At 34.6% G+C, this 69,649-nt stretch overlaps 8 protein-coding genes, 1 long non-coding RNA gene and 1 other non-coding gene across 15 annotated transcripts; 5 read left to right on the top strand and 5 right to left on the bottom strand.

Moving 5' to 3' along the window:
- Nucleotides 1-7,694: 7,694 nt before the first annotated feature.
- LOC105769592 (F-box/kelch-repeat protein At3g27150) lies at nt 7,695-9,685 on the top strand. 2 transcript variants are annotated; one of them, XM_012590340.2, is made up of 3 exons: nt 7,695-7,878; nt 8,211-8,260; nt 8,344-9,685. In XM_012590340.2, exon 3 carries the CDS (start codon nt 8,386-8,388, stop codon nt 9,586-9,588), a length of 1,203 nt encoding a protein of 400 aa, XP_012445794.1. In that variant the 5' UTR covers nt 7,695-7,878; nt 8,211-8,260; nt 8,344-8,385; the 3' UTR covers nt 9,589-9,685. The 2 variants fall into 2 exon arrangements, with proteins under 2 accessions (XP_012445794.1, XP_012445787.1); XM_012590333.2 differs by lacking the exon at nt 8,211-8,260.
- Nucleotides 9,686-14,022: 4,337 nt separating this feature from the next.
- On the top strand, nt 14,023-16,758 carry LOC105769563 (SWI/SNF complex component SNF12 homolog). Its single transcript, XM_012590276.2, has 3 exons — nt 14,023-14,159; nt 14,542-16,103; nt 16,371-16,758. The coding sequence occupies exons 2-3, from the start codon at nt 14,572-14,574 to the stop codon at nt 16,441-16,443; spliced, it is 1,605 nt and encodes a 534-aa protein (XP_012445730.1). The 5' UTR covers nt 14,023-14,159; nt 14,542-14,571; the 3' UTR covers nt 16,444-16,758.
- A 144-nt stretch (nt 16,759-16,902) lies between these two features.
- LOC105769571 (sulfite oxidase) lies at nt 16,903-20,179 on the bottom strand. 3 transcript variants are annotated; one of them, XM_012590305.2, is made up of 12 exons: nt 19,858-20,179; nt 19,332-19,447; nt 19,175-19,237; nt 19,041-19,077; nt 18,868-18,949; nt 18,536-18,654; nt 18,329-18,424; nt 18,073-18,183; nt 17,886-17,987; nt 17,705-17,752; nt 17,336-17,551; nt 16,903-17,219 (listed from the first exon to the last, which is right to left on the bottom strand). In XM_012590305.2, exons 1-12 carry the CDS (start codon nt 19,930-19,932, stop codon nt 17,103-17,105), a joined length of 1,182 nt encoding a protein of 393 aa, XP_012445759.1. In that variant the 5' UTR covers nt 19,933-20,179; the 3' UTR covers nt 16,903-17,102. The 3 variants fall into 3 exon arrangements, with proteins under 3 accessions (XP_012445759.1, XP_052489364.1, XP_052489365.1); XM_052633404.1 differs by lacking the exon at nt 19,858-20,179 and adding an exon at nt 19,733-19,814; XM_052633405.1 differs by lacking the exon at nt 19,858-20,179 and having other exon boundaries at nt 18,868-18,942; nt 19,332-19,651.
- Nucleotides 20,180-24,317: 4,138 nt separating this feature from the next.
- On the top strand, nt 24,318-25,863 carry LOC105769605 (protein DUF642 L-GALACTONO-1,4-LACTONE-RESPONSIVE GENE 2). Its single transcript, XM_012590348.2, has 3 exons — nt 24,318-24,455; nt 24,544-25,062; nt 25,178-25,863. The coding sequence occupies exons 1-3, from the start codon at nt 24,359-24,361 to the stop codon at nt 25,759-25,761; spliced, it is 1,200 nt and encodes a 399-aa protein (XP_012445802.1). The 5' UTR covers nt 24,318-24,358; the 3' UTR covers nt 25,762-25,863.
- A 12,986-nt stretch (nt 25,864-38,849) lies between these two features.
- On the top strand, nt 38,850-43,027 carry LOC105769612 (protein DUF642 L-GALACTONO-1,4-LACTONE-RESPONSIVE GENE 1-like). The gene is made up of 5 exons (XM_052633453.1): nt 38,850-38,877; nt 39,232-39,304; nt 41,543-41,601; nt 41,690-42,208; nt 42,310-43,027. The coding sequence occupies exons 1-5, from the start codon at nt 38,850-38,852 to the stop codon at nt 42,393-42,395; spliced, it is 765 nt and encodes a 254-aa protein (XP_052489413.1). The 3' UTR covers nt 42,396-43,027.
- A 128-nt stretch (nt 43,028-43,155) lies between these two features.
- LOC105769614 (plastoglobule-localized metallopeptidase 48, chloroplastic) lies at nt 43,156-46,231 on the bottom strand. 3 transcript variants are annotated; one of them, XM_012590370.2, is made up of 9 exons: nt 45,902-46,229; nt 45,769-45,826; nt 45,401-45,471; nt 45,122-45,301; nt 44,775-44,871; nt 44,183-44,292; nt 43,958-44,091; nt 43,708-43,891; nt 43,156-43,460 (listed from the first exon to the last, which is right to left on the bottom strand). In XM_012590370.2, exons 1-8 carry the CDS (start codon nt 46,142-46,144, stop codon nt 43,756-43,758), a joined length of 1,029 nt encoding a protein of 342 aa, XP_012445824.1. In that variant the 5' UTR covers nt 46,145-46,229; the 3' UTR covers nt 43,156-43,460; nt 43,708-43,755. The 3 variants fall into 3 exon arrangements, 2 of the variants coding, with proteins under 2 accessions (XP_012445824.1, XP_012445832.1); XM_012590378.2 differs by having other exon boundaries at nt 45,401-45,468; nt 45,902-46,228; XR_008197487.1 differs by lacking the exon at nt 43,156-43,460 and having other exon boundaries at nt 43,743-43,891; nt 43,958-44,093; nt 45,902-46,231.
- Nucleotides 46,232-46,390: 159 nt separating this feature from the next.
- LOC105769650 (transcription and mRNA export factor ENY2) lies at nt 46,391-48,899 on the top strand. The gene is made up of 5 exons (XM_012590422.2): nt 46,391-46,515; nt 46,597-46,684; nt 46,773-46,867; nt 48,204-48,280; nt 48,360-48,899. Coding segments are annotated over exons 1-5 (336 nt in total). The 5' UTR covers nt 46,391-46,513; the 3' UTR covers nt 48,434-48,899.
- Nucleotides 48,900-49,048: 149 nt separating this feature from the next.
- LOC105769627 (B2 protein) lies at nt 49,049-51,675 on the bottom strand. Its single transcript, XM_012590392.2, has 6 exons — nt 51,514-51,675; nt 50,399-50,986; nt 50,165-50,265; nt 49,748-49,831; nt 49,535-49,645; nt 49,049-49,408 (listed from the first exon to the last, which is right to left on the bottom strand). The coding sequence occupies exons 2-6, from the start codon at nt 50,973-50,975 to the stop codon at nt 49,364-49,366; spliced, it is 918 nt and encodes a 305-aa protein (XP_012445846.1). The 5' UTR covers nt 50,976-50,986; nt 51,514-51,675; the 3' UTR covers nt 49,049-49,363.
- Nucleotides 51,676-55,811: 4,136 nt separating this feature from the next.
- On the bottom strand, nt 55,812-58,792 carry LOC128042314 (uncharacterized). The gene is made up of 2 exons (XR_008197525.1): nt 57,909-58,792; nt 55,812-56,120 (listed from the first exon to the last, which is right to left on the bottom strand). It is a non-coding gene; the product is annotated as an uncharacterized LOC128042314 (long non-coding RNA).
- Nucleotides 58,793-67,318: 8,526 nt separating this feature from the next.
- Nucleotides 67,319-67,419, bottom strand: LOC128042743 (small nucleolar RNA Z161/Z228). Its single transcript, XR_008198255.1, has one exon. It is a non-coding gene; the product is annotated as a small nucleolar RNA Z161/Z228 (small nucleolar RNA).
- Nucleotides 67,420-69,649: the final 2,230 nt, after the last annotated feature.

Below are 69,649 nucleotides of genomic sequence, written 5' to 3'. Positions count from 1 at the left end.
GCCATGTGCTCTTATTTTGAATACCAACACGACCTAAGACACAGGTGTGTCTATTGGCCGTGTGAGTCACACGGCTTGGCCACATGGCCGTGTGACCCCTACAGTTTGTAAATTTTTATCTTTTCCCTGAAATTTTTATATGTTTTCGATTTAGTCTCGATTTGTTTCTAATGTGTTTTTAAGGCCTCGATGGCTCGTATAAGGGACAATATGTATGCTATTGATTAATTTTGCTGTGATTGATGATATGAATTAAATGTTTTAAAATTTTGATAGTTCTGAAATGTAAATTCTGGTAATGCTCCGTAACCCTATTCCGACGACGAATATGGGTTAGGGGTGTTATATTCATATTATGATCTGACCACTTAATACCACTTAGTATTAGTGAAACATTAGATGATTAGTGATCTAATAATTACTTTCATTTTGCTTTGCATGCAAAACCATCGACGAAAATATAAAAAGGATATTAATGTAATTAAAAGATATTTTTATTAAATCAATTTGTTCAAAAAATACAAGTGCATTTTGGGTTTGAGTTTGTTTTTATTTTTCCATCTTGTACTCCTCTACGGTTATTTGACGTTTTAGTGAAATTTTCTTTACCCGTGATTTTTATCTTCATTAGAGGAGTTTTTTTCACGTAAATATTTGTGTCTAATTTTTCTCTATTCGTTATTGTTCGTTGTTTAATTCAGATTTATCCCTGAGATTTCATAACTCTATCAATTTTGTTAAACCCTCTAGTCGCACCCATAAGGCCCACCCTAGCTCGTCAACCTTGTCATAAGCCTTTCCATACTCCAAAAGGCTTCATGAGGTCCGCTAACCTCAAAAAGCAGCTATCCTTGCCCTTATAAAGCTCACAAGTTTCCCAACATTCCTAAGGCACCTCCGAGCGTACCCAAGGAATCTTTCGATTTCGTAAGGTGACCATATGACCCTCGCTCACTGTGGAAAGGCTATGAAGCTCATTCAAGTCACTTGCCAAAAAAGTACATATCACCGCCCTTGTTTGAGGGATGCTCACTAGCTCGCTCTAAGCGTACATAATTTGAAGTGGTCTCACCATTGTGGCTCGAAGATATTCTCACCCACAACAAAGTTAAATCTCATAATTTTTTACTATTTTATTAGGTAACTTAAGCATTTTTAATATAAATATTAAATGTTGCATTTACATAAAATATCTCAGTAATAAATAATTACTAGATCACCACTCTTTCTAAAGAGAAAGAAAACAAATTATGTAAAAAAATCTTTTAAATAGATGACAGTTCTCCGGTAATTTCATTTTAAAAGATTTTTATTTTTATAAAATAGGAATTTTTATAGAAGTTATTTTCTAATTGGGTTAAGTTATGTTATAAGAATATATTAATAAAAAGTCAAAGATATTAAAATTTTGGTGTAACCCAACCTCATTTTAGGTCTAGCCTAAAATATTTTTAAATTTTTAAATATATATTTTGTAATCATTGAATTTTATCTGGTTCGAATTTCGTGTTTTAATTTTAAATTTTACGGGTTTGGATAATTTGAGCTCGAAGTATTTTTGGATCAATGGATTAAGAGTTTGGGCCTATCTCATATGGGCCCAATGACTGTGCCTGTTGTGATTTGATAATTGGGCTTATACCAATTTAATTTTGGACTTGTTTGAGCTTTAGCCCATTAGTGTTTTTAGTTTTTTTTATGTTATATTAATTTTTAAATAATAATAAGAAAATAATAATAAGAAAAAAGGAAAATTAGAAAAAAATATAAAAAATACAATTTACATTTTGGCCCCACTATTTCTAAAATTACATTTTAGCCCCTCACTTTTTTTAAAATTACATTTTAGCCCTGGGAGTTTTGCGTCCTCTACAATCCAGTCTTTCTGGCGCGTCAGACTGTCCCCTAACAGTAGCCAGGCGTACTTCGCGCCCCCACCCTCAGCTATTTTCGGCGGCCAGCCTAGGCTCATGATGGCCCTCCACTACTACCTGAAAACAGAGAGGAAGAAGGAGAAATCAATAGCAATAAAAGGACTTTTTTCTTTTCAAAAAAAGGGCAGCCAAGAAAATAAAAAAAACAGCAAAGAAAACTTCAAAAAAGAAAAAATTCGGTTTACCTTTATCCCACCGCTGCCACTTCTCCTATCACCACCGTTACCGCCCATCGCCGACCCATTACCCTTCCTTTTCTACCATCACCGAAGCCCGAACAACCAAGACAACCAAAATAAAAATAAAAGTAAAAATACAACTCACCTTTTGAAGGGAGACGCCAACGGAAAAGGAGAATCCGGCTACGGCCACCGAGGGCTGACGGGAACCCCAGCGACAGTGATCGAAACGGGCCCCGGCACCTTTAGATCTTCGAAAATTTTGAAAAGAAATAAATAAAAAGAAAAAAAAGAGAAATGAGAAAAGAAAAAAAGAAGAGAGGAGAGAAAAAGAGAAACGAAGAATGAAGAGAGGAGAAGAGAGGAAAAAGAAGAATACTAGCAGCCGTCGCACCGTCGAGTAAAATAAATGTCGGCAGCAAGTGAGGGCTAAGGTTAGAGTTGAGAGAAAAAGAAAGGAAAGAAGAAAAAAAGTAAAAAGGAGAATAGTCGGTCCGACCCGACTTGTACCACCGAACCCGACCCGACCCATATCACCGAACCAGATTCGACTCGTTGCAGCAACAGCAGTAGCAGGCCAGCTTAGCAGCAGCCCAATCCAGTTAGCCCGTTTAGTAGCAGACCAATTCCAGCAACGGCCCAATCCAGCAAACTCCAGCAGCGGCCCAATCTAGTGGAGGCCTGTCCAACAGTAGCCCAACACCAACAGTTGCCCAACCCAGCAGTGGCCCAAAGTAAAAAAAGAAAAAAGGGACCCGAATTGTGCAACCCATTGGATCAAGCCCATAACTTTGGGCTTTTGGTAAACTCTTAATCCGTTTTTATTTATTTAGTCCATGTATTTAAATGATATCTCATTTTAATTAAATTAGCATCTTTAAATAGCCTTTTAGAAATATTATTATGTTCACTTTATTTGCAATTTTAAATTTAAAATCATTTCAATACATAAGGCAACGAATCGGTTTAACATTAAGCCATTGATTTCACTGCTATGTTGGGTGGATATCATGGATTTTTGTTAAATACGGGACGCCCTTCTAAAAATTGAGAAATTCAAAAATTCTCGTTTTTAAAAATAATAAAATCTTTATTTTTGTAATTACTCGTAAATTATCAAATTGCATTTTAAAATATATAAAATATAATAATATGTAATTTATCAAAATTCTCAATTTTCGATCGGATCACAATTAAATATTAAATGGAACTCGTATTTTTAAAATTTAAGACAACACGCGCTTAGTGAGATACCGATTTTGGGTGTCACAAGGGTGCCAATACCTTCCCTGTGCGTAACCGGCTCCCGAACTCTCATTTTCTCTGTATTTTGACGCAGACCTGAAATTGACTCTTTATAAAAGAATTTTAAAAATAATTTTTCTTTTAAAAAAAGAATTGAACAAGTCTCCGATCACACCTAGAAAAGATCGGTGGCGGCTCCTCTTTTAAATAAAATTGAGATTTTTTTTAAATTCCAATAATTGTCAAAATAAGATTTCATTTCGTAACGACCTCAACTAGAGCGCTCGTGAAAATTTTAGGTTGCTACATATTTATATTATTTTATTTTAATAGTATTATATATTTAGTATATGTTTATTTTTTAATGTGTTCTAAATAACATAATGTAAAATATTATAAACTTAAAATAGGTCGGGTTGGGCTTTGAATATTCAAGCCCAAGCCCAATCTATATTTTAAATAGGCTTAATTTTTTTGCTTAAACCCTCCCAAATTTTGGATAGGCCTTCGGGCATGAGTGAGTAGTCTGACCCATGAACAAATCTACTCAATAATAATAATTTTATATAGAATTTAAATTATATTAGAATGATTTTAATATATATATATATTAAAGGTTCATTCAAAATATGACACCTGCCCATACTTGTCCTCTATGGATTGATTAAAACAAGATATGTTAATTTTTTAATTGGTAATTAAAATTTAATTGTTAAAATAATCCTAATCTAAGTTAAATTCTTTTGTATACATATAGATTTAACACGTGTTTTGGAAGTAATAGTTAACAAAATCTATGCTAAAGTCTTTCACACCCATGAACCTCGTGGTGCTAACATACGTAGCCTAATTACAATAAAACTTAGGGAGAGTTAATTTAAAAGAAATTATTTGGTAAAAATTAAAAATATATTTATAAAAAACATATATTGATTTTTAAAAATATTTGTGAACTAATAAATTACGAAATATGGACGGTAAATTAATTGAAGTATTGGTGAAATCAAGGTTTAATTAGCATGGTGTTTGTGAATGTATGGAGTGAAAGGTGATTAGGGCTTCTTTAAATTAAATTATCCCTCACAAATGAGATTATGACAGTGAATGTTTGGATTTTATTAAATCCACTAATCAGTGGACACCTAAACATTAAAAAATAAAAAGAAGTGTTGAAAAGGGGAAGGTTATCCAATGGAGTTGGGTTTTCTAGGTTTGAGGGCGTGGCACCCCCAACCTTTTCCTCCATTACTCTTAACTAATTTATTCCTTGATTAGTACAGATGCTCATGCCCTAATCTTACTTTATGATTGGACATCCCATATTAGGGTTAATTTCACCCAACTCCCTCAAATTATAATTTAATTTTTCAATTCACCTTAAAGCTTTAAAATGTTTTTATTGAGTATTTTGAATGTTAAATGTCCACTGATCAAAAGCAGTACTATAATATTCAATGCAAATAAATATAAAACAACCATTTTAGTATAATATTAAATGCTTTTACTTAGTGATTATTTAAGCTAATTCTAAGTCTGGAATATCATTTAACATAGCATGCATTTTTGGATGGAATCCCAGAATTCTAGATTTAGTTATCTTTTATGTAGGTGTGTGATTTGAAAATATCGAAATAAAATTTGAATTTCAAGTTAATCGAATTGAGTTTTCGAGTAATTGAGTTTTGAGTTGAATTTTACAATTCAAATAACTTGAATAATTTTAATAACATATTGATGTAAATACCCTTTTGGTCTTGCCAATTTTAAAATGAACAAATTGTCTCTCTTTCAACAAAGCTTACAAAAAATTCAAAATAATTTTTATTTTTATAAAAATTCAAAAATTATATAGTTTTTAAAAATTCTAAATAATATATCTAGAAAGTTAAATTTTAAAAATTTATAAAATAATAATTTTGAAGACCTAAATAAGTTAATTAATAATTCAAGTTTATCATTATTATTATTATTTTGCTTTGAAAAAATTTTCATATATATATGATTTCAAATTTATGTGCTCTAACATGAAATTAGTCATACTATAATAAGATTTTAATTTGACATGTTTAATTTTTTTAATTTAACTCAAACAATTTCACTCGATTCGATTCGATTCGATTCGACTCGAATTTTATTTCACTCGACCTTGTTAAAAAAAATCAAATTGAATTAAGATGATAAAATAGGACTCGAGAAAACTATTAAAGCTTAGCGATCTAGTCCCAAAGATAGGTGTGATCCAAGAGGATTATAAACCAAGCAAGGCTTGGGACATTCTTAGACACAAGCAAAACAAGGTCACATAGCATGAAATTGTCTAGGGCAATTCTTCTATACCAAAAACTCTTTCATAACCTAGCCAGCCATTGTTCAGATGATGATAGTGAAGGATAAATTGATATCTTAGGAATACCAAGTTGACCCTGAGCATGTGTTGTGTAAAAAAGGATTGGAATCATGGGCTAATATTTTTGTTAGCTCGTCCTTCTCAAAGCAATTGTGGGGCGTATTTTGCAAGCAAGCTTGCACATGGTGCACTCCTCTTAGTTTCGTTCTTGAATGGATTTTCAAAAGCAAGAAGGGAAATGCTTTGTTCTCAACCAATATTCGATTAGCATGAAATGCATTTGTGTATATGATCGGGTAGGAAAAAAAAATAGAAGACTACATGGAGGCTTGACTAGTTAAGTTCGATTGTTGTTTAGTCAACTTAAAAATGTTAGTAAGGGATATACTATCAAGAATCAAAGTTAATGTGAATGTTTCTAGTCATATATGTAGGCAACGTGGGATAAATAGTGCAGATTAGTTAACCAATTACTACACTGTGAGTCTACGGGTTCAAGTCCAACTATATGCAATGCACATGGTTATCATATTCAAGCACCCAATGAGGGATCCCTACTTTATGAACCCATCTACTCTTCAAGTTGTCTCTTCAAGATCTTAACAGAATCACTATGAATTTGCTCGGGCTCTTAACAAAGTTTAACCCCCCTCCCCCAACAAAGACAATACAAGGCTTGTTGAGGGTTTGAAATCGTTAACAAGTTTAAAGACGCTTATGTCTTTGTTAATTTTAAAATTGGTCAAATTTATCCCTCTAAAAAAAGGAGTAATTTAATTTTTATTTTATTTTTTAAAAGTGAATAAATAAGGATAATCAAAGATAGTGCTAATTAATTTTGTTAATACATGATAAATGTTGAACTTTGACGAGCTTATTCTTAAAAATGAAAAGAAAAACTGAAAATTTATATAAAATAGAAAATCTCAAAAAATATAAAATCATAAAAAAAATTTAAAAATAACAAAAATAAAAAAAATTTAAAAACTAAAAAAAATATATTATAAAGGGAGAATATTTAATGCATCGTCGGTGTCGGTCAGTGGCAGATTCAGAAATACGACTTATGGGGGCAGGGGTGAAGTAAAAAGTTTGTTTAGGGGCAAAATTAAATTATATATTTTTATAATAGTAAAAATGAAATTTCAGCATTTTAATAGTTTATATCTTTATCATTTTTAGAGAATTAAAACAAATTTTTTTATCATTTTTGGGGGCTAAAGTGCAATTTTATCACTATTAATTTAAAATTTTATAAACTATAAAGGACCTAAATAAAAAAAATTCCATTTTAGGGGGCTCGGGGCTCTTGCCAACCCCCTAGATCTACCCTGTTGTCGGTGCATAAGTCTCATGCACTATAGGTAAATAATAATATGACACTTAAATAAAACAAAAAGTAGTGAAAGACCCATAAATAAACACTAAACTAATTTTTTTCAAGAGAGACTAATATATTCCATTTCAAAACTCACAAAGACCTAAATGGTAATTAAACCAACTGCTTACATTTTCTTGCCAAATTAAGTGGTGTATCATGTGATATAGCTTATAGGCTTTCAAATTTCTTTTTTCTACTTATTTATTGCTTTAGCTTTCTTTCCCTAAAGCCTATTGAAAGCAGTAGTTTTCATAAAATCCACAATTAAGTTCTAAATTCAAAGATTAAAAAGAAATCAATTGAAAAAGAAATATGTTTTCATCAATTGGTCCTAAATCTTTAACAATGTAATCCATTACAACTTTAATGAAAGATGAAATAAAAAAATGCAATTAAGGTTCAAAAGTATATAATAGTAAGTGTTCATATAAAACATTTTCTTCCACCAATTTTAAGTAGTAGGAAAAAGTTCAAGAACAAGACAAATACTAGATTAGAGATGTTAAGCAATTAAAATATATAAGCATTAAATAAGAGTAATAAATAATAAAATAATAAAACCAAATGCATCATGTTGTAATCCCAACAATATGCGCCATACCAAATTAAGAATAAAAATCTCCAGCAAATAGGGGTACTTGCAATTGTAAATTCATTTCTGTAATACCCCTTTAATTTCTTTTCTTTTCCTATATATCATCTCTTCTCTCTCTTCCTTTACTTCAAATGTTAAAGAGTTTGTGCTCATGTTTAAGATCTATAGACTGTAATTAACTCTTTCCCCCTTTTCTGGTAAGCTTTCTCCTTTTCACACTCTCTGAACTCTTGTTTCTCTATTTTTCTTTTTTGTTTTCTTCTATTTTGATTCATTTGATGTTGTATTTTGTTGTTTTAGCTTTATTTTGATGATTTTTAGATACCCTTTTGGCTGTTTTCATATCTATGTTGGTTCATGAATGGAACTTTTTCAATCTTTGATCACTTTCAAGTAATAAAAATCTAAAATTTTTATGTAGGATAGTGTTAAAAGATTGAAAGTTTGCATTTTAAAGTGTGCATGTGAGTTTTATTGTCTTTTGAATGTTTGATCAACTGCTGATGTGAAAATACTTCCTTGTTCCTAGTTTCTGATTCATGGAAACTTCCATATTTGTCTGTTTTGGATTCAATTCAGGTGATTATTTATATCAGGTTGTTCTTTCATATGCATAAACTAGATTGATGGTTTCTGAAATAATCTGGTTTGGGGTTTTGTAGGGTGTTTTTCTATGTAATCCTTTGCCTGTTTTCTCTGAAAACATGGCTGCGGATAGCTTTCTTATGCCCCCATGCCGAAAGATTCGGATTTGCAAAGCGAAAAGAGAACCGAATCTGAACCATAGTGATTCTTCCTCAGGTGTAGAACCTCAGGATGCAGATTACTCTTATGTTCCTCAGCTCTGTGATGAGTTAGAGAATTTGATATTGGCTCGATTTCCTCGATCGGAATATTGGAAACTTTACTTACTAAACAAGCATTTCTTACAGATTTTAAAGAGTGGTGAGTTATTTAAGATTAGGAGGCAAATTGGGTTTAAAGAATCATCTATATTCATGTCGGCTAGTGGGGGCAATTCTTGGTGGGCATTTGATAGGCTATTCAAGTGTTGCAGGAAGCTCCCAGAGTTGCCATCTAGAGATGTGAGTTTTATTGGTGGAGATAGGGAGTCACTTTGTGCTGGGAGTCATTTGATTGTCGCCGGCTGGGAGACCACTGATGGCTATGTTGTGTGGAGATTTGAACTTGAAACCAGTAAATGGATCAAAGGGCCTTTCATGATCGATCCTCGATGTTTGTTCGCATCAGCCACTTGTGGTACCTTTGGTTTTGTAGCTGGTGGGATTGGGATGGGGTTAAAAGGGGCCAAAGTGTTGAACTCAGCTGAGAAATATAATCCTGAGACAAAGTCATGGGAGAATCTCAAATGTATGCATAAGCCGAGGAAGTTTTGCTCAGGTTGTTTCATGGACAACAAGTTTTACGTAATCGGAGGGAAAGATGAAAATAACAATGAACTCACTTGTGGGGAAGCTTATAATCAGGATAAAAACACATGGGAACTGATACCAGACATGTTGAAAGATGATGATAATCAGGTCGCAACACAGCAATCTCCGCCCCTTCTTGCGGTAGTGAACAACGAGCTTTACTCTCTCAAAACATCTTCAAATGAGTTGAGGGTTTACATTAAGAACAGCAACACATGGAAGAAATTGGGAGCAGCGCCGGTTAGAGCTGATCTTCATCAAGGATGGGGAGTGGCTTTCAAGTCACTTGGCAATGAACTGTTGGTGATTGGATTCTCATCTTCCATTTCAAGTGGGAATGACAATGGCAAGGGGATGACAATCTACACTTGCAAACCGGAACCCGAGAGCAAGGAATTGCAATGGAGGTGCATTGAGGGATACAAAGACCGTCTTAACTTCTTTCTCCTGAACTGTTGTGTTATGGTAGCTTGAACTTTGTAGTTTGTTGTATTGGTTACCATATAGTGTTTACTTAATTTGCTGAATAAAAGATGGATTGTGTAGGGTAAGGGGAGTGAGTTGTAAGAAACTTTTATGTCTTTGTCATGTGGTGTGTGCTTTTCACTCGGTCCCTTCTGAAAAAAATTAACTGTGTGAAGATAAATAGGGTATAGCAAGGGAACGTACTGCTTTTTTAATTTCCTAAGTAGCAATTGTCAACTTAGGATAAAAAACCTAATTACAACAAACTTACTTACACCAGGCCTCAATTCCTACATATATCATCAGTATTTCTTATAGTTATTTTAGTATTAACACTTCTATCATTAACAAATCATTTGTTATGTGCAAATAATGAATGAACCAATTTAAGGTTGCCACCATAGACCCTGCCATTCCTTTCCTGCCAAACAAAGTAGATTAAAGCACCCCATGCCAACCTAAGAATGGTAGAGCTTAAGGTCTTGCCTCTTCCATTCTTAACCATCCAACCAATATGCACTGCCAAGAGTCGAGCTGCAGATGAATATCACAAGTATGAAGGACGAGAATCCATATTTACTGAGTAAAGGAGCAGCTTCCAAAAATATGATCTCTGCTTTCAATCTACATAGAACATAGTGAACATATTGGATCAATCTAATAACCCCATTTAATCATCCTAGACTTCACAGGAAGTCGACCTAACTCAACCAACCAGACAACAAAGGAGTGTCTTGAGAAAGTTAGATTACCCCATACCAGCCTATGCCATGCAAGCTTTTCCTTTTAGGGCCTTACCTTTTCCCACACTTTATTTGCCTTACAAAAAGATTGAAATCCACCACAAAGGCAGCAGACTCCTAAGTTGTAGCAATGTCTTCCAATACCAGCATTGCCCTTGTGAAGATTGAAGTTGCAGTATATCTCTACCTTTTAATCTGTAAGTCTCAATCCAGGAAACACACAAAGAGCCTGACTTGATCCACACGGTCCAAAGATTGCCAAAAATACCAGCTTTATTCCTAGAGTTGAGGTTTAAGACCAAGTCAACTTTCACTTTTTGGATGACAAACACTTGGAGCTATTCATGGGTCGAGTTAAATCGAGACTTAATGTCAAAAAATTTGTATTCTCATATTTATTTTTGGGCCGACCCACTCAAAAAACTCATTTTACTATTTAAATAACAAAATATTAAAAATATTTTTAATTAATATTTATATATTTTATAATTAAATTAAAATTTTAAAAATATTTTTATATTATTTAAATTGAATTTGAGTTCAACTGGATGTACAGAAAGTATAAAAAATTAAAAATATTAGTCCAAATGAGTTACCAGATCCTTGGACAGACACTCTCCAAGCTTATTTTTGCATCCTTTGCAGTCCCATCAGTACCCTTCCGAAGAAAAGTTGTACAAATGGAGGAAATATCTTTGATTACTTTAGCTGGAATAAGAAGAATCTTACTCCAAAAATTCATAATGCTGAAAATGATAGACTGCAATAGTTGCAATCTGCCAGCAAAAGAAAGGAATTTAGTAGTCCAAACTAAATCCTCAAGAGTAATTCTATTTAAGGGCGAGTATTTCATCGAATCGAATCGAATAAAAAACTTCGAGTTGATGAATATTATTTTCTTATCTTAATTCAATTTGAAATTTTCTCAAATCGAGTCGAGTGAGATAGAATTCGAATTGAATATATTTGTTCGAGTTAAATTAAAAGAATGACTTTAGGTTCTTATACTTACTACCACCCACCATAATTAATTTGCCCATCGTAATCAAATTTGTTATGAAAGTATTTATTAATATTTTATATTCATGTAAGCTTCTTTGCATGCTTAACTACTTTAATTATCTTTTGATTCTTATCGCTATGTATTAGATAAAATGTGAAATTGATACAAACAAAAATTTTAAGTGAATATTTTATGTTACCATTAACAATTCAATTTTAATAAAAAATGATAAAAATTCAGAATGATTAAATGACTCAATAATATAAATAGTACAAAATGTGAAACTTAATTCAATAATATAAATAGTAAACATAAATTTGAAAAATAAAAATTTTTGAGTTTAAGAGGAAGCAAAAGGAAAAAGTCAAGGAGAAGTAAAAGGGAAAAAAGTTTTGAAGGTTTGAGGAGTAAGTAGATGTTTTGGGAAGGTAAAAGGGAAAAAAAAATTGAGTTTAGGAAAGTAAAATTATTGGAGGAAAATAAAAGACTTTTGACATTTTAGAGGGGAGTTTGAACAGGAAAGAAAATAAAAATATTTAGTTTATTCAAATTTGAAAATTCAATTTGATTTGAATTTACAATTTGAAAAAAATTAATTAACTCAATTTGAATAATTTGAATTTTTTTTTATTTTTCGAATCGAATCAAATTTTAATTGTTGTTAATCCTATCAATCAACAGCCTTAAGACTCACCCCCAAATACCTGATAGGTACAGTGAAATCCGCCACTGCAAGAAGAGTAGAATCACTCATACCATAATTGAAAAGCTCACTCTTAGAATTATTATTCATCTGCAGACCAGAAATAGACTCCTTAATTGCAAAGATGAAGTCTACAAAACCTTTAACAAAAACCAAAAGATCATTAGCAAAACTGTAGTAAGATGAATCTATTCGCATTTGGGATTGTATCTCAAAAAACCCCATTAATAGCAGCTTTATTTAAAAGACTTCAGAGCACATTTCTCCCCAAAATGAAGAGAGAAGCATTCAAAGCAGCTGAGTACATGGGATGGGTTATGCAACTTTTAATCTACCTGCAAAAACATCAGGAATGTCCATAAACCTCAGCACTTGAACAATAAATTCTCAAATCATAGAGCACATTTATATGTTGTTGTTTGTTTCCACACGACTTTGACAACAACCACAAGCGGTGCTTGAACAAGTGAAACCGTGGAAACTAAAGAGTGTGCATCCAAAATTTTTTAACCATTTTTTCATAGATCTAAATATAAGTTTGTTATGTATTAATTTATAACTTCATCATTTTTGAAGGAACTAAACATAATCTTTTTTATTTTTATAGGGGCTAAAGTGTAATTTTATTATATATTAATTTATAGTTTCTTTATTTATAAGATGATTGAATTGGAATCTTTCATTTTGAGGAGGACAAAATGTAATTTCATTATATATTAATTTATAGTTTATCCATTTATAAGAAGACTAAATTAAAAAAAAATCATTTTTGAGAGGGCCAAATCCCTATTTACCCCTTTTCATATTCATCTTTAACCGCAATCATATGTGAATTACCCTTCACCATGAGACCCCTTTTTAACAAATAAAATCTTGGGACTTCCCTTCCCTCCAAGAACCATCACATTATTAGCATGTCACCTTAATGACTTGTGTGATATTTCTTGCATCAACAAAAAAAGATATATTTTTGTTATAGCATTCTGTCAATAATTTGAAGGTATTACTTTTTATTGGGGATTGAGATTTTGCCCATTGTTATAGAGGTGTATTGTGGTGGAAGGTGGTTCACATGATAACATCGAAAGTCATAGTGATTCTCATGATAATTCAAGTGGTATCATATTTACGTTCATTCTCTTTAAATGTTAGAGGCATAGATTCAAATTTTGATGTGTTAAAGGCACCACCCATAGGAGTCACCCTCCATAGTCTTAATTGTTTAGAAAATTTAAAGGTAAATTATATTATTAGTCACTAAATTATGAGTAATTTTTTATTTTGGTCACTTAATTAAAAAAAGTTACAAGTTGGTCATTGAACCATTCAAAAGTTTTCATTTAAATCACGGGGCTATTAAAATCAATGCCATATAGCTTTCTCTGTTCGCACTATCCGCACCAATCAAAAGTTCTCTCTACCCTTTTCTTCTACAATTCATTTTTTTATGAAACAATTTCAGACGTTACGAATCTGCGAATCAACATTTAAGCAGTTTTTTTCTCCGTCTCCAACACTGACCATCAGATCGACTTGGATCTAAAGTATGTTTTCCTATTCGTCGATGGGTACTGATCCATTGTACCAGTTATTGAATCATCACTTGGAGCTCACTAATGGAACTTAAAAAAAAAACTTGACAACCTAGTGACTTAAATGAAAACTTTTGAATAAATTAGTAACTTAAATGAAAAATTTTGAATAGCTCAATGACCAAATTGTAACTTTTTTTTAATTAAGTGACCAAAATAAAAATTTACCCATAATTTAGTGGCTAATGGTTTAGTTTACCCGAAAATTAATGATATGATATTCACCAAATAAATTTGGAAGAATATATTAAATACTCGTTAATAAAATCACACAACAAAATCATGAACTGAATCGGGTTTTGTATTCGGTAACTAACTTGACCCGTAAGATTGTAGCAGGTTGAGCCCAGTCTTTTTGGATCGGATCCGAGTCCGGGTATTGATGTTAGGTAAATGAGAAAAAAGGCCTGAACAAGAGAGAGAAAAAGAAGGAATTGGGGGAGAGAGAGAGAGAGAGAGAGAGAGAAGAGACGAACTCTCTCTGTAGCTGCTGCTCTTTCTTTGCTGTAAGGGAAGGCCTAATATCTCTTCACACTTCCGTAAGATTATTTCATTTTTTTTAAATTTTACCCCCTTTTTGCCCCTCTCTTAATTCTCTCTATTTTAGTTCCAGAGAACTCTCCTTGATCTCATAATGTAATTCAATTTCTTCATTTCGTGCACTTTCCATCTTTATTTTCCCTTAATTTCCCCCATTTTGCATATTTAGAAGCTTTTTTTGGATAAGATTTAGTTCAAATTCAGCGGCTTTGGGTTTTTTTTATTCAAAATTAGGGCTTTTTCTTCCGGGGTTTTGGTAACCTTTTACGGTTCAATTTCTAAAGGCTTGATTTTGAAGGGAATCATTGCTTCTTTGGGTGTTTTTGGTTAGTGGGTATTTGCTGAGATAGCTTGGAATTTGCTTTGTTGTGAATGTTTTAGATTTTGGTGGATATTTGATATTTTTCGGTGATGTCTATGAATGGCAATAATCCCCCGAAGAACCTATCTTCGTCGCCCTTTGGTAATGCGGGGATGGTGCCTCCTCCTATGCCTGGAAACCCTGCATTCTCACAAGCTCAACTCAGCGCTGGTTTTCAAGCTCAGTATCAGCTATCCCAAGCTCAGGCCCTTGCTCAGGCTCAGTCGAAAGCTCAAGCTCAAGCTCAAGCTCATGCCCAACTCCAAGCACACTTACAAGCCCAAGGTTTGTCCCTTAACCAGGCTCAGAATGCGGGCTTTGGGACATTAGGTTCGTCTTCACCCTCCATGTCTACTCCTGGCAGTGCAAGTGCAAAGAGGATCCTTCAAAGGCCCCCCATGCGCCCTCCTGGTGTTCCTATGATGAACACAATGTCACCTTTGAGAACAATGGAACTTACAGACGCTGCACGTAGAAAGAAGCAGAAGCTTCCTGAGAAACAACTACAGGATAGAGTGGCAGCAATTCTTCCTGAATCTGCTTTGTATACCCAGCTTCTTGAGTTTGAGGCACGTGTTGATGCTGCATTAGCTAGGAAAAAAGTTGACATCCAGGAAGCACTTAAGAACCCACCTTGTGTTCAGAAAACTCTTCGAATATATGTTTTCAACACTTTTGCTAATCAGATTAAGACAATTCCGCAGAAGCCTAATGCAGAGCCTCCTACGTGGACCCTTAAGATTATTGGGAGAATCCTGGAAGATGGAGTAGATCCAGATCAACCTGGATTTGTTCAAAGAACAAATCCCTTATACCCGAAGTTTTCATCTTTCTTCAAGAGAGTGACAATTTCATTGGACCAAAGACTATATCCAGATAATCATATCATTATATGGGAGCATGCTCGATCACCGACACCTAATGAAGGTTTTGAGGTGAAGAGAAAAGGGGATAAGGAGTTCACTGTGAACATACGGTTGGAAATGAATTATGTACCTGAGAAATTTAAGCTTTCTTCTGCTTTAATGGAAGTCCTTGGTATTGAAGTTGATACGCGCCCCAGAATTATTGCTGCAATTTGGCATTATGTGAAGGCTAGAAAACTTCAGAGCCCAAATGATCCGACTTCCTTTAATTGTGACGCACAACTTCATAAAGTTTTTGGGGAAGAAAAAGTAAAATTTACCATGGTTCCACTGAAGATATCACAGCATTTGTCTCCACCACCACCTATACATTTGGAGCATAAGGTCAAGCTTTCGGGGAATAGTCCTGTTGGGAACGTATGCTATGATGTGTTAGTTGATTTGCCCTTTCCCATACAGAGGGAATTGTCTGCTCTTTTGTCAAATGCAGAGAAGAGCAAAGAGATCGAGACCTGTGATGAAGCAATATGTGCTGCCATAAGGAAAATTCATGAGCACCGTAGAAGGCGTGCCTTCTTTCTAGGTTTCAGTCAATCACCAGTGGAGTTTATTAATGCTTTAATTGAGTCTCAGAGCCTGGATGTGAAACTGGTAGCCGGGGAAGCTAGTCGAAGTTCTGAAAAAGAGCGACGATCAGATTTTTTTAACCAACCATGGTAAGCTCATTTTTCTGTTTATTCTTGTTTAAGATTTAATTTACTTGTAAAATATTTGACTGAATTTTTAGTATTTGAGACAAATTTGTTTGCTGCAGTCTGAGTAGCTCAATCTTTTGTATATATTGTACATGCTTGGATTGGGTTACACTCACATGGTTTCTCTGAATTAATTTTGTTTAGAAAACCTTTTGATAACAATGATGGTGGTAATACTTTTGTGAAGGATGAAGATTAATCAAGCTTCTGTTTCGGTGATTCTAACAGGGTTGAAGATGCTGTTATCCGTTATTTGAATCGCAAGCCAGCTGCTGGAAGTGATGCACCAGGAAGCATATGAATCATAATTTTGAAACTTAAGTTGGTGCCTGGTACATTCTTTCATTGATCCGTTCCATTTAATCGAAATAGATGTGCACTGTTGTTGGATGACTATTGAGAGGGATATAGGAAAGGAAGTAGATTGTTTAGTCATAATTATCATCAAACTTCATTAAAAAAAAGGGGGTAGATTTTAGCAAGATAGTAGTTTTTATTTTGTTCAAAATTGTAATTTATATATGGTAGATTCATGGTTGCTTTCTTGGTTTGACTTTAATGTTTCTTCTTGGTTTATGAATGTAGATTGACCATCGGAAATGCTCAAATTTTGTTATATCTGATTGGTTACTCAAGAACAATGTTTCTTTTAATCAAATTTACACTTTGATGCAAATATTTTACTTAGGCATAAGTCAACAATATTGGTTCTGACCACAGCATGAAATTAGCAACACCAGAGGACAATCATAGTCGCATATTACGCGTAATATGAAATAATGCAATATATAAAAGGAACTGTGTTGCAAAGCTTTCAACAACTCTATCTTGTTCCCTCAAAGAACTCACTAAATTAAAGCCAGAGGATACTGTTTTGAACAAAACAAAATGGTAAAAGAGAGTTTGGTTCACATTTCAGGTTGCTAGCCAAGTTATTTAACTGTTCCATTCAGGTTCGTTTTACATATTTGAGTGGCCAATGCGGACATGAACTCTGTGCCATGAAGTGTTAAGAATCCCTCTTAGGTTCCAAATATCTTGCACCTTTTCAGGTTGCACGTTTGCAGCTGAATCTACCTGTAAACATCAGTGAAAAACTGGTATCAATACAACGAGAGGGCAACAGGATGCGACAGTTGCAACCATTGGCTAAAAGAGTGAAAATGATTCAGAAAGAGGGATAGGCGGTGTACCGCTTTGGCAATAATCTCAGTGCTCTGTGGGATATCAACTGTGAGCTCAAAAAGCACCCATGCCCATTTGTCATTGCTTATGCCATCTGCTATGTAAGGGATACCAGTTTTCTGAAACCTAGTGGCTTCCCTCCATGTTTTTCCGCCATCAATAGATACATCTACGCGTTCAATTCCACGGCAACCTCCTGATACTGCATATCCACTAATTCTTACCTGCATAACAAGGAAGTTGCTTTTATCAAATTTATCCGAATCAAAATACTCAAGTCTCGCATACAAGTCAACTAAACTTCATGATAAGTGCAATTATAACTGTATTTACATACAGACGACCTTTATAAAGCTATGAATGCAAAGAGAACGAACCTTTCCTGGTTTTATCGACTGCGCATCTTCCAAAGAACAAATCACGGACTGTCAACCAGCAAAGAAACCAATATTAGAACCAGGGAACTAAATGCAGGTTTGTCGTTGGAAAACTTAAAGCAAATAAACATACAATTTAACATGTAAGAGTAAACTAATCTAAGCAAAATCTAGTAAACACCTGAACTGGGAAATCCATTTGTGGCTTCCTGGTATTCCAACTGATGTTACCCCAATCCACCGATGGTGGAAACATCTTGTAGTCCTTTTGCATGAAAAATCCCTACAAGGTTGTAAATGGAAACTGATCAGAGGGCAATGCGGAAACGATAAATCAAGTTTAACACGAAGCAGAAACATCCTTCAACCTGGCATTCTTCTGCTATTATATTGATAGAATCCAGCCACTTGACGGAACGAGCACCTATAACACCTGGTACAATTACTCTCAACGGGTAACCATGATCCCTGTTGAGAGGCTTTGGCAAAGATAGCAAGATAATAGTTCATTTTTTATATTTTTATAAAAGATGCAACCATTTTAGCATACTTGTTGAGTTCAGTTTGAGTTCTGGTTTTCCCGAGTGTGGGAAAGAATATGATCATAAGAGAGAAGTTGCTTACTTCTCCATTCATCTCATAAGCAAGTAAAACATCTGCTTCAGGGTTTGTGGCCTGACTAAGTGGAATCGATGCCTTGTATGGACCTCCGTTTTCCTCCTACATTTTTTTAAAGAGAAAAATACAAAGTGATGTTCTCGTATCGACAGAAACTGCCATTGAATTGCAGAAAAAAGTTGACAATGAATTCCAAGAGGCCAAAGTTACCACCTCACACTTATCAATGCTCACAAATTCAATGTGTTTTCCTCCACTCTGAGTGCTACTTGTCAACTTCGGAACCCCAATAAGTTCAAGAATATCAGCCAATTTGGCACCACCCCAGACAGCTGAAAGGTCATAAGGACGATAAAAGACCGACTATAATCGAGCATCTATGAAATAACATGAAGTGTGATTATGACTACCAAAATCACAGAACATACAAGAAAACATTCATAGATTTTGGGATAATCTGTATATGCATTTCTCTAGCACAAGCACATACAAATGAAATATAAGATCGACTAACTCATTGCGAGTTCGAGATAGATAAAACACACCGTTTCCAATAGCCGAAACATTCCAGCCAACTCCTTTCACTTTTCTGGTAATGCTCATGGCAGTCCTCCTATTACCTGCACACTGAATAAAAATATTAAAGCCAAATCAGTGAAATAAATGCAACCATCACAGTGCTACATAGACCAACAACAATCTGGGGAGCAAATGGTACCTGTAAAGTGGCAGTGACGTTGTATTTTGGTAGCATCCTGTTAGTGATCAAAATATTTTCATTTTATTGTTTGAAAATCTGACCTAGTGAATACACAGCATTGATGCAATCAGCAAGCTATCGGTATCACTCACCTGATATCTCTGAAATAAAGCTTTTTCGGACTTTCAATTAAACCGTTTATATCGACACAATATCTGCTTTTCGAAAACGAATGCTTAAACTTAGTAATAATCCCCAACACAAGTAACCAAACAAGCGGTAGCATGGAGCAAGGGAAAAGTACATAACCTCTCTATGTCATCAACTAGAGGGATTGGTCCATGATTTCTCTTGAAAAACAACTCCACCGGAGTCACATAAGAGGAAACTAAAGCCGAACGCGGTGGCTCAGCATTAAAAGGCTCCTGCACCAAAGATGCCAATGGTTTACTGGATGAAACTCCAATCAATGAATAACATAACCTACAAAATCATGTTTTCATGTAGCAATGGGAATATAAACAAACATCATAAACATATGATTGGACATATTCACAAACAATTAAAACTCTGTTCATGAATAATAAACAAGAGAATCATAAATAAACATATTTATTAGATATAAAATAATACAGCATTTATAATATAAATAAATGAATTGAACATGTCTTATATGTATTCGAGTTTATAGCCTCAAAATCTTCACACACCTTGATAGAAGAAAAAAACAAGATTGATTATATGATTGGATCCTAACATCCCAAGTAAAAATGGAAAATGAAATTGAATGATGTAATGGAAGGAGTGAATTGAACAGCACAAAAGAAAAACTAGCCTTGGCGTTGATATGAAGACAAGGATGGCGGGACGGTTCTTGTGAATAATCAGAAGGACCACTTAATCCAGGCATTTTCACTACCTATGAAGAAGACTTTCTCTCAAAGTGCTTGCTGGCTTTTTATAGTGTAGTTTCCAAAAATGCTTTGGTGATGACGACCAATCATCCACCGGCAATCATCATCAAGTTGGACCCACTTCAACAATGAAGATATAATCTTTGAGCTTTGATTAATAAAAAAAAAAAAGGATCAAACCTATACGAATTGTGGTCTTGCTCATGGAATCCATAGAAAGGAAGGAACGCCCCCTGTTTTTGTGAATGCAAATCTTTTGGTTCTTATTATCAACAAGTTGGTTAAAAGACAAGAGATTGTTTTCCATGTTTAAATATGTTGATCATAAATGTGACGATTACAATTGGCAATTATAAGGGAAAAAAGAGGCGTGGGGAATCTTGATACTTCATTCTGGGTAGAAACCACTCTCATTTCATCCATTTTGCATAGATTCAAGATGTGATACGTTGCATATATTTTAATTAATTTATGATATTTTTACTTTTGTTTTGATTTTTCAAATGCTTTAAATTGTTGGATGGGATTTATTTTTTAATTTCTATCTTATACATACTAGTGATTGATCGAAGTAGGCCTGTTCATAGGTTAAGTTATTCGTCCAGACTCGAAGGTCCGTCCGGTATTTGGGAGGGTTTGTATAAAAATATTAGGCTCGAAAAATAGAGTTGGGCAAAAAAATTAAGCCCATTTAAAATAAGGGTCGGGCTTGAACTTGAACATCTAAAGCTTGAGCTCGGCCTGGCCGTTTTAAGTTTATAATACTTTATATTATTATGTTATTTTTATATATTATGTAATTTAGGACACATTAATAAAAACCTATATTAAATATATAATACTACTTTAATGTAAATTAAAAATGTTGACTAAATAAAAATTTCCAATAAATAAAAATATATAAAATTGTTAAATATTAAAATAATATAATATAAATATTTTTTTATAATAAAAAATAATAAAGATGGGCCTAAAATAAGCTTGGATTAGTGCTTTACAAATATGAGCGGTTTTGGACAAAATTTTGAGAGCTAAATTTTGAGTCGGACTAAACTTGAACAAGTATAAAATATGTTAATATCATACTTAGACTCGACCCGGCTCATTTAAGAAAAAAGAATAAGTGAAAATTATAAATCTGCATAGCATGCTTATGTGTGTTAAATTTATCTTAGTTAACTAAAAAAGGTGTGAAGTCACCATTTTGTTAAGAGTTAACACATGACTAGAGGTGCTCATGGGCTGGGCCGGGCCCAGGAAAAAAATTTGGCCCGGCCCGAAATATGGGCCTAGAATTTTGCCCAGGCTTGGCCCGGGAAAAAATTCATAAGCCCGGGCCCGGCCCGTTTTTAAGTAAATACCAAAAATTTATTTTAAAAATTAAAATAAAAATTAAAAAATTATTTTAAAAATATTTTAAAATTAAAAAAAATTAAAAAAGTATTTTAAAAAAATTTTAAAATTTAAAAAATTTAATAAAAGTATTTTAAAAGTATTTTAAAATTAAAAAAAAAATAAAAATATTTATTATATTCGGGCCGGGCCGGGCAGGGCCCGGGCCAAAAAAGTTGTGCCCGAGGCCCGGCCCGTTTTTTAATCGGGCCTCGTTTTTTTGCCCAAGCCCATATTTCGGGCCTATATTTTTACCCAAATCCTCCCATAATTCGGACGGGCCGTCGGGTCGGGCCGGGCCGCCCGGCCCATGAGCACCTCTACACATGACTGACTAAAAAAAAGTAATCTAAAAAAATTAGTGACCAAAATGTCTAACTACATAGACCCTTATTTCAATACAACTGTTTTCCATTTGCATTCCCTTTTTCTTTAGCCAAGTCGACCTTCTTTACTTCGACTGGCGCATGATCTTATATAGCTGGTCGAGTCTGGTTGGTTGTGCATTTGCCATTTGCCAACACATACCTCAAAAGCTTGTGTCTTACGTCTTACGCCTGAGATTTATTCTTGGACTGTTCATTCATCATTCAGCTCCTTAACTTCCAATGTTGTCGTATGGGAAACGTCTAATATACTCTCGCAGCGTCTCTTCCTGATAATGGGTAATTGACATTAGGCTTGCCGAGGTTCTTGAGGTGACTTTGCAGCTAAATGCGCCATGCAATTTTTGCTCAACTAGTCAAAATTCACGATTGATCCTGGTGCCAGCAAATACCAACATTGTCTAGCAGGACCTTTGAGTGTAGTTGGGAAGATACAACAGTGGATGGGATCAAGAACATTCTTGAGATTGTGAAAAGCTTTGAAATGGTTCAAATGGTCAGCATGATCAATAAAGCCATCATAAACTTCTGATGGTAGTTTGACATTAGTCGGCACCGGGATTTGTCGAATAACAAGGGATAGCGAGTTATGAGTATTGTCCAACCACTCAAAGTCATTTCTAGTTGGCTATTTCAAATTCTTCAACTCCTACTTCAATGCCACAACCTAGTCTGCAAGATCAATTGCATTATGTTGGTAACATTTTCTTCTACACTCTGACAAAGGATGAAACGCGCTTTGGGTTGATTACTTGTATGGAGGCTCTATGGTTGAAGCCAAGCTTTCATCAGGACGTGTAATGGTTCTTTATTGGTCCTTGTGGATCTGAAGAAGTTGTTCTAGTTGCCTTTGTGTTCTGTCTAGAGCCTTTTATTGTGCTTTGAATGCATTAGACAAGAACTGAAACTGTGACGTGCACCGGGAATGAGGATCGGGCTGCTGTGAACCAAAGGGTGTAGCACTAGTCGTTGAAGACTGCAAAAATATCCGCCGTAGGCTGTTGATGTCCAGCGATCTGGATGTGACTAACAGAGTGCACAATCTGGGGATCACATGATTAGTTGTAGCTTAAGAAGGTCGTTCAACATTAGTCTGCGCATTAGTCATGATTGGCGAATGGATTTGGTGATGAGGATTGGCGGTTATGGTGCTATATTCGTTGCTAGGTCATATCTAACTAGTGAAGAAGATCGTCGGAATTCTTGAGCAGACGTATGTGGCGAGGGATGTGTGGCTGAGGTCATTCTGGCATTTCCAATAATTGTTAGCTTGGGAGGAGGATTGGTAGTCAAGATAGTCACGAGTGATTGAAAAACAACTGAAAAAAAAATTGTCTGAAGTGATGACCTCAACTCAAGTTTTTTTGTGTATTGGTGTTGGTTTGGCTAAGTTGTTTAGCAAGAGAATCGATGGCTTCTGTTCAGGTTCCTACAATACCAATTGTTTGTCAATTTTTGAGGACTAGGTTGAGATGATGGTAAGCTATGGCAATAAGCAAAAAGGAGAACAAGTTAAATGGGTATGGGAGTTTTATATCTACAGCACCTTCCAATACTTAAGTCATCATGGTTATAAGTAATAGAGAGTGTGCTTTATTGAAAATTTGCAATTCGGGCAAGTAATGTTGAGCTGGAAATGGATAGCCTAGCCGCGCGAGTCTGATTATGCTTATAGCGCCTTAGCAAGGGCCATTAGGAGGCTGCTGCAACTGGAATGGGAAGTAACAGTGGCTGGTCCAGAAATACAATTTATGAGGCAGGGGTGAATTTAAAAAAAAATGGAGTTAAAATTAAATTATATATTTTTATGATAATAAAAATATAATTTTTTTATTTTAATAGTCTATATTTTTATAATTTTTAGAGGGTTAAATAAAATTTTTATTATTTTAGGGAGTCAAAGTCTAATTTTACTATTACTAATTTAAAATTTTATAAATTATAAAAGAGCTAAATGAAAAAAAATTCATTTTAGGGAGTCCTGACTTCACCCCTGGAAGTAAGAGTTCGGCATCTTTATAGGGAAGGTAAGGCGAGTATTGCTTTCTCAAGACTGATGGGAATTCACGTTTTCTCGAGGCCACAGGATGAGGTTCTCCCTATGCTCCATGCAGATCTTAACGGTGTTAGTACTTTAAGAATAGTTATGTATTAACTGTTTGTAGTCTCATCTTTTACTATAAAAAATTCGATATACTAATCGATAAAGACGTCATACACTAAAAATCGCTGTACAGTCCACAACATTAATTCTCAGACCAAGAGAGAAGAGCAAGGTATTGCAATTTGATTTACTTGGAAAAATACCCCAATTTTTCATTTACAAAGGGTCACTACAATGTAGTTTTCCTCATAAATTTAGAAAATAAATAAATATCAATTATAAATACCAATTGCCATGGGATCCATTGACTTTGAACTTGCTCATAGAATTTGACCATCTTTGTCTTTAAAATATCAGCAATGTTAGAAAATATAACATGCCACAATTCCTTTTTATGTTTGACTTTCTTAAATGTGAACAGGCCAGCTCGACGTCGACAAATGACTACATGGATCCACCATTGCAGCAACTCGTAGGACTTTTAATTTGATAATCAATTAAACTCCAAGTCAAGTCCTTCACATATATATACTCAGCTTAATGACTTCCTCTTCTTCTATCTCAATCCAAAACATGCAGCACCCTCTATTGTTTTCCATTTTCTTCCTCTTTTTCTTCCTTGGATTTGCATCTGCAGGTAAACAAAGCTCCATTTTCTTTATTTTTCCCCTTCTTTGGCTTTGCATATAATTGTTACACGTGTAAGACATTCACTTTATTCACAGATTATCTTCAGAATTCCGACTTTGAGTCGCCACCAAAGAACTTGACCGGAAACAGCAGTGTCCCGTTTGTGTTGCTGAATGAAAACAACACGATCCCAGGATGGACATTCCAAGGGACAGTTCAGTATGTAACAGCTGGTCGAATCATGGCGTTGCCAGATAATGGACATGCCATACAATTGGGTCAAGATGCCAAAATCAACCAGACTTTCCAAGCCAACGGCGATTACATGGAATATATACTTACATTTACTTTAGCTCCAGGTGGTCAGAATTGTTCAGCCAATGCTAATATAACAGTGTCAGGACCAGACAACCAGGGGATCTTCTCTTTCAAGCAGAATTACGGGAAGCAAGCATGGCAGAGCTATGGCCTGTACCTAGGCCTTAGCGGTCAGGACGAAACTGTTAACCTCCTCTTTGAAAGCCAATCAGTTGAATCTGATGATAACTCCACATGTTGGCCGGTCATCGACTCATTACTTGTCAAAGCAGTAGAAAATCTGGTTCAAGGCAAAGGTACTAACAATTGCTCGTAATATTCAGATGGAATCCGGAATATGATAGCCAGGGTATGTCGAAGATTTTTTCCAATATCTTCCCTAACAGCTTTGTATATTTTTATTGGACACAGATAACCTGCTGCTGAATGGAGGATTCGAATTTGGCCCAGATTTCTTAAGCAACTCCACCGAAGGGATTCTACTTGATTCCGCATCAAGTCCAGTTCAATCGCCATTAAGTCAATGGGCTGTGGTTGGGACAATCAAATATATAGACTCCGAGCACTTTTTTGTGCCCCATGGCAATGCTGCAGTGGAGATTGTATCAGGTGTTTCAGCTGGCATACATACTGAAGTAACACTTGCAAAAGGTTCTGCATATAATCTGGAGTTCATACTAGGAGATGCTAACAATGCCTGTGAAGGAGATTTTATCGTAGAAGTTCGAGCCGGATCAGTAGCTCAGAATTTTACAATAAGAAGTAATGGGACAGGATCAGCAGAGAAATCTTCAATCAAGTTCGAGGTAGATTCTAATGCTACAACTCCAATAAGTTTTTCAAGCTTCACAACAAGTCAGACAAAAGACGGTATTTTTTGCGGTCCAGTGGTTGACGATGTAGTCTTGCTCCCGCTCTCTTCCAATAGCCTGAGAATCGTAATCAACCCCAACATTTTGATTTCTCTGTTATTGCTCATAGTGATTCTATGGTAATGCGCTCTAGTATATGCAATTCTTCAGCTACGTAGTTGAGCAAGGCTTTTTTGTTGACATCAAAATTCTGTTTATTCAAGTGGATTAGAAACCCTTTGATTTTTTGGAAGTGATTTATATTTGGATTTTTATCTTATAGATTAGAACATTAAAGTAAATGGGGTTGGGATGGATTGAAGAGTAATTATTGGTGCAAACGCACCATTTGAAGATTAAGTGAATACTATAAATCCGCATGCATATTTTGGTAAGCTAAAAAGGTGTCACTTTACTATTTCATTAACAATTAACTGACGAGTGACTAAAAAAATAATTTTAAAAACCGTTCAAAACGAAAACTTATCCGTACCCAACAATATAGTTTACCCTTACTTCATTAGAAATCTTTTCCATTTATATTCCCTTTTCCTTTAGCCAATTCGACCTCCTCTGCTTCGACTAGCGCATACCCTTCTCGTATACTTGGTAGAGTCTACTTGGTTGTGCATCTGTCAGCGCATACCTCAAGGGCCTCTATCTTACGCATGAGATAAACACTTGGATCGCCCATTCATTGTTCAGCTCCTTAACTTCCAACGTTGTTGTATGAAAACATCAGATATACTCCTGTAGCATCTCTTCCTGATTTTGGGTAATCAACATCAAGCTTTGCTAAGGTTCTTAAGGTGTCTTTGTAGCTGTCGAAATGCACCACGAAATTTTTGCTCAACTGGTCAAAATTCATGATCAATCCTAGTGCCAGCGAATAGCACCATTGTCTAGTAGGTCCTTTGAGTGTAGTTGGGAAGATACGACACTGGATGGATCATGAACATTCCTGAGATAATGAAAAGCCTTGAAATGGTTCAAATGGTCCAGAGGATTGATGGAGCCATCATAAACTTCTGGCGATAGTTTGACTTTAGTAGGCACTGAGAGTTGTCGAATAACAAGGGATAATAGGTTATGAGCACGCCAACCACTAAAAGTCATTCTGAGTTGGCTATTTTATATTCTTTAACTCCTACTTCAAGGCTACGGCCGGCTCTACAAGATCTACTGCCTTGGGTTGGTAACTTTTTGTTTTACGCTTTGATGGAGGTTGAAGCGCGCTTTGGCTTGATTACTTGTATGGGGGCTCTATGGCTAAAGTCGAGCTTTCATCAGGCACAACAGGTTTTGAAGGACATGTAGTGGTTCTTTGTTGGTCTTTGTGGATTTTAAGGAACTGTTCTAGTTGTCTTTGTGTTCTGTCTAGAGCCTTTTGTTGTGCTTCGAATGCATTAGACAAGAATCAAAATTGTGACGTGCACTGGGAATGAGGATTGGGCTGCTGTGAACCCAAGGGTATAGCATTAGCCATTGACGACTATGAAAATATTTGCTATAGGTTGTTGACGTCCGGCGGTCTGGATGTGACTAATAGAGTGTTTAATCTAGGGTGTTGACACCTTTTTTTTGATAAAACGGGGTCGACTTGGATTTTAAAAATGAAAACGAATATAGTAGTCGCCACCAATCTTTTTTTGATAAGGTGTGATTGGGCCACCTTGAAAAGTAGTTGTTTTTAATTAACAATTTAATTTTATTAAAACAATAATTTTGGTCCACAAAATTTAGAAAAATAGGTTCGGGAGTCAGTTACGTACGAGGAAGGATTAGCACTCTCGTAACGCCCAAAATTGGTACCTACTTGATTAATTAATGTCTTAATGTAGAAGATTGAAAACTTTAAAGAGATTTAAACTACGATCCTTAAAAAAACTCGAATGACATGGATTGAGATTTAAGAGGATATTTGGCTATTTAGTCAAATGAGAAATTGAAACACAGCACGTTAGGGTACGTTTTCTCGAATTTCCAAACGCAAAATATTGCCTTACTTTGAATTTTTAATAGGATATTTGGCTATTTGGTTGAACGAAAAAATCGAAACCCAGCACATTAGGGCACATTTTCTCGAATTTCCAAAAGCAAAATATTGTCCTACTTTGAAATTTTAGAAGGATATTTGGCTATTTGGTCGAACGAAAAAATTGAAACCCAGCACATTAGGACACGTTTTCTCGAATTTCCAAACGCAAAATATTGCCTTCCTTTGAAATTTTAAAAGGACATTTGGCTATTTGGTCGAACGAGAAATCGAAACCCAGCACATTAGGGCACATTTTCTCGAATTTCCAAACGCAAAATATTGTCTTATTTAGAAAAAAAAATTCTTTTTTAAGTATGATGTTAATATGCATAATGGAACAATAAATATGATAATGTAAACAAAAATAATATGAGAAAAAACAAAAATAATAAAGAACAAATCAATCATGTATATACAATAACAAGTAAAAAAAACTAAAACATTTAAAAAATTATGGACATATAAATAAATAAATGAACATCAAGTAAAACAATAATAAAAATAAAGAAAATAGATAAAAAATTATAAAATATATAAAATATATGTGTACATATAAGAAAAATATATATGTATGTGAATTATAAAATAAAAATAAAAATAAAAATATATATAAAATATACATATTTTAAAATGTAATATATATATATATATATATATATAAGTGTGTCTATAAATTTATGAAACATAGAAAATATATAAAAGTATGTGTATATATATATTTATAAAAATTAAAAAATATGTTCGTACATGTATATATAATTAGATCTGAAATTAAAAAGTATAAATGGGCAACCAATAATAATACTAATAACAATAATAACAATCATAATAAAACCTAATTTGCTTACAAAATAACTAAAATAATAAAACAAACAGGCTAAATCGAATTAAGGAACAAAATTCGGGGTTGAAACGCAAATAAACAAAAAAAGGGATCCCCAAGGACCAAAACATAACATGCCCAAAGAACGGAGGGCTGATTGAGCGAATATTCCTATCGCTATGCGTAGCGTTTTGGCGCGGGCTAAAATGAAAAGCGTAGAAAATTATGTGGCCAAATTAAAAACAAAAAAAAACAAAAAGGACCCCATTGCACGACAGCACGAAAGCAAAGGGATCTTACGCGCAAATGTCCCAAAAGTCCAAAATGCGCGGATCCTCACGGTCGGGTCGGGTCGCAAGGCTTGGTGTTTTATCGACGTCGTTTGAGGCCACCGAGCAGCCTCAAACGACGTCGTTTCGCGTCTGTTATAAAAGCAAACATTTTTTTAAAGATCATTCTTCCATTCTGTTTTAACAAAAACAAAAAGGAAAACTCTCATTCTCTCAACTCTCTCTTTCCCCGGTCAAGCTCCGGCCAAGTGCTCTAGCGCACCTCCGCCATAGCTCTACCGCAAGCGGCGGCTGGAGGTGCAAAATCGATCCTTTTTAGTCCCTTTTTGAGTCCGGTGGCCTCTAGAGCATGAATCCAGCATCGAATCTCGTGAAAGGTGAGCCCAAACCCGAAAAAACGAGGAGAAACCGTTCGACTTCTCCTCTTCCGGCACGGTGCAAGTAAGTCTTTCTTTTCCCTTTTCTTTTGTTTTTCTTTTACTTATAAATGTTTTAAAATATACTTGTAAAAAATAAAAAATAAAAAAATAAATGAAAGAAAAAGAGAATGAAGAGGAAACAACACGGCTCCACCTTTTGAAGTTTCTGCTTTTCTTTTTTTATTTTCCATGCTTGTCAAAAAAAAAGAACCCTTTTTATAGAGACGATACTCGGCTTTTATAACCAATTTTACAGGTCATTTTAGTTTTCTTTTTCTTTTTCTCTGTTTGCTACTATTCTTTGCGTGTTTTTCTTTTTTGTAGGGAGTCAGAGGCATGTGCGGATGGGACGTAAGATGGTGGCAGCAAGAGGGTCAGAAGGTGCGGCAGTGGCAGAGCAAGTAGCGCGGACCTAGGTGCGGCGCCTAGGGTTTTTTGTTTCCTGCTAGGTTTTTTTTTTAGGTTTTGGGCTGAGGTATTGGGTTTTTTGGGTTTGGGCCACACCAGGCCTAGCATGTAATTGGGGTTTGGGTTTGGTTCATTTTGTGCGGGGCCTGGGTTTGGGTTTAGATTAGGTTTGTGGTGTATTGGGTTTTTGGGCCCCAGGTAAATTTGGGCTTGTACAACTATCTCTCTTTACTCGTTGTCGTGTAACGAGAACAGAGCAAAGACCAAGAAAGACCAAATTTGCTCGGTCTCACGAAGTCTTGACTTCTTTGAGTGATTCTCTTCTTCAAGTAGCTTCATTCTAGTCTACCGTGTCTTGTTTCTTCTATCCACTCCACTGTACTTCAGAAAGATCTGACTTGTAGCTTCAATCCTCTTTGCAGCAACTTTAGGGGGACGAGATTAGTGGTTTTAGTCTGCTCCACTGCAACATCAGGGAGATAAGGCTTATCATGGTGGACATAATCCAACTTACTACAACTTCAGAGGTATAGGATTTATCGTTTTAATCCGCTCCACTGCAACTTCAGGGAGACAAGATTAATAGCTTCAATCAGCTCCACTGCAACTTCAGGGAGATAAGATTGGTATCTTCAACCTGCTCCACTACAACTTTAGGGAGATAAGGCTTATCTTCAGTCTGCTCCACTTCAACTCTAAGGAGATAAGACTTATTATGGTGCGATCTGCTCTACTGCAACTTCAAAGAGATAAGATTCATCGTTTTAATCCGCTCCATTGCAACTTCAGTGAGATAGGATTAATAACTTCAATTTGCTCCACTATAACTTCAGGGAGATAAGACTGGATGCGATCTGCTCTACTGCAACTTCAGAGAGATAATATCTGTAGTTTTAACCCACTCTACTGTAACTTTTGTGGAGATAGGATTGGCTTCTTCTGTCTGCTCCACTGCAACTTCAGGGAGATAAGATTGGATGCGATCTGCTCTACTGCAACTTCAGAGAGATAAGATCTGTGGTTTTAATCCGTTCTACTGCAATCTCAGGGAGATAGGATTTGTGGCTTAAATATGTTTCCCTACTACCTTGGAAAGATAAGATTCGTCGTCTTCGATCTGTTCCACTACTGCTTAGGGAGATAGGATCTGCAATCTTCAACCTACTCCACTGCTGCTCAGGGGGATAGGACTAATGGCTTAAATTAGCTTCCCTACTACCTTGAGAAGATAAGATTCACCGTCTTCGATCTGCTCCACTACTGCTTAGGGAGACAGGATCTACAATCTTCGACCTACTCCACTACTGCTCAGAGAGATAAGGCTGGTGGCTTAAATCTGTTTCCCTACTACATTGGGAAGATAAGATCCACCGTCTTCGATTTGCTCCACTACTGCTTAGGGAGACAGGATCTACAATCTTCGACCTACTCCACTGCTGCTCAAGAAGATAAGGCTGATGGCTTAAATCTGCTTCCCTACTACCTTGGGAAGATAAGATTCACCGTCTTCAATTTGCTCCACTACTGCTTAGGGAGACAGGATCTACAATCTTCAACCTACTCCACTGCTGCTCTGGGAGATAGGACTGATGGCTTAAATCTGCTTCCCTACTACCTTGGGAAGATAAGATTCTCTGTCTTCGATCTGCTCCACTACTGCTTAAGGAGACAAGATCTACAATCTTCGACCTACTCCATTGCTACTCAAGGAGATAAGGCTGGTGCTTTCGATCTGCTTCACTGCTAGTACAGGAAGACATAATCTGTAATCTTCAGCAATCCATTCCACTACAACTTTAGTGGTATAGGGTTTGTGGTTTCACCGATCTGTTCTGGGGAACATAACCTGTAAAATCCATTTCATGGGCCTATTTATGCCTAATGATTAGAATATTATGGTCAGAATGAATCAAAATCTCCTAACTAAATGTGCATGCATGAATGCAAAATGTCATGAAAATGATCCCTCAATGTTTTAGTTGTTATTACTCATTGTTCAATAAGACTTTATTGCCGTCAAAATGCTATCTTGTCCGGTTGATAATGCTCGTATCTTACTTAACCGGATTGCCCCCACTGTAATCTTCAAAGTCAAATCCACTGTAATCTTCAAGATTCAATCCACTATAATTTTGGGACATAAAATTTGAACTATCCTCCTCCCACTGTAATTTAGGAGTATAAGATCTGACTCTCTCAATCCTTTCCTACTCAATTCCAGGATACAGGATCTAAATCTCTTTGGCCTTACACCATTCCCAAGGTGTCGTACCAAATGTTTATGTACAATTGTAAAATTTTCTTCTCCGAGAAAACCTCTTCTTATCACTCGGTGATCATTGCTTGTTTGTTCATTGCAGCTTTGTCACCAACACGACATCTTGTCATTTTGTTCAATCCAAGTTTGGACAGCAAAATCTGAAAGGATAGTCTTAATTTAGACTTTTCCTTCTTAGACATTTCAACCTTTTAACTTGGTGTGTTTTAAACAATAGTCATGTTTCAGGTTCCTATATTATTTAGAAACTTCTAAAGTAATATGCAAAACTCCTTTTGCTTGAATATTCGGTCCATTAATAGTTATTTCAATGAAAAATATTATCACAATGGACAAGATAAAATTTTATTGAGAATAAAGCTCGAAATGAATAAATTAACCAAAATAGCAAATTTTGCTAAGACGAACTGAATAAAATGAAAAAGATTATCACAATGGACAACATGGAATTTTATTAAGAGCAAAGCTCGAAATGAATAAATTAAACAAAATAGCAAATTTTGCTATGATGAACTGAATAAGATGAAAAAGATTATCACAATGGACAAGATGGAATTTTATTGAGAGCAAAGCTTGAAATGAATAAATTAATCAAAATAGAAAATTTTGCTAAGATCCGAAATGAATAAGATGAAAACAAGTACCCCAGATATCGTAGCATGAGCTTCTCCGCACAAACTTCTTGAGGACCCTTTTGAACTTGATATGTGTTTCGAGGATTCAGAATGCTTTGTTGATCCCCAAGATGTAACATCCTTCCTTCTTGCTAATTCAGGTATAGTAAGACTACCGCATGCCCCACCTTCGATCAAAATTTTGAATTACCCTTTTTCTTGGGTTTTTAATTCAAAACCCCATTTTGTCTCAATGCGCCCTTTACAAGTTTTCACATTGGCCTCTCATTTTCCTTTTTCTTTTCTCTTTTTTGTTTTTCTTTTCTTTTTTTCGTCTTTTTTAAAGTATTTCTTATTTGAATCAAAATTCACAAGATTAGGCAGGTTCTTACTATCCATCTTGGTCAATATCGATGTTTTTCCTAATAAGGCCTCCCACATATGGTCCTTCCCAATTTGACGTCTACTTTCTTCTGAAGTCCTTTTTGTACGGAAATGATCTTCTTTAATACCATGTCCCTCTTATGGAATTCTCTAGGGCGAACTCTTTTTGTGAGCTCGCACCCTTTGCTTTTCGCACATTTGACCATGACGGATAACTTTGAATATTTCTCTTCAATTGAGATTAGATCCACAAAAACTCAAAGAGAAAAATTTCGACTTCAATGGGTAAAAACTGCAATAAGCCAAAGAGAAAGATGTTGCCCTAATAGAGGTTTTTTTTTTGCCTCCACTACACTGTTTACTTTGGGGTGACATAATGTTAATATAGAACAGACTGCAAATTTTTGATAATGTCCTGTTGTTCAAACTTAGTGCATTGTCAGATATAATTCTTTTTGGCATTCCATACCGACGTATGATTTTTTTCAAAAATTTGCTAACTGTCGACTTTATGACATTGGCATATGAAGTGGCTTCTACCCACGAAGATAAATCGATGACCGTCAAAATTTTTTAGCGAGATCGACCTAATGCCCTTCATGCCCCACATAGAGAGAAGTCATGCATTCCATTGATTCTTTATAAGGTAGGATATGTTTCTCATCTTGTTCTACCGTCTTTAACAAATCAGGAGATAAGCTACAGTCTTGGTCAGCTTCAAAGTCCTGAGGTTCCTCTAGAAACATATCTTGCTCAAAAGGAGGTTCTGAGTCAATAGCAGTGTCGCTCATACCATTGATATCTGGATACCTATTATAAGGACGAAGGCAGATCCAAAGAATAAAAGAATTTAAGAATATTTATCTGTACAGTATGATTATGAATGAAATGGAAACAATGAAAGAATGTTTGCTTGAAGTGAGAAACAAAGATGCATTTTTATTGAAATAAGGATTCTGGACATAAGCTAATTTCACAAAAGGATTCTTATTGCTCCTAGGCTTAGAGCAATAAGCGTGTTTTAGACATTACTCTAAATTAGGTCTAAAAAATTCAAGGATCTCTTCCACAGTCCCATTGTTTAAACACTCCTAGGTGTGTAAGGGTAAATGCCTGATAAATTTTTTTCTCTGATTCCCTCATTGGATATGGCATTAGCGTCCAAATTTCCAAACATTCCTTCCGAGCCTTTGACTTCTTCAAAGAATTGAAACTCTTTATTATCCATTAAGCTCTGCACCAAAGCTTTGAATTCAGCGTACTCTTAAATTTCATGACCTTCTTCAGCATGGAACTCACAGTAGCTCATCGTCCCTTTTGGCCTCTTCTTCGAATTCTGAGTGATTAATCCCACGTCTATCATTTGTTACAAAACCCATTTCAGTGAGTTTTTTACTTCTGCAACATTGGTTTTGATTTTCTTTCTTTCACTCTCAATTATCGCGTTTACCTCCGGGTCTGGATGTCTGAGTAACGGATTTCCTGCCACATTAGGTCCTGAGGGATCGTCAAACTTTACGATGCCCATCTTAATGTACCTTTCAACTAACTTTTTAAATGTGGTGCAGTTTTTAATTAAGTGTCCTGTTATTCCCGTGTGGTATTCGCATTGTGCATTCGCATCATACCATTTCGGGAATAGAGATTGCATGGGTTCCACATAGAACGGGGATACTACATGTGCATCAAACAAATTCTGATACAGCTCTCTATATGTCATCTGGATGGGTGTGAACTGGAGCTTTTTTATGTTTGGCCTCGAGTTGAATTCTTGCCTTGAGGCACTTTAATAGCCAGTGGTTACGACCCTCGGCTGGTCTATAGTGATCGATTTGAAATACCCTTTACTATGCATGCTCAGGTTATTCACTTCATTTTCCCTGTTATTTAGTGTTGATCTTTTGACGCTTAATCCCATATCTATCTTCCCACTCCTTATTGCGTTTTTAATCATCTCGCCAGATATTACTATATCTAAAAAGCTCATGGTAGCGCTTCCCAGCATATGGTTAATGAATGGGGCTTTCAGAGTATTGATGAAAAGCATCGTGATTTCCTTCTCCAAAAGAGGTGGCTAGACTTGTGTCGCTACTTCCCTCTATCTTTAGGCGTATTGGCTGAAGCTCTCACTTTGTTTCTTTTCTATATTTTGCAATGTAATTCTGTCAGGTGTTATGTCTGTTACATGGTTGTATTGCTTCATGAAAGCCTGTGCCAAGTCCTTCTATGAGTGTATTTCGGCACGGCTCAAATGGTTGTACCATTTGGCAGCCGACCCCATAAGACTATCTTGGAAGCAATGAATTAACAATTTATCGTTATTAGCGTAGCCTATCATTCTTCGGCAAAACATCGTGATGTGAGCTTCAGGACAACTAGTCCCATTATACTTTTCAAATTCTAGAGTCTTGAATTTTGGCGGGAGCATTAAATCTGGGACCAAACTCAGATCCCTAGCGTCAACCCCGTGAAGATAATCAACATTTTCCATTACTCAGAGTTTTTCCTCCAACCAGTTGTACCAATCTTCGAGCTGTTTTGGCAGCTCTACTGTTTCTTTTTCCATTTTTTCCATTTCATCTAGATCAGGAACTACAGGATTGGTTGGATTGTCCCCCGGATTGGAACCTGAGCCTATTTGGTAATTCACCAGAGCCGAGGCGCCTGGCTGATATTGTTGGGGTCTAATAGTAACGGGTGCCCCTTGTGGATATGCCTCCAGTTGTGTTTGGGTATTAGCCGGGGTGAAACCCGGTGGATATGTAGGGTCTTCATGATCATCCCCAGATTGATTACAGGGCTCCTCCCTTTATCATGCCTTCTTGCCATTAGTTGCGTCAATTGACTTATCGTACTTCTTTGAGATTCTTCTATTTATTCCCTTATATCTTGTTGAATTTTAGTTAATCGTTCTTCCATCTGGTCTTGCATATCTTTTTGAAGCTGTTCCAGCCTTTTCAATCTTTGGTCTATTACTTTGGTTTTGGCGCGGGTACCGTAGCGATATTTAGTGGCTAAATTCTCACTAGTTTCCAGGGTAACTGTGACAATTTTGATTAATCAGGATCCTTTTGTGAAATTTAATGCATGCAATGAAATGTAATGCAAATGCATGGAATAATGCAAAAGAAAATAGAGGCATTGATTCTGAATTCAATTCCATTAAAACAACTTTTCTAGAAGACAAATTTCTTTACATAAAACGGATTACATATGTGGCTTTGCCCTCAAATTCTAGGCAAAAACATTGATCTTTTTCTTCATTTCTGGATGCTAGGATCAAACCTTGTGAATTTCCCAAAATCTGTCTCTACTATCTCTTTTTTGTTAGATCCAAGCCACGACCCATTACTCACCCCGCGATGCTCTTTAGTTTCCTTTGAGACATGACAACTCTCGAATAATCTTTGTCGGTTTGAATCCTCAGACAGCGAAGCATAGTTGTATATTCCTCCACGAATTTCCAGCCTTCTCTCGTTGTGTTTAATCAGTCCATATTCAGGCAGTCACATTATATTCCACTTTATCAAGAAATTCATTTTCCATGACAAGCTTTTCTATTTAGCAATCAAATTTAAATCAACACCTCTTTTCTATGATGAAAATGCAAAGCAATCATAATCAAAACAAAGGAAAATAGGTTAGTACAAAATAAAAGCAAGCAAGAAATAAATAAATAGAGCACCTATTCGGGTGACCACTAGGGGTTTGGCGTAGTTCTACCTAGGGTAGGTTCCTAAGGTTCACTATATGTGGTTTGGCTTCTAGGGCAAGGTACCCGAACCAGTAGATTCCTCGATCCTCACCTATTATAGGCTCATACGGACCAAGTTTGGTTCAGGGGAATACATTTCCCTATGGCTGCATGAAGATGAAAATCTCACGAAGACATAAGTACAGATGTATCCCGGAAGCGATCCACTATCCTGCACAGAGGTGAAAACCTTTCGAAGGAGTAGCTTCTCACTCCCACTTAAAAGGGTGTGACCCACGGTCATGCAATGCAATGTGCATAAAGATACCAAAATTTAAACTAACACAGCAATTATAAACCACAACGATAAAAATTGTAATAAACACGAATGAAATACAATGAAAGGATCGTATATTTAAATCAAGTTTTCAATTTTCAACAAAAAGACAAAAAGTAATCAACTCGTGGCTCGACTCACTTATTTTGGGTCCCCAATGGAGTCGCCAAGCTGTTGACATCTTTTTTTTGATAAAACGGGGTCGACTTGGATTTTAAAAATGAAAACGAATATGTGAGTCACCACCAATCTTTTTTTGATAAGGTGTGATATGACCACCTTGAAAAGTGGTTTTTTTTAATAAACAATTTAATTTTATTAAAACAACGATTTTGGTACACAAAATTCAGAAAAATGGGTTTGGGAGTCAGCTACGTACGAGGAAGGATTAGCACCCTCGTAACGCCCAAAATTGGTACCTACTTGATTAATTAATGTCTTAATGTAGAAGATTGAAAACTTTAAAGAGATTTAAAGTACGATCCTTAAAAAAACTCGAATGACATGGATTGAGATTTAAGAGGATATTTGGTTATTTGGTCAAACGAGAAATCGAAACCCAACACGTTAGGGCACGTTTTCTCGAATTTCTAAACGCAAAATATTACCTTACTTTGAAATTTTAATAGGATATTTGGCTATTTGGTTGAACGAAAAAATCGAAACCCAACACATTAGGGCACGTTTTCTCGAATTTCTAAACGCAAAATATTGCTTTATTTTGAAATTTTAGAAGGATATTTGGCTATTTGGTCGAATGAGAAATTGAAACCCAGCACATTAGGACACGTTTTCTCGAATTTTCAAACTCAAAATATTGTCTTACTTTGAAATTTTAGAATGATATTTGGCTATTTGGTCGAACGAGAAATCGAAACCCAGTAAAAAAATAATATGAGCAAAAAACGAAAAATAATAAAGAACAAATCAATCATGTATATACAATAACAAGTAAAAAAAAAACTAAAACATAAAAAAATTATGGACATATAAATAAATAAATAAATAAATGAACATAAAGTAAAACAATAATAAAAATAAGGAAAATAGATAAAAATTATAATATATATAATATATATATATATATATATATATATATGTACATATAAGAACAATATATATGTATGTGAATTACAAAATAAAAATAATAATATATATATATAAAATTATGAAACATAAAAATATATAAAAGTATGTGTATATATATTTATAAAATTAAAAATATGTTCGTACATGTATATATAATTAGATCTGAAATTAAAAAGTATAAATGGGCAACCAATAATAATAATAACAACAATAATAATAACCATAATAAAACCTAATTTGCTTACAAAATAACTAAAATAATAAAACAAACAGGCTAAATCGAATTAAGGAACAGAATTCGGGGTTGAAACGCAAATAAACAAAAAAAGGGATCCCCAGGGACCAAAACATAACATGCCCAAAGAACGGAGGGCTGATTGAGCAAATATTCCCATCGTTATGTGCAGCGTTTTGGCGCGGGCTAAAATGAAATGCGCAGAAAATTACGTGGCCAATTTTTTTTTTAAAAAAAGGACCCCATTGCACGACGGCGCGAAAGCTAAGGGACCTTACGCGTAAATGTTCCAAAAGCCCAAAATGCGTGGATCCTCACGGTCGGGTAGGGTCGGGTCGCGCTTAGGTGCCCTATACGGCGTCGTTTTGAGGCCACTGGAGCAGGCCTCAAACGACTCGTTTCGCGTCTGTTATAAAAGCAAACATTTTTTTTAAAGATCATTCTTCCATTCTGTTTTAACAAAAACAAAAAGAAAAACTCTCATTCTCTCAACTCTCTCTTTCCTCGGTCAAGCTCCGGCCAAGTGCTCCGACGCACCTCCGCCGTAGTTCCGCTGCAAGCGGCGCCGGAGGTGCAAAATCGAGCCTTTCTGGTCCCTTTTTGAGTCCGGTGGCCTCTAGAGCATGGATCCAACGTCGAATCTCGTGAAAGGTGAGCCCAAACCCGGAAAAACGAGGAGAAACCGTTTGGCTTCTCCTCCTCCGGCAAGGCGCAAGTGATTCTTTCTTTTCCCTTTTCTTTTACTTATAAATGTTTTAAAATATACTTGTAAAAAATAAAAAATAAAAAAAATAAATGAAAGAAAAAAGAGAACGAGGAGGAAACAACACGGCTCCACATTTTGAAGTTTCTGCTTTTCTTTTTTTATTTTCCACTCTTATCAAAAAAAGAACCCTTTTTACAGAGACGATACTCGGCTTTTATATCAATTTTACAGGTTATTTTAGTTTTCTTTTTCTTTTTCTCTGTTTGCTACTATTCTTTGCGTGTTTTTCTTTTTTGTAGGGAGTCAGAGGCAGGTGCGGATAGGACGTGAGGCGGTGGTAGCAAGAGGGTCAGAAGGTGCGACGGTGGCAGAGCAAGTGGCGCGGACCTAGGTGCGGCGCCTAGGGTTTTTTGTTTCCTGCTAGGTTTTTTTGTTTTGGGTTTTGGGCTGAGGTATTGGGTTTTTTTGGTTTGGGTCACACCAGGCTTAGCATGTAATTGGGGTTTGGGTTTGGTTCATTTGGTGCGGGCCTGGGTTTGAGTTTAGATTAGGTTTGTGGTGTATTGGGTTTTTGGGCCCCGGGCAAATTTGGGCTTGTACATAGGGATCACATGATTATTTGCAAATGAAGATGGTTGTCCAACATTGATCTACACATTAGTCACGATTGATGAATTGGTTTGGTGATGAGGACGGTTATGGTACTATATCCATGGCTAGGTCGTATTTAACAAGTGAAATGCAAGGGATGTGTGCCTGAGGTCATTCTAGCATTTCCAATGATTGTTAGCTTGGGAGGAGGATTGGTAGTCACGATAATCATGAGTGATTGAAAAAAAATTGCCTGAAGTGATGACCTTTGACTCATTGACTAATTAACTCGTCTTGGGGTAAAGACTTCTTTCGCTTACATTTTCTTCCACTTAACTATTGTACATAGGAAATGAGATTCTATTTTTTTGTTTAATTTACTGCGAATTTATAAACTGCTTTCTTTCACTCATATATAACTATCTAATTTAGTTTATCAACTCAACTTATTTTCTAGAACGAAAGGAATAGGTAAAATAAAAGTTTCTATTTTAACGAATCGCACGTAGATAGAGTTAATGGTATTTCACAACTAATCGATTGAGCAGCAGACCACCTAAAAAGGAATATTTATTATTTGATCCGTATCCTGACATAAGAAGTCTAACGGGAGCAATACTTGAAATGGCTATCCATAAAAAAAATACCGATATTGAGATCGGCAAGGCTTTGTGTACTGGTGTTGGTTTGGATAAGTTGTTTAGTAAGAGAATCCATGGCTGTTGTTCAGGTTCCCACAGATGGTGCCAATTGTTTATGTCAATTTTTGAGGGTTAGGCTGAGATGATGGTTAGTAAGCTACGACAATCTGCAAAAAGGGAAACAGGTCAAAAGGGTATAAAAAATTTATCGTTGAAGCACTCTCCAATACTCAAGTCAGTATGATTATAAGCAATAGAGAGTGTGAAATAAGGTTTGGGATAAAAGGGTGTTGTGTACCTTATTGGTGGTGTGCATGAGCCTTTATAAGCTTTGTGCTCCCTGTTCAAGATTGCCTGGGTAGATGCCCTAAATTTAACAGTTCTGCGTGTAAGCTTTCTTTGCAAATTCAGGATTACTAGATCCCTTATTCATTTCGTGCCTACAACTTGAGCTAAAGAAAATCTTCAAGAAAATAAAAAGGAGAGTGCTTCGTGAAAGAGCACTTGTGCTTTGTTAGGGAAAGTCCTTTAAAGCTTTTGAGGCTTGTCTCATTATGTGTGTGGGATTTTGTTATTTAGACTAGTTTGCTCATTAATTTGAGTTGTCTGTATTTGTTTGGATCTAAACCCGAGCTTACATTTTTAGGTTTGAACTTGTAAAATATTAGGTAATAACAGGACATATTCCAAATTTAGATATCTAATACTATCAAAATCTTCGCTTTCGAAACGAAGAATATCTTATCATGACTGCAATTCAGTTTCCTTGCATAAACACTGGTACCATTCATGCGAACCTGCTCTAGATATGACCATTCTTCATAAAAGCACAATCTACAAGCATTGACTGGCAACATATAAAAATATCATCTTCCCCTCATTAGATGCCTTTTTCGGAAAAAGTAAAATAAAATAAAATCGTGAGAATGATCTTTTCCTTCAAAATAAACAATACCTCATCACTAACAGAGTCCAACAATCCTTACCCAAACATCTTTTAGGCAACAACTCCAAAATGTACAATACCTCATCGAGAATGAATACCAATCGCCGTGGGATCCATTGACTTTGAACTTGCTCTCATGGAGGAACCCATCCATGAAAGAAGGGTTCTATCGTGCATAGAATTTGACTATCTTTGTCTTTAAAATATCAGCAATGTTAGAATATATAACATGCCACAATTCCTTTTTATGTTTGACTTTCTTAAATGTGAACAGGCCAGCTCGACGTCGACTAATGACTACATGGATCCACCATTGCAGCAACTCGTAGGACTTTTAATTTGATAATCAATTAAACTCCAAGTCAACTCCTTCACATATATATACTCAGCTTAATGACTTCCTCTTCTTCTATCTCAATCCAAAACATGCAGCACCCTCTATTGTTTTCCATTTTCTTCCTCTTTTTTCTTCCTTGGATTTGCATCTGCAGGTAAACAAAGCTCCATTTTCTTTATTTTTCCCCTTCTTTGGCTTTGCATATAATTGTTTCAAGTGTAAGACATTCACTTTATTCACAGATTATCTTCAGAATTCCGACTTCGAGTCACCACCAAAGAACTTGACCGGAAACAGCAGTGTCCCATTTGTGTTACTGAATGAAAACAACATGATCCCAGGATGGACATTCCAAGGGACAGTTCAGTATGTAACAGCTGGTCCAACCATGGCATTGCCAGATAATGGACACGCCATACAATTGGGTCAAGATGCCAAAATCAACCAGACTTTCCAAGCCAACGGCGATTACATGGAATATATACTTACATTTACTTTAGCTCCAGATGGTCAGAACTGTTCAGCCAATGCTAATATAATAGTTTCAGGACCAGACAATCAGGGGATCTTCTCTTTCAAGCAGCATTATGGGAAGCAAGCATGGCAGAGCTATGGCCAGTACCTAGGTCTTGCTGGTCAGGATGAAACAGTTAACCTCGTCTTTGAAAGCCAAGCAGTTGAATCTGATGATAACTCCACATGTTGGCCAGTCATCGACTCATTACTTGTCAAAGCAGTAGAAAAACTGGTTCAAAGCAAAGGTACTAACAATTGCTCCTAACATTCAGATGGAATCTGGAATATGTTGAAGATTTTTTCCATTATCCTCTCTAACAGCTTTGCATATTTTTGTTGGACACAGATAACCTGTTGCTGAATGGAGGATTCGAATTTGGCCCGGAATTCTTAAGCACTCCACTCAGGGGATTCTACTTGATTCTGCATTAAGTCCAGTTCAATCACCGTTAAGACAATGGGCTGTGGTTGGGACAATCAAATATATAAGCTCCAAGCACTTCTTTGTGCCCCATGGCAATGCTGCAGTGGAGATTGTATCAGGTATTTCAGCTGGCATACATACCGAAGTAACACTTGCAGAAGGTTCTGCATATAATCTGGAGTTCACACTAGGAGATGCTAACAATGCCTGTGAAGGAGATTTTATCGTAGAAGTTCAAGCCGGATCAGTAGCTCAGAATTTTACGATAAGAAGTAATGGGACAGGATCAGCAGAGAAATCTTTGATCAAGTTCAAGGCAGGTTCAAGAGCTACTCCAATCATTTTTTCAAGCTTCACAAGAAGTCAGACAAAGATGGTATCTTTTGCGGTCCTGTGGTTGACAATGTAGTCTTGCTCTCCTCCAATGGCCTGATAATCATAATCAATCCGAACATTTTGATTTCTCTGTTATTGCTCATAGTGATTCTATGGTAATGAGCTCTAGCATATGCAATTCTTTAGCTACTTAGTTGAGCAAGCCTTTTCTGTTGACATCAAAATTCTGTTTCACGAAGTGAATTAGAAACCCTTTGGTGAACTTGCACCAATCTGTAGTGGAAGCAAAGAACCTCAATCCCTGAATGGAGTAACAGTTGTTTCTGCGGAAAATTATATGCCAATGCCATATCTATTAAGTTGGGAACAGTGGAAAATTCAGGGCACACTGTAGAAAATATTAATCAAGCAAGCATTGTATTTACTACAGGATTTAAAAGAAAAAAAAATGCTATATTTGCTTTATCCTTTTGGACAACGATATACAGTATTCTGTTCTTTTGAGTATGAAGCATATGTTAAAACGATCTCTATCATAGTTACAAAGATGAACTATATATAATTCTCTTACCGTAAATTTAGACTCTAACTAATTGTGGTTCTTTACAGACAAATGTTTTACCACAGCTAGAGATGCTCTGGGCAAAAGCTTCCTCCATTTTCTGTGTTCTTTCTGTCTGGCAAAGCATCTTCTATAAACATAAAGGGAACCAAATCTTGCTAGGCAAAGTCAAAATCTGGAAAAACATCCAAAAGAAAATTCTGATTTAATATAAGAAAAAGCATAAGTTGCAATTTGAATGTGTTTATTACTATAGGTCATGTATTAAAATGAAACAAATGCAAGGTAATAGCAATAAAAAAACTGTGAATGGTGAGTTGCAGGCTCTTTGTTATTCAGGAAAAAATAGACTGTACTGTAAAACATAGGAAAGAAAAAGATATGCGGGTAAAATATTCTGAAAATAACCATGCAACACATACCTATTAAAGCTATTTTCAACTTTGACTTTCTCAAGGTCCAGACCAGAGCTAAACTTTTTCTACAACGTTCATCTGAGTTGCACGTTTAAGAAGGCTTCTGTATTCATTACTTCTTGACCACTCATCAATCTCACGTGCACGTAGAACAGGCAGAGGATGTGAAAGTTGCCGCGTTTGAGCATTTCTGGACATCATTAGTTAATTAGACACAACGAAAAGGAAAATTCTAGGCCAATTTTTAATGCTTTACCTTATATAGTACCCAACTGGGCTCGAAGAAGCTTTATCATAAGAGCGAGCTTGCTCTAAAAATGCATCCACATTTAGCTGATCAGCCATTGATGGGCAGCCACCAGCTAATTTCATCAAAACAGAGATGACAACCTCTTGTAGGTGCACCACAAAGAAAATCAGATAATGAAATCTCAACTATATAATTGCAGATTGTGTTGGCTCAGAGAATGATATTTCATACCTTGGGATCTTGTGCAACGAGAAGGGCTGCACGATCACAAGTAAGCTCTGCTGCCCTAAGCCAACGGAATAACTGTTCCTCTAAAGTCTGAGCTAGAAAGGCACCAAGTCCTGTGAAAAACAAAGGCATTCAAAGCCATGTTGTATATTATCTGCAGTACAACACTATTACAGATATATGCCACAGACTCATAGCCAAAAGCTTGAGTTGTTTAGGGAAAAAATAAATCTTTTGGAGGATAATGTGCCACCAAAGTTTTATACACTACAATAGGAGATCAAAAACGTTAATCCTAGTTCCGTAAGGACAATCATCCTCAAGATTCTCTTGTTCTTCTCCTCAGTGAACAACACAGGATACATACCAGCCAAGTTGTTTTCTCAATCGTATAATGTACTCCACAACAATATATGAAGCCCTCCTCGAAAGGTCAAGTGCAACAGACTAAACCAAAGAATCACTTATCCTAAAAGTCCATAAGCTCCTTTGCCTTGTCTGAGATGTTTTCTCGAGTATAATTTGCTCTAGCTAAACTAAAATTGTATCACATTAGCTAAGTTGCCACAACTGATGGAAAGAACTAAAATCATACCAGGAACACTATAAGCTCCAAGAGTGAGAAGATTTGCAAAGGTAAGCCACACACCATGATCACATTTGAGATGACCCAACTCATGAGCCAAAACAGCCTATTTCAAAGTTGAAAAGAACTAAATTAATGGTACTTTATCTTTTAAAACACAGCACTACTACGGAAAATAAAGCACATCTAATCTGATTTAGACATTTATAATCACATATATGAATATGGAAACATTTTGTAATGGAAAACTAGTGTCTTAGAGGATTCAAGCAGCAGTCAATACACTAAAAGGGAAAACCAAAATGGACAGCGAGTTTAAGTCATTTAGTAAAAGAGAATGAGAAAGGAGTGAAGACCTGCAATTCGTTTCGCGTCAGAAGCTCCACAAGACTAGTATGAATGACAACAAATGGTTTTTTGCCACTTATAGCTAGTGTATAAGCATTTGGAACAGGGCTTTGCCGAACATAGAGATCAGGAGATTCAATATTCAATATTCCCGCAGCTTCAATCATCATTTTATGAAGTTCAGGAAGCTGATACAAGAAATTAAAAGACAATAATTTGAAACAATTTGCGTTGGATACAACCGATCAAAACAACTTTAAACAACAATCTTCTAAACATCAAATAACCTGATCTTTCGAAACAAGGACTGAAGTCCCTATATTCTCAAGAAGCATGATTTGCTCTGTGACAGTTCCTGCTACAAAGCATTAAGGGAAAAAAAGCTACTTTAACATTCAACATTTACCATAAATTATAATAAGGATTTGTTTTGCTCTTTAATTAAAAAAATTCCTTTCACTTGTTTTTCTGCTTCCAAAATCCAAATTAGAAAGACACAGTTTCGAAGAACAAAATAAATGGCTTACATGAATTTTCTTTTACATCTTACAATTTCCTCCTTGTCAATGAAATTTAGTGCTGTATTTACTGTCTAATCTTGAATTTTCTAAAAACTATTCAAAACTATCAAATCCTAATTAGTAAAAGCAATTACCTAGTAAAGCTCTTCCTAGTTCGTTAAGCCCTGGAATCGCTTTCAGGATCAGCGTATTCTGCAACCAAAAGTAAATAAATAAATAATTGATTAAAATAAATTCTCAAATTAAATTTGCAACATAAATCCCCACCTGTTTATCGAGCGGATGCCGGAAATCATCAGCGTCGAGGTCCCGAAACACAAGAGGAGAAGCTCTGGAGTAAACCGAAACCCTAATTCTTCCATTTCTCCTCTTCACCGGTCGGAATCCGACAGTTAACGGAGCGGCGGATCTGGATCCCGTCAGAGCTCCCAAGCTGAAACGGAGCGAAGACGTAAAAGAACAAGGCTTTTGAGAAGTGAAACAGAGAGAAGAGAGAACCAAAGAAGCCATTGATTAGACGGAAAACACGCCAACACCAAGTGTTTAGTGTTTACGGAAGAGATTAAAATTCTTCGGATATTTTTCGTTTTATTAATGAATTTTCAAAGATATTTTTTGTAGTTTTATGGTAACCGCTTGGCGCCACTTCTTTGTCTTCCGCCCGTTGGCGTATTAGGTTTTTTCGTAGTTTCGAACTAACCCCAGGGACACATATGGTAAAACACTTCCATCATCTCTGTCCTCCAAAACGTTGTCGTTTCACATGGCGGTCCACCAAGGGGAGAAAATAAAAATCCCGTCTTTTTCCCCTCATATTCTCGTTCTTGAGCTGTTTCCAAGATTAACTTTTTTTCTTCAATTTCATTTGTCGTCAAAATCATGTAGAACTCTTAATTTTATTTAAATCTAAGTAAAAACTATATAATCAAAATTGGATCTTTAAATTTTTTTTTTCATAACAGGAAACATTCAGTAAATCGACCACCAACCCCAGATGCTGCAGAAGATCAAGGGAAAGAACCCACCCTTCAAGAAATTATTAACATCAAGGTGTTTTTTTTCTTCTTCTTTTTAATTATTGAAAAAATTTGGGTATTCTTTTTTAGTTTATTTACTGTGATTTGATTGAATTTTGCAGTTGATTGAGAGTGGGGAAAAAGAGAGATTAATGGAGTTGTTAAGAGAAAGGCTTATAGACTGTGGTTGGAAGGATGAGATGAAAGCTCTTTGCAGGTTTTCTACTTTTTACTGTTCCTTTTGTTTCAAGTTATTGTTTGAAGTGTTTGAAAGGGTTAGCAACTTTGCATTGTTAGTATCTGAAAGTGGAGACAATGTTGAAGATTACTCATAGATGAGGGAATCAGGATTAGAATTAGAGTACTTAGAATTCAGTAGTTTAATGTTAAGCATTGGTAGTATTAAGGCAATTTGATTGCTTTGAATACTTAAAATTAAGTAGTTTAATGTTGAGCATTGGTAGTTAAGTCAAATAGAGTACTTTGAACTAATTAGTTCATCTCATGTAACATTACTTAACAAACACTTCCCTCTTTTGCCAACCATCGGTTCTGAGCAAGTTATTAATCTATGTTACTGGATTCTTCATTTTTCTTGAAGTATCCGTATCAGACACTTATGCTTGACACACGGATATGGGGACCTACAAGGAACCAAGTCTGAGTAACAGATATTAATCCATGAGAATAACTTTGTTGTGGGTTCTAAGGTTCTTTTTCTGTTGATTCCTACTCTGTATAGACACAATTTGCAGGACCATGTCCAAAATGTGAGAGATATGCTGCATTTCTGGATATTGACTGAATGAAAGATAATAGTGTTTTCTATTGACCTTTATTAGTAAATTGGTCCGTAAACTATACCTCAATTCCCAAATTGGAATTTATAAGTTCTTTTTTGTCAAAAGCGGTAGCAAAATTATCATTTCTTCTCATTTTACCTTAAAAAGTGTACAGCGACCAATAAGAACATCTATATGTCACGTTCTTATTGGCTGGTATTGTTTTTTAGGGTAAACTAGACAACATTGATAGTGTATGTCAAAAGAAAAAAAAAACAACAAAAACTTGGAGTACCAATCTGAGATTTGGGGTATGATTTAAGGGCCAAATTGTTAATGAAGCCTTTCTATTACGATAATGAATGAAAGGTGCTTAAGGCATATAAATGATGCATGGGATTGTATCTAGCTCTAGCTATATGGTATGGTGTGGTGCTTTTGGAGATTGACAAAGCATCTTTGTATTGAACTATTCTTGATAGTTATGAGAAGCTTTGTAACTCTTTTGTCAACATTTACTTCTTCAACATCTATTATTATTTTTTCTTCTCAACGATAGACAAAAAGAGAAATGAAGTGCTATTTCACAAAATAGATAATTGTACCACTAGAGGCTTTTTCCCCTAAAAGATGAGTTATTTATCCAACGAACTATTTGTTCCTTTACGTATTTAAGTTGATTCTGATGTATTTAATTTCTTGTGTACCTCAGTCTTTGTGTACAATCTTGATTATTCTTCATGAAACCTATTTCACGTTGATGAACGGCAGGGCACATGTTAAGAAGAAAGGAAGAAATAATGTCACTGTAGATGACCTCGTGCATTTGATCACCCCAAAAGGCAGAGGTAAGAATCTAATTTCTTTTTTCCTTTATTTTATCGTGATATGTATATGCATGGTATGGTTAAATCCTAGCTTATGCAGCTTCCGTTCCTGACTCCGTAAAGGCTGAGCTATTGCAAAGAATTCGCACGTTTCTCATGTCTGCCGCTCTTTGATCATCAGCATACTTTGGTCATAGCAAAGTGGTGGGAAATCAATAGAGCTGTTCATACTTGCTAAATGGATTTCAATGGAAGCCTTGTTTTGTTTAAGGTGATGTTATTTACTTGAAATAGAAGAATACCATTAGGTCAAACGAATTATCAGTGTTTGCAGGCACAGCAAGTTGGATGGAATTTCATTTATCCAATCTTGCTACGAGGGAATCAGCAAGTTATAGACGTTTCCAGTTGTCTACTATTGTATTTATTCCCTGTTTGCTGTCAGCTCCTGGGTTTAGATGAAGCATTGGAGCAAAAAAACTCTGCTTTTAGTCCTCTGATTGAAGCCAAGTTTGTTCATCTTCCCTGTTTCAATGAATTCTTGGTAAAATATGTTGTTTCTTAAGGTGTTTGGTTTGAGTCTCCTAATCTGTTGTTAACAAGAGCATTTACAGTGGAAACGTACATGAGGGTTTCTTGATATCATGGTTATTTTTGCCCAGCTAGAACTCATCTTTCTTTAAGTACAAAGGTTGATTAGCACGCTTTTGGGTGATATATCAATAATATGAAAATGGAAAATCTTTCGTGAATTTTCAGATAACATAGCAACACAAGGAACAGAGGAGATAGTTATAAAGCACAAATGACCTTCATTTCTTGAGGACTTCTAATATTACAGTCATCATTCTCTTTCACATCTTGCAAGTCTAATTTTATAGGGTTTTAACTCATAAGATATAATAATGTAAAAAGGTTTTACAAAGCTAACAAGATACTAATGCATTTATTCAGCTGGCAAATGTCATTTCCTACTACTTTTTTCAAAGATGATTTCACCAACTGGACTTACAGCCATAGCTTGTGCTCCATTAAAAATCTTTGAGAAGCAGGCAGCTGAATTGCATAACCCTTGCTACATTTGCACTCAGCTAACATTTTTGCTTATGGAGAGCCAGCTTGTTCACAGAGGTCTAGTAGGTCCAAAGTCTGCAAAAGTCCAATTTGAAACTCATGAGCTTCGACTAAAAGAATTTGATTATTAGGAAAGTTTACATGAAATATATGTGGGAATGGAAGCAAATGTTGCGGAAAACTTGTAATTGTTTGTCATACCTCAGGAATCGAGAGCTCAAGACGAAACTTGGGACCATCATAGTGGTGCAAGACTGGCCGAAAAGCATCCTCTTCCAATGCTTTGCAGAGTTTCCTAATACGGATTCTCACCTGTTTATTAGGGGATAAGGGAAAAAAAAGGGTAGAGTTAGTGCAATCTTCCATGAAAATTAACAATAGAGATCCTAAAAACCATAAAAACCCAAGCTTTACCTGAGCAGGAAATCTTGACTCGCCTTTACACTTTTTGTCTTCCCAAGCAGTCGGATCAATGTTAGAACCCCCAAAACTTGCCGCCTGTGCATATAAAAGAAACCATAAACAGCATACGAGAGGGGAAGAAAAGATTTAAAATGATCATCACATCTATTACTTCAAGCAATCTCATCTCACCATTAAAAAGTATCACTGCTAAATCTTACCATCACATTAAATCACAAGAAAGACATAACATAATCATAACTTGCTACGCAATGAATTTTAATCTAGTAAAACCAAGGCAAATGCAGACATTCAGAGAGAACTCTAATGGGTAAAATGAATTACTAACGCCGCCTAATCAACCAAGAGCTCCAAGCATTATAGAGTAAATGAAAGGAATGCTAGAAAAGAATGAAGTGGGGAACAAACCTCAAAAATACCATGCAATTGATGAGTAGTGTAGTTATAGAGAAATAGAGGCAAGCCAGGTGTAATTGCCCGAACAGAGTCCCTGTATCTTGGTGGTAAACCTATTAAATGAAATAACAGCATGTAAGAATTCTACCTGCTAATGTTGATAATAGAAGTTAGAATTCTACCTGCTAATGTTGATAATAGAAGTTAATGAACTGAAAATAACATCAATGAGAATACAAGTCTTACCAAATAGCTGGCGCTTTAAATCTTCCTGCATCGTATCATTGTTACAAACAAAGATGTACCCTCCAAGCACCTCATTTCTCGGGAGTGTCTCAGTTGCAGGCAAAGTCTTGAATCTTTTGTCAACGGCGTTGTTTGCATTACTGTTCTCATTGCCATTGTTGTTATTCTTGGTGCTGCTGTTATTGTTGACATCGTTGTTGCTCTGATTGTTGCTCATATATTTGTTTCCAGTCGGGTTTCCAAGGCTAATACTGTTATTTTTCTGGTAAACAGCATTCATATTGTACATACCATTTTGGAAGGAACTTTTGCTTACATTATCCCCAACCTTAGAGTCCAAGTTCAACACATTAAAGTTAAGGTTCTCAAGCTTGTTGTCTTCCTGGAACCCGAATTTATCCCTTGTCCTCATTTCAGCTTGACCCTTGGAAAGATCTAGATTGTTCATGCGTTCACCCTTTGTCCTCGTCTGTTCAGCCAGTTTCGATGCAGCCATCAACCATTTGTGATCCTCTGCGACTTTTGATAGTCCCCGAAGATCATCTCCCAACTGCCAAAAGTTATTCGTTCTCTCCATCTTGCAAATCCCTTATAAGAGAACACAACACAGATTGTAAAGAACTGTTAAATTACAGAAGAAAAGACAGAAATAGATCAAAAACTAAGCAAACACAAAAGAAGCAAAGATACAGCATTTTAATTTTTCTTTTTCATTTTCAACTTTTACCTAAGCTAACAAACACTTTCAAAAGAACTAAATCAAGCAAGGTGCTTCAATTTCTACCCAATAACATATAAAACCTCAAGAACTGAACCATCACTTGAACTAAAGAGAGAAATATCAACACAACAACAACAACAAAAAACCTAGAAAGTTAACATTTTCTCAAAACTTAAAAAGTCAACTGCACTTGACTCAAAAAGCAACCGACATTTTTCCAAATCCAAACTCAATACAAAAAAATTAAACCAAAATCAGAAAACCCACATATATAATCAACTTAAAAACAAGACTCACACAATCAAAATCAAAATCAAAATCATAAAAAAATAAGAATAATAAAAAATAATGTTCAGATTTAACAAAGAAGTAAACAAAGAGAAGCGGACTTTACCAACTGAGAAGAGTAAAGCTTCTTTAGGCTTAGCAAAGGTTGATTCAAAGGATATAGAAGCCAAATTAAAGGATTGTTGGAATAGACAGACAAAGCAAGAGCACTTTATCTTTTTCTCAATGCTTGGATTGCTGCTCTCGACTGTGGTGGATTTTTTTTTATTATATTTATAGGTTGATGTGACGATAATGCCCTTTGCAAATCTAGTATTTTACGGCTTTTTTGCCCAGTTTGGTTTTTTTTTTTTTTTTTCAAACCAAAGAAACAAAACTTTGTGTGGTGTCAGTGTTCCGAAATCTAGGAAGTGCGGTGCGGGTTGAGTTCTCTTTCTTCTACGCGCCTCACTGGTCGCGTCTAAAACATTTTTTTAATTAGTTGAATTTTTTGATACCGGGTCAGCTCCGTTCGATTCAAATAATAAAAATATATTTTTTAATTTTAAATTTAATTATAAAATATAAATATAAATTTTTATTTTTATTTTTATTAATATTTCCAATAATAAAACGGGTTTGGGTTGGTTCGGAGTAACTTGAAAGTTAGTTTAGTTTTGAAAATATTTTTGAAATTGGATAATTGTTGGACCCGATCCATGAATATCTATTTAAAGCAGGGGCTAGCAGGGGCCCGGCCCCTAAAATGAAATTCTTTTTATTTGGTTTCTTTTAACATTTTTAAATTTTTAAATTAGTAAAGGTAAAATTGTACTTTGGCCTCCTTAAAAATATAAAAATTTGATTTAATCCTTCAAAATTATATAGATATAATCTATTAAACTGGTGAAATTGCATTTTTCTATTGTAAAAATTACAATTTAATTTCGGCCCCCAAATAATTTTCTGGTTTCGACTTTCACCCCGAATATAAAGTCATCAAAACTTATTTAGAGTAGTAATCATAACTCTTGTCAAGCACTTATATATCACAAATTCAAAGTGTTGATAAAAAATTCTAATATAAAGTTTTTAGCTAAGGGTTTGTTTGATAAACTGAAAATTTAAGTCTTGAAAAACTAAGTACTAAATTTTATAAGTGTTGATTTATATTAAAAATTATTTGGTAAATTATTAAATATGAGTACTGAAATATAATTTTATTGTTTGATAAAAGTAAATAATTATTTTTAAAAGGTTTTTTTAATTTTAAGCGTGTTTGATAAACTGAAAATTTAAGTATTAAACTTTTCTTTGTTAAATTTTATAAGTGTTGAATTTATATTAGAAAATTATAATTTAGATTATTTTAGATAGTTTGAATGAAAGATAAATATGATAATTTGAATATCTCTTTTTTTTAAAAGAATAATTTATTTTAGTTTTTAATAAAATAAAATCAATATAATATTTTGTATAATAAATGATAAGTAGCTACCTACCTACTTATTTTATTCAACACTTTTTATTGAAAATATTATATTAAATTAAAATTAAAATGATTATCAAACAATTTAAAATAATAATTAATGTTGAAATTTTTATTTTCACTAAAATAAAAATTTTAATAGTTTATCAAGCACACCCTAAATTGAAGTTACAAATTATTTAGACCGTCTTTTATAAAAACATTGTTATAAGAAAATTATGTTTTAAAATAATTTATACAAAATCTTAAAAAGACTATTAAAATAAATTACTAAGATTTTTAACGTAAAACCTCAAAATTCTAATTTTAAATATATCTTCACTATCATTTTATTTTCCTTTTATCTTTTTTTTAAATTTAGCATATTAAATTAAGAGGACTACCTTTGGATTTCTTGAACCACTTGTATATTTAAATTCACAGTTATAATAAATTTTCTTAGTGATAGTCTTAAATATATTGTTTAAGAAAATTGATATTCTATTTGAAATATTTATTTCAAATTTATTAAATAAAATATTATGTAATATAGTTTCTTAATATATATATATATATATATATATATATGTCAAAGCTTTCGTGAGAAATTTTTTTAGTTTATTCTATCGAAAAATAATTTTCCTCATGCTTCTACTCACCATATTTGCCTAAATTTTAATTTGCTTAAAATATCAGAAAATCATATGCGACACTTTTAATTAGAAAATGTGACATTGTTGTTATAGAAAAGGGAAAAATATATATTTATTAGTAACTATTTTTATCATTGCTCGTCGATATGTTTATATTTAATAATTTTTATTTTATATAATTAATTTAAGTAACCATTATTAAAATAATATATAAAATGTTCTGATAAAAATTCAAATCGTATTTAAAATAATTTAAAAAATTAACAAGGAATGTTGCATGATGTTTAAAGTATGAACATGTCTTTTTTTAAAGGATTTAATTTTTATTATTTTAATCTTTACAAAACCGATATATATAAATTAGTGTTAGTTGAATGAATGAAAAGGTGAAGAGGGTGAATTAGTGAATTTTTTTTTTTAAATGAAAAGATATAGAAAATTTGACATTGAAATTCATAGAGATTTAGCCTGATTTGTCTATATCCTCTTCCTTGGCTTCATTTGTTAACGAGTTCTCAATTCACTAACTTGAATTGCCACTTTTCGATAATAGGGTATAACCCTTATAGCTCTTTATCTTTTACAAGGTTAAGATAGAACTTTTAATCCCTTTTATGATTTTTCTACCTAAACAACTTGAATAATCTCTTTAATTAAAGGAGAATTACTGCAAATTGAATATCGAATCTCTAACAAGTGATTATTTGTAAAATTGAAGTTCTTAATGATACCAAAAGAAATTTGCACAAATATTTCAACTTAACCCTCTAGAGAACTCTTGGTGGCCCAGAAAACTTAGCCTTGTTTCTTTTAGTATGTTTTCCCTTCCCTTTAGAGGAAGAAGTTATTGCTAAGTTTGCTTTTGCTTTTCAGACCGAACCATCATTCAACATCAATTCATAGGATTATAATTCCTTCACGAGTTGTGTAAGCGTTAGATTCTAGCTTTCAATGTTATATGCGGCCCAAAATCCTACAAAGTCCTTGGACAAGCTTTTGAACACTATCTTTATTTGCGTATTCTGGTCCAGATTGGTCTCATTATCCGTAGCCTCGAAAAAGTATCTCATAAGAGTGATCATATGACCTTTAACCAGAGTGTCGGGTTTTTGCTGGGCATTCATCAAACTAGTTATAGTTGACTATCGAGCCAAGGCAGCTTGGCCTCTAAACATGTCCTCTAGTTTGTCTAGAATCACTTTGGCAGTCTTACAACTCTCTAGTTGCTTATAAAGGGTGTTGGTCACGCTTGCCAAATATATAACAACGAGCTATCTCATCAAACTCCTTTCAGCATTCTCTAACCTCAGATTGTGTAGCCGAAGGGCATTTAGCATAAAGGACTGATTTTAGTTTCTCATAACTCAGGACAATCATGAGTTTCATTTTCCATTCCTTATAGTTATTTTCATTCAATTTGTTCTCAGCGAGTATATTTAATAAGGGAGTAGGTGTCATTTTCGAACTGAAAATAAAATATTCATTCATTAATATCTTTGTATTAACTAAACATTTTGAAAACATTTTGCAACTTATGGTACGCATTAAGATTATGCATGCGTCTTACATTAAACGTTGAAAATATTTGCAAGTCATTGTATCAATAATTTCTACACCTATTGAATTAAGTTCTCGTGGGGTAATTTTAATCAACTAGTAAGAATATGGATTTCCATCCAATTAATACATTAACCTATTTCCTTAGGCATTCAGACGTACTAAGAATCGTTTAACGTTTGACCATCATTCTAACTTAAGTAGAGCACCGTGGGAAGTTACTTAATTAGAAGATCTTGAGTGTATAACCATCAACTCAACACCTATCACATCTTGTACCAAAAATGAGTCACCGTGGGACAATTTCACGTAGTGACATGTTGTGACTAGTTGTCTTCTTTGAAAAAAAAACTTCTTATTATATCGCATGGTAATACCTACAACAGGGTTGGCCAACTATCATACGATTACAAGATGATTCTTCTTACTTTCAGGAAATCTCCTTAGTGAGATCCACATGGCAATCCTATCATGGCATAGTTAAATTGTTATGACATCACAAGAGACCATTGATGGAGGCTATAGGTATTGTTTAGAGACCTTCTCCCACTCAATCTGTTACAAACATGTAAGGTTTTTAATATCCGGTTTCAATCATGAATGATCAACAAATGCATGACAAGTACATGTGACATTCTTTCCCTAAACTATATGACATGCTTATCATACATATGCATGAACATACATTTGTAGTCAAATAAATATTATCATGTTACCATAAATAAAAGCATAAAATTTAAATGACCCTTAGCAACCAAAGTTTTTTTGATTTCATCCTAGAAAAATAACAAAAATTACAAAAGTCACCTCAAAGCATACTTTGGGTCTCCTATTTTGCCACCACAGACTTTCATTGCCGTACCAGTTCATGTTGTCATCGTTTTTTCACAGTCGTTGGGCCGCCATCGGACCACCACTGTCAGCCAATATTGTCAACCATCACCGTTGGACCACCAACAGCCTCCGCTGTCGGACCACCATTGGTCTTTCTCCAGTTTTGTTAGGTCGAATTTGCATCGTCTCGATCAGCTTAGATGTGTCTCGATTCTCCAGGTTCTATCGAAAATATTAGTTACATAAATCTTATGTCCATTTTTTGCTAACATAAATTATTCTAAAATAATAAAATAAATAAATAATGCGTAAAGATGATAATCTACGATCTAATTACATATACCCAAAAATTAATAATAATTACAATCAATTTTCTAAGAATCACAACTTTGACAAAATTACTTTATCATATATAATAATAAAATAATAGCATGCATTCATTCACATACATTTCCCTAAACATGATTATAATTACAAGCATGCCACATCTTATCAAAATTAATCACACATGAATAAGAGAGAAAATTTCAGTATCGGCTTATACTATAAACATAGAACAACTTGACTTTTTGATACCAATTGTTGGAAAAGATCTGGTTCAAAGATAATTTTTTTGCACAACAAAAAATTAAAAATTTTGAAAATCGAGTCGGTTTGTGATATTTATAGAAATAAACTTTACTCGAAATCACACCTATGCTTTCAGCTAGACGGATCCTTACCGTTCCCAACTTTCAATCGAACGGTCATCTTTGTTATTCTTATACCAAGAACTGCTTCGAGTGTGGGCTCGAACAAATTCAAATCAAACACAAAATTAAAAATTATTTACTTTACTTTCAAGGGGAAAGTAAATCTCTCTTCAATAGGAACTAGTAAAATTGTTATTCTAGAAAATATAGTTTATACTTAGAAAATAAGTTCTCACTATTTTTGGGCAAAATAGCAATATCTCAGAGTTATGTATTTAACACAACCGGTGTAATCTATTTATAAGAAGAAGAAGTGAAACCCTTATTGAATTAATAGAAAAATAAAATCCTAATCCAACTAGGAGAGAGAGGGTTGACAACCCTAGTTAGGTATACTAGGGTTTGCCGCCCATGTATTAACATGAGGGACTTTTGGGCCTCTCCCATATTGAGTCTAATTATAAGTGCTTCTTGAACTTTTGACCCAACACTTTATAATTCAATTCAACCGAATACATGTTTTTCTATTTTCCAAAATAAATATCATAAATAAATTTTAATTAATTAATTAATTTAAAATTAAATAATTTTCTCAACTCGATTCTAATTCGTTAAAATCATGACAACTTTACCCATAAAAAATCTATAATAAAATATATCCAATATTTCTACATTCAACGGATTCACAAAAACCAATTAATTTAATTCTATTTTGAACTTCAATTAATTAATTAATTAATTAATAATTCGAAAAACCATAAATTAATTTTACAGGTCATTTTCAATTTCATTTATTAGGGTGACATCTTTTTAAAGATCCCAGTGGGATCCTTTTAAATCAACGATTTGAAATAAAAAGAGAGAAAGAAACACCAATTCACTATTGATCATACCATGTAGGATTTACATTGAGAAACGTGAGTTTATTTTTTAATCAATTCAACTGATTTCAACACTAAGAAGGAGAGAAACTAATTTTCAGGTCACTAGTACAATTTTCTAGTTTCTAACGTAACTTGATCAAACAACTATAGTCCTCTCATTTTTATCTTTTTACCACAACCGTTGATTTAAAAAACATCTTATGAGATCCCATTATAATCAGATCTCATATTAGACATTACCATTTATTAGACCTGAAATGTATGTGGTTTGTTTATAATAATTAAAACATTCTTATATAAATATTTATATATTTTCATAAATTAAATATAAATAATTTGTTATTACTTAATAATAAAAGTATAAACGGAAACAAATAATTTGAAACTAAAACATGGTATTTTAAACACAGATTAAGCTTAATAGGATAATTTACCATGAAGGAAAACGATCTACGATGATATCCATCTCTTATACAACACCCAAACAATATCTCTTCTACTCATCTCCACTGTTGAAAAGCCATCTGACAATACTCCTACCTTCTCAAAATGGTTAAGTAATGTTTCCTACATCAATAAACACGTGAGTATACGCGAGTATATATATATATATAAATATATATATGTAATTGCTGGATGATATATGATAAAAGAAAGCAGACTGAGAACCTGTAATAATTTGCCCAGGCCACTATGGACATTTTGCTATCAGTGCCTATATCAAAGGATCTAACCACCAATTCTTGCTGGAAAACAAGACCTTCCTCCTGGACCATTCTTCCACATAATATGTCATGTACCGTGTTAGGGTTAGCCTTCCTATTTCCTGTTGTGTAACTAACACTACTGCACTTTGGATCTTTCACACCCATATAAAGGCTTTTGTTGTTTCTTCCAAAACGCAGTTTAGGTATATTACAGGCCAATGAAGATGTGAGCATGGAGATTGTAGGTTAAACTTTACAGGCCATATGCCTGTGTATCCAGTAAGATAATGCCTGCAACTCTGCCTAAATTTACCATTAATTGAACTAACCTCAAAGCAAGCAACTAATTGAAGTATCAAAATTGGCAGGAAGAATTGAAGCAATTCGAGCGGCAGCACCGGAAGGAATAAGCGGTGAAACAAGCAGCTGCAACAGCAAATGGCAATAAAAGTAAGGTAGCAGAGGACTTATGAATTTTTGTTTGCTCTTCTTATTCTTGTTCTTGGTGTAAACTAAACTCCAACCGTTTACAGCTAAAATTTCTAGAATTCAGAACTAAGTTAAAACTAGAGTTTCAATATATACATACAAGACCATCAAGAACTGCTAAGATTCTCCTTAACCAAATTAAAAGAACAGTGTGGGATAGATTAATTGGTCGTAAATGCCTCTGCCCAAACTGGGACCTATGAAAACTCTGGTTATAGGGTACTCATTGCTCTTTAGCACTATTTTCAAAATCTGATCAGATAAGTTGGATTGAAACCCGATCGGTTTAAAATAAGGGATTAGATTAGTATTCTGTGATTTGGTACGAATTGGATGAATGGACAATAATATCGATTGGACTGATAGTTGACCTAACTTTCTCTATTTTTAAAATAACTTTTAATTTCTATGATATTTAAATTAATTTATTTAATTGAATTAAATAAATTAGTCAAGTTCTAAAACCTTCCTGTTTAGTTGAACTATGTAGCAAAATTTTATGTTTTTTGAGAAAAAAAAAATGCATACTTAATAAAAGGGAGCCTACAAATCCTGAGTAATATCCTTGGAAACTCATATGAATATGTCATGAACCTCTATGTTTTTCGACCATTTAGTGATCTTCTCAAAAACCCCATGCAAAGTTGCATTTTTAGAATAGTTAAATCCATCAAACATACTTGTGGTCTGCTCCATTTCTCAATAGAGAAGGAACATTTTCCTTAATAATCTTTATATAATGACACCACGAATTTTTTATTTCTCAAAGGTGTTAATTGTATTGTAATCCAAGGACCACCCTACTAAACACTTTTCCAACCATCGTAAGTTCTCAGTATCTATCAGTCCCTCCACCATATATTCTTGGTTTCTTACAACCTCCTTCGGTTAAACCATAACTATCTTTGTAGCATTAGAGTTACAAACAACTCAGGGCCAAAACATCTCACCAAATCATTAGTATTATTCAAAAGGTTCGTTGTTTTCCTTCGATACCTTTGCTTCGATCTATTATCAATGAAACGAATCCCGTTCAAAATTTCCATCACATTACTCGCTTGTACAAAATTTGCAAATCGGACAAATGCAAATTGGGAGCCATTCTTCGATGTCTTTTCATATGAATATTTGAATTTTTGGATTAATTGAAGTAGGTGTTTTCTTAATCAATTTTTAATCTAATCAAATACAAAAAGAAATAGAATAGTATGAAATTTTTAACGAGAAAAATATTTCTTTAAAAAAGAAAAAGGATATATTAATCCTATACCAAATAGTAAGAGACAAAAAGCATGTGCAAGTGTCATAGGGCTAGAACTTTCGTCTCGCAATCCGTGTAGTCTTAGGTAATTTTTTGGTTTTAAATTCGCCTAAGTCAGCCTATGTAACACCCCTTACCCTACTTGATAAGTCAACCTATGTAACACCCCTTACTCTACTTGATTGTTGGGTCTAAGCTACGAAACGCTACATACATTGTCGAAGCAACCACAGTCAATCGGACAACGTAAGATCATTTATTCATGTAAGCAAGAGTTAATCACATTCAAAATTATGTTAAACGATCGATTCTGAATCTTAATCGAGCTGACAAAAGCTCTTTTTCCAATCCGAGCACAAAACATGACCAAATTGCAAAAGTTTAAAAGTTCAGGGTCAACATCGTGACATTGCCAAAATAGTATGTCATGTCATGACTTCAAGCCACTCGACGTTGCGATTTCACTTACTATTGGCCAACATTGTGACAAGGTAGGTTGGTCGTTGGGCATAGACCTTATTTTTTATAAAAATGAACCATTTGATACCTATTTCAATATTTCCAACAACAATCATTCAATATGTTCACAAATCATCACATTTACTTAATTCAAAGCTTACCGAATTATGCTAAACAAGCTCAAATGTTCAAGTTCAACATCGTAACAACACAATCAACACTTATTCATCAATTAAACTTAAACATTTCAATGTCATTACAACCTAACAATCAAGTCATATAATTATCAAACCTTACATATGCCAATCCTTTTTGAAACATGCTATATCACCTTAACTTCATACATTTATGGTCATTTTATACATTAATGGCTTGTACGCCTTAAACATGAAACATATCAACCATTACATATCTCAAGCACATCAATCAAAATATACCATTTCAACTAAACATTAATTTAACTAATTCACTTGCCATGGTCAACATTCAAAGTCATCATCAAATGTTATATTCATCACCAATCTTCAACTCATCAAGACGTTTATACATTAAGATACATAACAAGACACTTATATACATCAAAATTTCTACTTAAATTTATATATGGATCTTAACAATTTGCAAAGTTTATATTCGTTTTCTTTAGTTGTATATTTGGTGAATTACACCATATAGATTTTTTTTCTAGATAGTTGTTCAACATTGTTTTGACATCCATTTGTCAAATCTAGTAATCAAGAACCACCGTAATAGATTAAAAAAATGTGGACTAACTTATGCATCACTACTACAGAGAAAATTTCCTCGTAATTGGTACCTTCTTTTATATGTGTAACTCTTTGTGACAACTCTAGTCTTATAGGTCTCAACCTTTCCTTTCACATATTTGTAATACCCTTCACTCATCTTGATGTACAGTACAAATGAAGGTGCCATCAAAGCACATACTTATCAGAATATCAAAGTTATCGAAAGTACTTGGGACTCAAAACGAACCTCAAAGAGTCAAAACGACCCAAAACAGTGTAAAGGGCAAACTAAAGCAAGGGTACAAGTACCTTTGGAGAAGTACAGAGAAGTATTAATACAACTCCTTGGCATTGTAGCTTTTTACTACAGGACCTTATATCACTTTAAAGAACCCTAAAGCTAAAAATAAATTCAAAAATGCTATCATCTCCAAACACTACCAAAAGATATCTTAAAATTTCAAATTATTATAACTTAAATTCTAAACTCATTTAAACTCAAAATACAATTCATAAACACATTCAATGTAAGCAACGAAACAAAAGCTTACAAATGAATCCCAAAAGAGTTTGAAATAAACTTCACAAGTTCAATTCTAATGTCTTTGTGTATAGATTCAAAACCAATTACAATCAACCTTGAGCTCATATGTAAACAGTTCAACTTACATGTTAATAGTTGAAATTTAATTAACTAATTATGAAGTTCAACATACAAAAAAAATTCAAATCTAATTACCAAACTATGAAATTCAACATTAATTACCGTATGAAATTATCGTATTCAACTCAAATGTTAATGATATGTTAATTGCTATAATAACATTCACATTACAAAGTCTAAACCTATAATTTTTAAGGTGAATTTGAATGGATTGTGTGTTCACTGCAATTAAGTGTAAAAACAATAATAACAGTGAAATTAAATATTATAGCAATACTAAAATAAACTAAACACACCACACCTAACTACCCATCCAAACCCACCCTTAGACTATTAAAAATCAAACATATGTTCACTTTAAAACCAAATTCACTAACACAATTTTACATAAAAATTTTGATTTATCTTATTCTTCAAATTGAAAAAAAAACTCAAGCAATAAACTTATTGGGTCAAGTGAATTCATCTATGTTGAATATCAAGAATTTACTTTATGATCGTGAAGCGTGTATGGTAGATATTTCACGTCAATTTACTAAAAATGAAAATTTAGTAAAAGTTTGTATAATTTCCTCATAAATTTAAAATTATTTGGATTAGACATGAGCGATAAATAAATATTATAAAGCGAAAAACTAGTCAAGCTCGATAACTATCTCCAATTGTAATTTTAATGTATTTATTTGTAATAAGCAATTTCTTCTAACTATAGCAACTAGGCAACCATGATTACTTTACCCTTTCTTTCTCGTTTCAACAACATTCAAGAACGTTAAATCAAATTAGAATGAGAAAAGACAAAAATAGATTAGTTTGTATTGGAAAAAAAATAGAACAAATAAGGATCTGTAATTAGTGCTTAATAAGAGCACTGAGAATGAAAATGACTTTAAAATTTTGAATTTCAAAGACTAACATAATCTCAAATAGCATGTTAATGAGTTCCTTGTGATGCCCTTTGGACTCACGAATGCCCCAGCTACATTTTGCACCCTAATGAATAAGGTACTTCAACCTTTTCTTGGTCGTTTTGTGGTTGTTTACCTTGATGATATTGTGGTGTATAGCAAGTCTCTCGAGGAGCACGTGGGACACTTGAGGGAGGTGTTCCAAACTTTGAGGGAAAATGAGTTGTTCGTTAAGGAGGAGAAGTGCTCATTTGCCCAACAAGATGTGTCATTCCTAGGCCACATTGTGGGAGGGGGTAAGATCCGAATGGATAGGAGCAAGGTTCGAGCCATTTCCGAGTGGGAGCCTCCAACCAAGGTGACGGAGTTGAGATCCTTCCTTGGGTTGGCAAATTACTATCGACGCTTTATCAAAGGCTACTCTAGAATTACCACACCCTTGATGGACATGTTGAAAAAAGGGAAGGTATGGGATTGGAATCCGGAATGTGAGAGGGCCTTTGATCAATTGAAACAAGAAATGACGAGGAAACCCATGCTTGCCTTGCCTGATTTTTCGAAGCCTTATGAGGTACGCACAGATGCATCAGATTATGCTATCGGGGGAGTACTGATGCAAGATGGACATCCAATTACTTTCGAGAGTCGAAAGCTTAATGAGACGGAGCGAAGATGTACGGTCCAAGAGAAGGAGATGACTGCGGTGGTGCACTGCTTGCGCACATGGAGACATTATTTATTGGGTTCCAAGTTCGTGATCTTTACCGATAATGTTGCCAACAGTTATTTTCTAACCTAGAAAAAGTTGTCTCCCAAACAGGCTCGTTGGCAAGTTTTTATAGCTGTGTTTGACTTCACAATGGAGTATAAGCCAGAGAGTGCCAACATTGTGGCTGACGCACTTAGCTGAAAGATGGAGTTTGCAGCAATTAGCCAATCTGATGGTTCCTTATTGGAGCGCATTCGAGAAGGATTGTCCCATGATCCCACAGCCAAAAATTTGACTGAGCTGGCCAAGGAGGGAAAAACGAGAAGATTTTGGCTTAATGGAGAGCTGCTATACACCCATGGGCATCGCCTCTATGTGCATTATTATGGGAAGCTACGTAAGGAAGTCATGAAAGAGTGTCATGACTCGAGATGGGTGGGCCACCCAGGGATGCACCGTACTTTGGACCTTTTGGAGGAACGTTACTATTGGCCTCACATAGGTGATGATGTGGAAACTTATGTGAAAACTTGTCTAGTTTGCCAACATGACAAGGTCGAGTTAAAGACCCCAGTCGGTCTGCTTCAACCCTTGCCCATTCCGGAAAGACCATGGGAGAGCTTATCCATGGATTTTATTGTTGGTTTGCCTAAGTCTGATGGGTTTGCGAGTATTCTTGTTGTGGTGGACAGGTTTTTGAAGTACGCGACGTTCATTCCAGCCACCAAGGAATGCCCTGCTGAGGAGGCAGCTCGTTTATTCCTTAGAGATGTGGTGAAATATTAGGGAGTGCCACAGTCTATTGTCAGTGATCGAGATGGGTGATTTACAAGTCGGTTCTGGATGGAGTTGTTCAAGTCAATGGGTGCAGATTTGAACATTTCCACGAGTATGCATCCGCAAACTGATGGGCAAACTGAACGAGTAAATGAATTGTTGGAGACATATCTACGACACTATGTGAGTGCCACACAAAGGGATTGGCCAAAGTTATTGGATGTGGCTCAGTTCTAATATAACTTACAGCGAAGTGGAGCAACGAACCAAAGTCCGTTTGAGATAGTGATGGGCCAACAGCCACTCACACCCAACGTTGTTGTGACCCGTTATACAGGACCAAATCCGGCAGCTTATCGATTTACGAAGGATTGGCAAGAAAAGAATGACTTGGCTAGGGCTTGTTTACACAAGGCAAGTAAGCGCAATAAGAAGTGGGCCGATCAGAATTGAAGAGATGTGCAATTTCAAGTGGGTGACTTAGTCCTTGCCAAACTACACTTGATTTTACGATATACGGGATTGCACAAAGGGCTCGTGCGAAAGTATGAGAGGCCGTTTAAAGTTGTGAAAAGAGTGGGCAAGGTGGCCTACAAGCTTGAGTTGCCTCCAAAACTTAAAGTCCACCCAGTGTTCCATGTAAGTATGCTTAAACCATTTCATGGGGACCAAAAAGATCCGAATTGGGGCAAGTCTGAACGAGCGCTAATGGGGGTAAAGGTCTCTTATGACCGTGACGTTGAAACCATTGAGGCAGATCGTGTGATTAGACGAAAGTACCATCGACCGCGTCATGAATACTTAGTTCGATAGAAGAGACTTCCTTATAGCAAAGCAAGTTGGGAACCTGCTGAGGCATTGTGGTAGTTTCAAGGAAAGATTGACCAGTTCCATGAGAAGGACGCGACGAGGGCGTCGCTAGAACAAGTGGGGGAGAATTTCATGGGTTGCGCATGGGATCTCGCAACCATGACGAACTTGTACGATCCATCACATTGAAGGGAGGTCATTTGGCCCAATTGGACTGGTCCATTGCCTGGAGAAATTAAAAGCCCATCTCCAGAGCTTGGTAAATAAGGAAAGTAATCTTCTAAAGATATGCTTGGAGAAATTAAAAATATGGAAGGTGATCTTTGGAGATACGTGATCCTAGATATTAAATGTAATTTTTAGAAGATACGAATATATAATCTTAGAGATTTGATATTTTGATAGCTTTTAATTGTAGCCATTGATGTATTTTGATTTAGACCGTTGATTTTGGAGAGCCTCATCTATGAATGGAGGACTCTCTGCTCATTGTACAGTATTGAGCTGTTAATAGAATTTTGAGAGTATTCACTCAAACTTTTTTCTCAAGTGTTCTTACTTTTCTGTTGTTTTTGTTCACCTTTCAAGTTCATTCTTACTTCGTTCTTCTACTGTTCTTCGTGGGTGCCTTAAAAGAATTCTTTTGAATCCATATTTGTTGCGAGTTAGGCTGACTTAGGCATTTTTTTTAGCAAAGAAACTGCCTAAGACCACACAGATTGTGTGGGAAAACTCTAAGTCCGTGACAAAAGCACATACTTATCAAAATATCAAAGTTATTTCAAATTTCAAAACTTGAAACATTTTTATAAAATCAAAATGTCAAGTTTTGAGTTGGTTTGGAAACTTTAGAATCAATTCAAAATAATTTAAAAGTTTCAAAGTGATCAAAGGTGCTTGGGACTCAAAACAAACCTCAAAGAGTCTAAACGACTCAAAACAATGTAAAGGGCAAACTAGAGCAAGGGTACAAGTACCTTTGGAGAAGTACAATAATTCTAAGGAGAAGTATCAATACAACTCCTTGGCATTGTAGCTTTTTACTACAAGACCTTATATCTCTAAATCATTATAACTTAAATTTTAAACTCATTTAAACTCAAAATTCAATTCATAAACACATTCAATGCAAGCAACGAAACAAAAGCTTACAAATGAATCCCAAAAGAGTTTGAAATAAATTTCACAAATTCAATTTTAATATGTCTTTGGAATAGTTCAACTTACATATTACTAGTTGAAATTTAATTAACGGATTATGAAGTTCAACATACAAAAGAAATTTCAAATCTAATTACCAAATTATGAAATTCAACATCAATTACCAAATTATAAATTCAAACTTAATCCCAATCTAAATACCAAATTATAGTATTTAACTTAAATGTTAATGATATGTTATTGCTATAATAACATTCACATTATAAAGGTCAAACATATGATTCTTAAGATGAGTTTGGATAGACAGTTGGTTCAACGCAAAGTGTAAAAATAATAATAACAGTGAAATTAGATATTATAGCAATATTATGACATGAAACAAAAAATAAACTAAACACACCATACTTAATTACCCATCCAAACCCACCCTTAGACTATTAAAAATCAAAACGTATGTTCACTTTAAAACCAAATTCACTAACACAATTTTACATAAAAATTTTGATTTATCTTGTTCTTCAAATTGAGAAAAAAAACAAAACAAAAAAAACTCAAGCAGTAAACTTATTGGGTCGAAGTGAATTCATCTATGTTGAATATCAAGAATTTACTTATGGTCGTGAAGCGTGAATGGTAGATATTTCACGTCAATTTACTAAAAAAATGAAAATTTAATAAAAGTTTGTATAATTTCCTCATAAATTTAAAATTATTTGGATTAGACATTGAGCGATAAATATATATTATAAAGCGGCAAAACCAGTCAAGCTCGATAATTATCTCCAATTGCAATTTTAATGTATTTATTTGTAATAAGCAATTTCATCCAACTGTAGCAACTAGGCAACCATGATTACTTTACCCTTTCTTTCTCGTTTCAACATCATTCAAGAACGTTAAATCAAATTAGAATGAGAAAAGACAAAAACAGATTAGTTTGTATTGGAAAAAAATAGAACAAATAAGGATTTGTAATTAGTGCTTAATAAGAGCACTGAGAATGAAAATGACTTTAAAATTTTGAATTTCAAAGATTAACATAATCTCAAATAGCATGTAAAAAATATCCTCATCGTGCCAATTAAATGAAAACAAAAAAGAGGAAAAATCCAGTCCCATAAAAACGAAGATGGAAGGAAAGGAAACCTTAAATCATCAGAAACATTGGATCGATGCATCAAGCAAACACTTTGAAGGTGTCTCTCAGACGACCGTCGTGAGAAATTTTAATCCAATCTCATCATCTGATTTCATGTTTTTTTAAAAAAAAAAAAAACTAAATCAATAACACCAAACAAGAATCACTTCAACAGAAGTGAAGAACTAACCTAAAAGTAATGTTAAGAAGAAGAAAAAGAAAGAATGAATGAGAATATAGGAAATCAATAAATCGTAAGCAGGGGTGTGGTGGGTGACTGCCTCTTGTATCTAACAAATATATAGATCGCTGATTCTAGGGTTTTAACTGTTAAGTGGATTGAAGATTGGGGTTTGGGCTTAAGAAAAAAGAGAAAAAAAAGGTAACGGATTTTCTATATAAAACAAGCCCATAAATGGAGAATGGATTCGTTACATTTATATTTTTAAATTATCTATAAATCAGTATTTAAATTTTAAAATATATTGAAATTAATTTTTAAAACCAGTATTTTAAAATAATTTAATTATTTTTATTTTATATTTCAATTGCAAATATTAACGGATTTCAATTCCTATTTTTAATTAATTTATTTATTTTAAATATTCAAAATTTATAAATGTTTCTAGAATTTTAACCAAAAGAATTAATCTAGAAAACCTTTTAATAATAACATCAATTTTATTTTTAACGCAAAATTCTTTTATAAAAATATAAAGGATTAATGCTCACTTTAGCCCCTAAACTATACATATTTTTTCATTTTGATGTATAAACTTTTTTCTTATTTCATTTTAATACTTAAACTATCATCGTTATTCAAATTGGCCCACAACTTCAAAAAGATAAAGACCGACACATGGCACTATTAAAATGTTGTCATGTTAGCCTTCTTTTATTTTAGATAAACTAAATCCATTATCACTTAATCATTCTAATTAAAATAGTTATAAGAATTAATAAATGTCAGTTAAAAATGTCGTGCTCAACTGAAAACCATAGCCTCCCCTTTGTGTCATTGCTGCCACCGCTGCCTAAGCTCTAGCACCGTCAAAGGAGCTTCTTTTCAAGTTCCCAGACAACTCTTCATTTGATTTCAACTACACCCAAAGCACGCTTTGGTCCCTCGCGCTTAAAGCCCTACAAATATGGACTTTGATCCCATCATCACACCTCGGAACCTCACCTTCGATAATGAGTTCGAGTTCGGGTTCGAATTGGAAATGGTGAAAAACACTAGCAGTGCCAATAAGCTCAGATCCAACAACATCAAGAAGAAGATAGCCATCGTTGCGTTCAACATTAGTCTCAATATTTTAAGAAACAAAAATAAGAAAACGAAGAACATGGCTTCTAAGTTTTCCCTAGTTGTCGCTTCCTAACTCACCATCACTACTCACTACTTCATGAACCATCACCCCACTCATTGAAATCCCTGTACACAGCATCATACCCGAACAACAACAACAATGAGCCAATAACCAAAAAGTCACAATAAAAAATAAAATAAATATGCCCATGTTTTGAAGAGTCCCAAAAACTCAAAGAAAGGGACTTGTAGCGGCAGTGAGTTGGAAAATGGCACAGAAGGGAGGCCATGGTTTTTAGTTGAGAGATTGTTATTCTATAATCAGTTAGTGATTAATAGAATTTTTAACGATAATGGTTAGTTTTTATAATAATTTTAATTAGAAGGATTAAATTAAAAAATATAAAGTGGTTATAAGCGTAATTTACCTTTTATTGTTTAATATTATCTATATTATATTGTTTAATAATTTTTATAATCATATGTCTAAGACCTAAAGCTTAACTGGACGACTTATTTAACTAACGCGTGGGTTATTACTATTATTTAAATAATTTTAAACAGATAAAAATTTTAAATCTTAATTAAAATTTGAAAGGGTGAGAAAATTTTTGAAAATTTTACCTTTTTTTCTAAGAAATTAAAAAATATAAAATTATCATTAAAATAATTAATATTATCATTAAAATAAATGTTTTAATTATCATTAAGCTAATTATTATTTATCTTAATATTTAAACTTGTTCATCAATGTGGTATATATGAGATTTTTTCTCCAATTTAGTACATGTAAAATTACGCGGTTAATCATTTAACTCCAAAACGTGACAGAAGTCCGACGTGGCATTATAATGTGTGTTTTTTAAAATTAAAAATGCCTGGTTTTTTAATATTTCCCATGTCATTTTTATAATAATGTAAATGTAAAACATTTCAAACCAAATAAAAGTAAAAAAAAAAAATTGATCGCGTGAGGGGGGGTTTTGGGGTTTTGTAGTTTGCATTGAATAATTTTGAGTTAGCAAAATCTCGTT

This window comes from Gossypium raimondii, chromosome 7, assembly GCF_025698545.1.
Source record: "Gossypium raimondii isolate GPD5lz chromosome 7, ASM2569854v1, whole genome shotgun sequence".
Classification (NCBI taxonomy): Eukaryota; Viridiplantae; Streptophyta; class Magnoliopsida; order Malvales; family Malvaceae; genus Gossypium; species Gossypium raimondii.
Note: the sequence above shows the minus strand (reverse complement) of the source record. Positions and strands in the feature narration are given on the sequence as shown.

Bases quoted from the DNA above. Each gene is read 5' to 3' on its own strand.
- LOC105769592 (XM_012590333.2), top strand. From the start codon at position 8,386: ATGGCTGCGGATAGCTTTCTTATGCCCCCATGCCGAAAGATTCGGATT.
- LOC105769563 (XM_012590276.2), top strand. From the start codon at position 14,572: ATGTCTATGAATGGCAATAATCCCCCGAAGAACCTATCTTCGTCGCCC. The intron at 16,104-16,370 runs GTAAGCTCATTT...TGATTCTAACAG, and splicing joins GATTTTTTTAACCAACCATG to GGTTGAAGATGCTGTTATCC.
- LOC105769571 (XM_012590305.2), bottom strand. From the start codon at position 19,932: ATGCCTGGATTAAGTGGTCCTTCTGATTATTCACAAGAACCGTCCCGC. The intron at 19,448-19,857 runs GCTAGTTTTTCT...TCTTTGGTGCAG, and splicing joins GTCTTCATATCAACGCCAAG to GAGCCTTTTAATGCTGAGCC. The intron at 18,655-18,867 runs GTGTGTTTTATC...ATGACCTTTCAG, and splicing joins TGTTTCGGCTATTGGAAACG to CTGTCTGGGGTGGTGCCAAA.
- LOC105769605 (XM_012590348.2), top strand. From the start codon at position 24,359: ATGACTTCCTCTTCTTCTATCTCAATCCAAAACATGCAGCACCCTCTA. The intron at 24,456-24,543 runs GTAAACAAAGCT...CTTTATTCACAG, and splicing joins CCTTGGATTTGCATCTGCAG to ATTATCTTCAGAATTCCGAC. The intron at 25,063-25,177 runs GTACTAACAATT...TATTGGACACAG, and splicing joins AAATCTGGTTCAAGGCAAAG to ATAACCTGCTGCTGAATGGA.
- LOC105769612 (XM_052633453.1), top strand. From the start codon at position 38,850: ATGGATCCAACGTCGAATCTCGTGAAAG. The intron at 38,878-39,231 runs GTGAGCCCAAAC...TCTTTTTTGTAG, and splicing joins AACGTCGAATCTCGTGAAAG to GGAGTCAGAGGCAGGTGCGG. The intron at 42,209-42,309 runs GTACTAACAATT...TGTTGGACACAG, and splicing joins AAAACTGGTTCAAAGCAAAG to ATAACCTGTTGCTGAATGGA.
- LOC105769614 (XM_012590370.2), bottom strand. From the start codon at position 46,144: ATGGCTTCTTTGGTTCTCTCTTCTCTCTGTTTCACTTCTCAAAAGCCT. The intron at 45,827-45,901 runs GTGGGGATTTAT...TTTTGGTTGCAG, and splicing joins GGCATCCGCTCGATAAACAG to AATACGCTGATCCTGAAAGC. The intron at 43,892-43,957 runs GTAAAGCATTAA...AATGATGTCCAG, and splicing joins CCAGTTGGGTACTATATAAG to AAATGCTCAAACGCGGCAAC.
- LOC105769650 (XM_012590422.2), top strand. The intron at 46,868-48,203 runs GTTTTCTACTTT...GATGAACGGCAG, and splicing joins GAGATGAAAGCTCTTTGCAG to GGCACATGTTAAGAAGAAAG. The intron at 48,281-48,359 runs GTAAGAATCTAA...TAGCTTATGCAG, and splicing joins GATCACCCCAAAAGGCAGAG to CTTCCGTTCCTGACTCCGTA.
- LOC105769627 (XM_012590392.2), bottom strand. From the start codon at position 50,975: ATGGAGAGAACGAATAACTTTTGGCAGTTGGGAGATGATCTTCGGGGA. The intron at 49,832-50,164 runs GTTTGTTCCCCA...TTATATGCACAG, and splicing joins AATTGCATGGTATTTTTGAG to GCGGCAAGTTTTGGGGGTTC. The intron at 49,409-49,534 runs GTATGACAAACA...GGACTTTTGCAG, and splicing joins TTGAGCTCTCGATTCCTGAG to ACTTTGGACCTACTAGACCT.